The 60,948-nt window shown below is 44.2% G+C and overlaps 3 protein-coding genes and 1 long non-coding RNA gene across 13 annotated transcripts in view; 1 reads left to right on the forward strand and 3 right to left on the reverse strand.

Annotated features, from left to right (window-relative positions):
* Positions 1–951, reverse strand: part of arhgap44a (Rho GTPase activating protein 44a) — a 30,130-nt gene extending 29,179 nt beyond the window's left edge. For all 9 annotated transcript variants that reach the window (XR_009784986.1, XM_061750566.1, XM_061750565.1 and 6 more), the window contains exon 1: positions 639–951. Coding sequence is in view for 8 of the 9 variants with exons in the window: in XM_061750566.1 (XP_061606550.1) it covers positions 639–691 (53 nt within the window). In the remaining variant the exon portion in view is untranslated. The remainder of the gene's footprint in view (positions 1–638) is intronic.
* A 12,881-nt stretch (positions 952–13,832) lies between these two features.
* hs3st3b1a (heparan sulfate (glucosamine) 3-O-sulfotransferase 3B1a) lies at positions 13,833–28,209 on the forward strand. Its single transcript, XM_061750571.1, has 2 exons — positions 13,833–14,487; positions 25,984–28,209. The coding sequence occupies exons 1-2, from the start codon at positions 14,066–14,068 to the stop codon at positions 26,600–26,602; spliced, it is 1,041 nt and encodes a 346-aa protein (XP_061606555.1). The 5' UTR covers positions 13,833–14,065; the 3' UTR covers positions 26,603–28,209.
* Positions 14,430–46,917, reverse strand: LOC133466635 (uncharacterized). The gene is made up of 4 exons (XR_009784988.1): positions 46,453–46,917; positions 30,327–30,399; positions 29,582–29,706; positions 14,430–14,564 (listed from the first exon to the last, which is right to left on the reverse strand). It is a non-coding gene; the product is annotated as an uncharacterized LOC133466635 (long non-coding RNA).
* A 268-nt stretch (positions 46,918–47,185) lies between these two features.
* On the reverse strand, positions 47,186–51,908 carry LOC133466634 (peripheral myelin protein 22-like). 2 transcript variants are annotated; one of them, XM_061750575.1, is made up of 6 exons: positions 51,454–51,908; positions 50,488–50,623; positions 49,821–49,910; positions 49,088–49,181; positions 48,866–49,006; positions 47,186–48,233 (listed from the first exon to the last, which is right to left on the reverse strand). In XM_061750575.1, the coding sequence occupies exons 3-6, from the start codon at positions 49,896–49,898 to the stop codon at positions 48,076–48,078; spliced, it is 471 nt and encodes a 156-aa protein (XP_061606559.1). In that variant the 5' UTR covers positions 49,899–49,910; positions 50,488–50,623; positions 51,454–51,908; the 3' UTR covers positions 47,186–48,075. The 2 variants fall into 2 exon arrangements, with proteins under 2 accessions (XP_061606559.1, XP_061606558.1); XM_061750574.1 differs by lacking the exon at positions 51,454–51,908 and having other exon boundaries at positions 50,488–50,808.
* Positions 51,909–60,948: the final 9,040 nt, after the last annotated feature.

The raw sequence follows: 60,948 nt of genomic DNA on the forward strand, positions 1-60,948 counted from the left end.
GGATCTAATCATGGTGGTCCTCAAAGGGCAAGACTTTAAAAAAAAAAAATGGTTACATTATTAGTCTTGATTTGTTTTTGGAGCACACGTCAAAGGTGGCATCTTGTTGACGCAGGGAACGCGACCTTCAGGAATCCTGACATCCCACGCATGCCCGGTGGTCGTGGGGGCGTGGGGCGAGTGGTGGGTGGTGGGTGGGGGTGATTCCCCTCCAAACAGCTGACTGCGTAATGAAAACATTGCGCCATCCTCTTAATGCATCACCTATAAAACGCGCGTCCAATCGACACTCACAAGTGGGCATTCTGCGGCGCGTTTTGCAGATTGGATGACTTTTCGTGGGCTGCAGGCTGCGTGAGGAAGGGGGGGGGGCGGGGGGCAACAACCCCCCACGCTGCCGATGCGGTAACACGTTCCAGTGGAGCTCACGCACGCTCATAAAACCTTATTGCATTTAAACAGCCAATCGTATTAATTATAAGTGCATGATTAAATGGGAAATTAGCAGCGAAATGGGACCGGGGGGGTGGTGGGGGGGTGGGGGGGTTGTGGGGGTTGGTGGGGGGGGGGGGGGGGGGGGGGGCGTGTGGCTGCAGAATGGCGCACATGAGCCGCGCACGCCCCTGCGCGCTTCTTACCTTCCCACCGTTTGGTTGGCGAGCTGCCTCATGCGATTGAACTGCTTCTTCATCTTGAATTGTGCCACGATCAACGCCCACCGGCAGTCCGCATCGCTGCACGCCGGGACCGAGCTGGAAAATAATAGCCGCAGACACGCTCAACGTTCGGCATCACGTCATTTCCCGTCCTCGTCGCCCCGTGCGCCCACAGCCCGAACGCGCGCTCGCTCCGCGGTTACATGATCCCCAAAAGCGCCCGCCGCGGCCGTGCGCCGGTCTCGCACGCTGCTGCCTGCCCTCAAAGCTGCTCGACGCCGCCGCTCAGAAGGAGAAAGCACGCCGCAATGCATTGTAGGAAATGTAGTCTTTGCCGCACAGGAGGTGGGGGGGCGCTGCGGGACCAACTTCTGGGGCCTGCACTGAAAATAAGAATAAAATGTGTATAACATTGTACTTTATGAAAACATACAGTAATATCGTAATGAAATAGAATGAAACCATTTTTGGGCTTCAATTCAATGGCCGTTGTGCCGCTGCTTCGCCACCAGGGGGCAGTAAAATACAGCCGTACAAACATACAATTGCTCAGTTAACCGCGGTAATGTTTGTGGAAAGAATAGAAGCCGTGCAAAACGGGCAAAATTGTATATCCCAGTAACAATGCATGTCCTCATATGATATTGTTGCTACAATTGCAAGAAATTAATAGCAATTTTCTGTGATCTTTTTCTCCATGTACTTATAAAATACATATTTTATATGGACCATACAATTAAATAAATGAAACATTAATAAAATCCAAATTTCCAGTGGCCAAATAAATGCACTAGATGCGAGCATTGTTATTATCTGTCGATTTGTGCTGCTCCACTATTTGTGTTCATGTAGAGGTTTGTTAAAGCGTAACACAATTTATATTCCCAATTCCCAATTTGAATGAGTGCAAATGTCAAAATCTGTTCCAGACCTCCCAAAAACATCATTTTTTTTTTTTTTTGATAAGTAAACTTGCACTCGATTGCGTTGTACTGTGTGAAAACACACAACAAACAACATCAATAGCTCGAATGAAAACAATCAAACAGTTTGTGCACCACGATTGCATGTTTCACTTGACATTGTGCTGCTCCTTCTGGCGTGCGCGCGTGGCCACCAGGAGGCAGTATAACGCTTACACAATAAATACAGGAAGAAGACGTTTGCGTCTCAAATCTGAAATCTGCAGTCCCGTTTGTCTTTAAGAGGCGTGGCCTAGCACGTGACGTCAGGTTGACTTCCTTATCAAATTAAATCAATAATATAATCACAAGGTATCGTTTAGTATTCTTGAATATTTGACTTTCAGAGGAAAGTTCCATTACTCATAAAGCTACTACCACCTAGTGTATTTGATGTGTAACTGCAAGCAAAGTCCCACTCTTTTAAATTGCATTTTTTTCCCCAACACTAAAAATAAATGCTAAATATCTCCAATAAAAACTGATTGCCCAACTATAGAGGGATGACGCCGATGGCCGCTTCCAATCATCATCATCGATGCACTTCACCTGTTGCTGCTTTGAACCCAAGTGTCCAGAAGAGGGCGGTGTTGTCTTTGCACATACTGCAAAACCCCAGAGATGGGATAACGAACAGCATTGGTGTTGCGGTGAAGCAACGGATATTTTAAACACAAATGTTGGAGGAACACATGTATACAGGCAATATAACAATACTCACAGGCATGCATGCTTTATCCTTTGCGAACAACAACAAATATTCCAGTGGTTTACTGAGCAACTGTGACCATCTTTTTGTATATGTTGTGATTGTATGTTTTCATAAAGTAGAATATTATAGAGTGTTGTTGCTCTTATTAAAAAAAAAAAAACACCCTACAAAAATGTTCGTTGGAGGCTGGAACTGGCCTTGACCGTCAGGAAGCCGCAGGAGAGTATCGAGTCCACAGTGATACATAATGGGCCAACAGGTGCGCTCGGCACCGGTGCCACAAGGGCAACGAGGCCTCAGGGAGAAAGTGATACACAGGGGGGGAGTGGGGGGGGGGGGGGGGGGGGCTGTTTGTCTTCCCCCCATTTATCTCTCCCATGCGCCGCTGTGGAGCCCTCGCCCTTGATCTCAGACCTTTGACCTCTTGTCAGATCATTTGTTAACATTAGACGATGTGGTCCAGATGCAAAACCCTGCCTGCCCCCCCCCCCACCCCCACGTTACAAACGTCCGCCCAACATTTAACACTTTCCAATGCTTTGTGCGCACGTCCAAGTCGGGATTAGCCGACGGAATTTGATCGACACCTCTCGCTCTTTGCTGGACAACTTTGATGAAGCGAAAAGTCACTCACTCGCGCGCGCGCACACACACATGCGAAACACAAACATAAAAAACAACACAACCTGCAAAATACTATATATATATATATATATATATATATATATATATATATATATATATACACACACACACACACACACATATATATATACACTGTTCCGTTGCTATATCACCTATTGCAGATTCAGTGCATTGCACATTTTTCTTTCATATTCATATAATAATTTGCAATTTTGCAGGATTGCTGTAATTTTTTGAGATGGTAAAATGTTCTCCAGTACAACTGTGCACTGCTGGATGTTTGAGTTTAAAAGGTGTTTAAGAGTATAGAAAGTGTTTGTAAGAATATGGTACAGGTTAATAGGTGTGTGTGTGTGTAAGATAAGAGCGATCGTACATTTTGAAATATGTATAAACATTATATTACTGTAACACAAAAAAAAACCCAAACAAGCAAATAAAACAAAACAAAACATTCACAGGACGCAAAAACCGGTGTCTCTTGTTGGATCCTGCGTCCTCCTCAACCATGGATCGTCCACTTTTATGGTGGGGGGGGGGGGGGGGGGGGGGGGCCAAACGGTCCACCTGCCGCGTTGTTACTGCTGGTGCACGTGCAGGCTTGCAACAGATGAAAGGCTTTGCGGCGACTTGCTGGAACAAAAGGACGCCACCCGGGTCCTTCTAATGTTAGTTGGCCTTCAAACAAACAAGGGCAGGGCAGGTCGCCGGGTCTATTGGCGTGTCCTGAGCTCGGGTTAAACAGAGGGAGAGCGTGGCGGCGTAGCACGCCTTTTTACTCACATCAGTCGGGTCGGGCGGGCCACGACGAGTCAAAGGTCTGTCATTAAGCAAAAGTGTGGCATATTGGTCACGGAGTTGTGCCCGTGGCAGCAGATAAGTGACGACGGTGACGCCTCGCCGCTACAAACGGCATCTGATAAAATGGCGCCTTCACTTACAAGTGCTCCAATTTACAACCGACTAAGTTACCAGCTGTCGCTTGGTCGTTTTTTGTTTTGCTGTATTTGCTTTGTGTTACGAGCAACGCAATACCCACAGGCATATATTCTTTATCCTCCGCAAAGAACGCATAAGACTGCTGCGGCGTCGGTACGACATCAATTCTACTTGTATTTTCTAAGGACAGTATGTATTATACTTCCCCCTGGTGGCCAAGGTGCCAAAGCCATCGAATATGGGAGGAATTGCTTACATTACTTTATTTCATTTTATTGTGAAACAATACCAGATTACAGTGAGACAGAAAAATTAACACATTTTCATTTGTAGATGACTGTGTGGAGGGGGATGACATATACGCATTTGAAAAAAAAAAAAATGAAAAAAAAAAGATGCATATCGTAATAATAGTAGGAATAAAATTCTGAAAATTCATATTTTACTGGTATAATATTGTGCTTGATTCATTTCTGACGCGTCAGCGAAAGCCCAAGTGACGCGACGCAAATGTGGGTATCAAAAGGGGGAATTCAGTTTCAAATTCCACATTCCTGTTCGAAATTGCGCAAAGTCGAGAACATAAAAGCGTCCGCATGAAAGCACCTTTGTGTCGCTGGGGATGATCTCGTCTCGTTTTCACGTCAGCTGCTCTAATCCTGTTTGCATTTCTATCATACAAACCCAGTTACATATTTTCACAGCGCATGCATTGATTTTTAGCACACTTAACAGATCAGGTACGGTGGAGCCATCTCCGACAAGCACGTGCATGCATGCACGTCAGATGATGGCAGTGATGAACTGTTCAAAATCACAAAAGCGGCTTTTCTTAAACTTATGTCCACACCTTATAATTAGATTGCATGACTTATCCACGAGCTTTTTTGCATTTTAATCTCCATTTACCGAACACAAAGCCGGGTTGACTCGGCTCCGAGGCTTCGCGGTGTGCGTCCGCTCTGTGTTTAGCGTCTAAAAGGCCTCGTTGATAACCATCATTTTGCTGCCATTTGATGTGCGTCAAAGCTGGCGGGGCTCGTGCCGAAAACCTGTAATATCTGCGCTCGTCAGAAGTCCGTGTTTTCATTAGGCCCCAGATGACCTTTTAAAGACGCACCGAGCAGTCTGGCCCCAGTCTGACACACGAGCTCACCTCAAACGCTGCCATTGGGCGCTTGGAACTCGCGATTGCCGTTTTGCGTCAGATGTCCCGTGGCACAGTGGGGGAAAGTAGCTGTGAACGATTGCAACTAGTATAAAAGCGTGGATGTTATTAGATAGTGAAGGTTTACAAATGTTTAAAAAAAACATTATTTTTATTTATTTAATTTTTTTTAAAAACACAGACGATTGTCTGACCTACTTTTCGTTTCACCGTGTGTGTCATTGTGTGTCATACAAATCCACAAACGCAATGACAAAAAAAAAAAAAAAAAAATCATATTTTTCACAATTAAGCATCACTCATCTATTTATTGTGTGTAACTTACAAAAAAAATTACATTTGAAATGGCCAAAGTGACCTGTACAAGATATTAAGGCTCCGCACCCAGACCTTCGGGAGGGAACTGACTTGGGATCAGCAACGCTCCGACAACTGCAATTTTAGAACTGTGAGCCTCCGAGCCCACCCGGTTCCTGGCTCCTCCTTGACATACAAAGACCTTAGTCCCTCAGTCGAGATGTATCACTTCGACATGCCGTACTTTCTGTGCACCAATTACTACTTTCCTATTCGGCCTCGGTGCAGTCATGGAGCATCTTCGGGCGTTACAGAAAGAGCGGAAAAATATGCAGATAGCTGAACAGATGAATTGGTGAATAGCGAAGCGCGAATAGGCGGGGCTTCACTCTGAAGGCAAATTCACATCCCACAACAGAACCAACTTCGAGACCGTTGTTTTTACGCAGGACTTAAACTGGCATCTCTCCAACACACGAGTCCATTTCCGTATTTTCATTGGCAGTGCGCTACTTGAACCTCCTTCACTGCGTTTTTTCCAAACTGCACATAATTATTATTTTAGAGGCCGAGCCCAACGCAATAATCATCCTCTCGTCCCGATGACTCCGCGCTGGAGGAATGCAGGAAGCGTTCGCCGAGTGTCGATGACTGAGCGACCTCACTTCCCTCAACCCGGAGCTGAACTCCATTAAGAGCGGCTGGCAGTCTGTAATTTTACCAACACACCTCTTATCGTGTTTGTCTTCTCTCTTCCCCGGGCGCCCCGAACCCTCCTCGTAAAACAAGCTTTACTTCACTTCTGCCAGTCAAGCACACTGGGGCCACAAGCACCGCACTCGACAACTGATTAAGACCGCGGCAAACACGACTTCTTCTTTGAAGAGCTACGAAGCTGCGGTGGAAATATTTGGACTCCGGTCCGGTCCCCAGTCGCACCCCGCCAAAGCGGGGCCATAGTGACGGAGGAGGCCTGAGGCGCCGGGACCGCACAGACCCGCACCGAGGCCAGACATGAGCCGAGGCATCGAGCGGGCGGCAGCTCGTATTCAAAAAGTGGCGCGAGCGGTTGGAGCTGTCTGAGCAGTTAGATTAACACATAAAGAATAGGAAAATTTCATATCGCGATTGGCGTGACCAAAACGCTTACGGCGATCGGTATTATCACGACACAGCTATAAAGCCAATCACGCGAAACCTCGAGTAATTGACGTTCACCCTAAAATGTTTATAAGTGCCTGTTTGACTCTCTCAAAACGTCTTCCACTAACAACCCAGGCTAAACTTAGCTCCTCCCTGACATGCAAAGCTCGTCTCCCGTCTTAGTTCCTCAGCACCAGTGTTCCGCTTTCCTATTAGACAGAACTTTGGCGCCATCTGGTGGCATCATACGGCATTTCAGAAAGAGCACAAAAAGGCAAATAGGCAAAAATGTTTTTAGGGTAATGTTGTAAAATGAGTTGAAAATGATATTAGTGCTGGGATTATAGTTTGTGGTATAATTACAGTTTAAACTAAGAATATAGGCAGCTATAAACATTTGTAGGCATTTTTTCTCTGTTCGCAGCACGGCTGAGTGCAGGCGATTATTGTATATCAATGCCTATTAACACACATCAATGACCGAGCAACCGATGAAATGTTGTAACACACACGCTTCGTGGGTCAGTATTTGGTGAGATTGTGAAGACGATCTGAAAACGACTGCTTTCCTCCCGGGTTTCAGCCGGGACCGTACTTTGTCAAGTTGCTTTAACCCTGTCAATTTCTGGCCCTTGATATCTCCCCAAATCGGCGATGATGCAGTGTTCTTAGTTGAAAGCACCTGTTCTGGACGCAAATAATGAGTTCTACGTTTCCATCCGGGATCAGCCCCTCGAGGGACGGCGAGACGCCTTGAGGAAGCTCTACTTGCTGCTGTTGCCAATGAGTTTCTCTCACATGTGTCGGTCAACTGTTATATTTGGGCCTGAGCAGTGACACAACGAAGCCATTGGGAGAGCACGCCTTAAACGAACACTACATGGATATCATTTACACAAAGGATGTGTGCCAACTATTTTCTTTCCAACATGCTGACATTGTGTTTAATTCGTCTCGCCTCTTTGTATTTTTTTGGGTGTGTGTTATAACTAAAGAGATGTTTGAGACCCTGAAAATTGTGTGTAACAGTACAAGCACATGCGAGTGGCAAAATCGATCATGAGCGGGTGAACCATCTGGATGTGAAATACTGCGCAGTCGAGCAAGACACTGAACACGCTGAATTCGGGAAGCGCCTCACGATACACATGCAGCTACTCCTGATACGACACTATTCAATCCAATTACGATACGATACAAATCAGTTCAACTACAATATGTTACGATATGACACAATTTACTCCAATTACGATATGAATTATACAGATACATGATTCACTCCGACTATGTTGCGATACGATTCCCTCCATTTACAATGCCGTGCGTTACGATTCGCTCTGATGCATTGCCCTTCACTCCAATTATGACGCGATACCTTTGGTGTAACTTGATATAACACACTGTGATATCATATAGTGCAAAATAATCTTGTATTAATCCCCAGAGGGGAAATTCCAGAAAAGTGCTAGTCTGAGGCATTACGATACATTCACTCCAATTACATACGATGTGATTCACTCCAATTAAGATAGAAACCGATTCCGTCCAATTAAGAAATGATCAAATGAATGCCAATTACAATGATCTGTATAATTGGCCGCATTTGATACAACACAGTATAATATACAATGCAAAGACTAGCGTTACTCCGATGTCATATGATTCAAAACAATTACGATATGATATGATTCCCTCTGATGACAACGCGGAAGCACGGGGTGAACACCAGACAAGCACCGAGATTCTAACCCAGGACCTCACGTCTGTGAGGCAGAGCTGCTAACCACGACTTCACCGTGCTGTCTGAGATATCTTCATGTTATTAAAAAAAATTACTAAATACATTTAAAAAACATACAGATGCTACAGATTCTGGTCACAGATTAGGATCAGTGGTTTATCAGTTCTGAGTAACAGTAAACTAATAATGTTTTCTTTGTAGTTTGTTTGTGATCAGGATTATTATTTGTAAGTAATATGACAGAGGTTTTTTTATCAGTTATATATGGAACCTTCTTTTCTTTTTTTTTTTTGATTGCCAAAACAAAGTGTTTAAAATTTGGCCATCGGATCATAGACGCTTCGGACAATGAATCAGTGACAATCACCTTTTTGTAAGATGGTTGAATAATTGACAACAAAAGTTGCGCGAACAGTAGAAGTAGTTTAAAGCAAGGTTAATAAAAAAAATAAAAAAAAGACAAGTCAGAATAAAGTAATTTAAAACCCTCTTAAACCAATCAAATTACATATTACAGCTTCTATTCGTCTAAATAGATTTATGTCTTGAAAGTGCCTCATCTGGATTAGCGGCACTTTAAGGAAGGGAAGAGCCCCTGCTTCGGAAGACATCCACATCGTCAAGTCCTACTCCCCGCTAAAACCATCCAAGAAGTCGTCGTCGTCTTCATGTCAGCTCACGTACAAGCGCGGTTTCCCGCTCACCTAGGTTTACGCAAGACTTTGGCAAGAACCGGAGGCACTAAGCCCGTGTGAGCCTTGCAACCTGCCACCAGGTTTCCTGCCTTCGTGTCCAGGAGGACAGCCAGGAAGGGATAAAACCATTTCTGCAGGATCAAGGGAGGAAATCCTCTCAGGCTGTGCACAGCTTCTCCCTGAACAGAGAATTTATAGACATTTGAAATAGCCTTAGCCGCAGTTAAAGACCTTAGGGGACTCCGAGCGGCGTCTTGATCTTCGTCTCGGCTCGCCCGATAACCCGGCCATTAGGCCGACGGCTTCGCGTGTCTCCGACCTGCTTGGGTCCTGCTGCTCTTGTTAGGATTTGTTTCCTGCTTCTCTGGGATAGATGAGCTCATCCACTCAAGCCCAATTAGCCAGCGTAAGATCTCTGACATCTGACGTACGGTAGACACGCCATCATGCGCTCGTAGGAAGTTTACGACTCCATGATGGTCGCCTCCATTCCGCGTTAACTACAAGGCTGTGGCTGCCGTCCACGCCGGGACGTCATAAACCAGAAACGCACGGTTGCAGACGACCACGACGTATCCCCGCTGGCTATATTATTGTTACCGATTGCGACTGTCAAATCATAAGCGCATAACACCAGCACAAACATCGTAACGTATGTCGCCAAGAAATTACAGTACAGTAAACCGTCGTTTATCGCAGGGGTTAGGTTCCGGACCAATCCCACAATAGGTGAAATGTATATCTCGAGGTCTGTATTATACTGCCCCCAGGTGGCCGAGGCTCACACAACAGAGGGAGCAACACATTTGCCAAGGAATGGAAGAAAAAAAAGTGCCAAATACTGTTTAGTTCTTTATATTCAATTGTTTTATTACTGTATGTTTTTATGTAATACAATATTACAGAGTGCCATTTTTGTTTAAAAAAAAAAAAACCTCATTACATTTTTGTTATAAGACTGGGACACACTGATGGAATTTATGAGTGTTTTTTTATTTTTTTATGAGCATGGTCACAGAACAAATTAAACTTTAATCTCAAGGCACCATTGTATATTATACAATACAGTGCTATTTTCTATTATGATTATCATGATGTGATATGGTAGGCAAGTGGTTCACACATCCGCCTCACAGTTCTGAGGACCAGGGTTCAAATCCAGCCACGCCTGTGTGGAGTTCGCATGTTCATCGAATACTCTAAATTGTCCAAAGGTGTGACTGTGAGTGCCGATGGGTGTTAGTTTATATGTGCCCTGCGATTGGCTGGCGACCGGTTCAGGATGTACCCGCCTCTCGCCCAGAGTCAGCCGAGATAGGCCCCCCCACACCCGCGACCCCCGTGAGGATAAGCGGTATGGAAAATGGATAGCTGGATGGATGGATTATTATAATAATTATATTTTGGGGTGCTGAAAAATTGAGTTGCGAGCTTGGTCACGGAACGAATTCAACTTGCAAGTCAAGGTAGCACGTCACGTCTACACTCGAATTATGTAACAATGTACTTTTCTTTTTTCAGCTACAAACACATCAGCTTGACAAGAACACACATGCGGGTTACATTTGCATTTAATTGCCGAGCGCTGAAACGTCAACAAAACAAGGTGAGAAGCCGGTAAACAACGCTATTAGCAGTGTGGCGCTCGTGCGGGAGGCCACCACTTTGTTTGGCTAAAAAGAAAAAACAGAAAGACAAAAAAAAAAAAACATGTTTATCTTGTAAGCTGTTGAGTGTCCTGAATACTGCATCAGCATGAGTTCAGATTTGCTATTCAGGCCTTTCTATTTGTGAAAGTAGTTTTGTGTTGTGGAAAAGAGTTTGTTGACATGTTGCATCCAGATGAAGTGTTACAGTGTGTCCCCTTGACTATTAAGAAATCATTATTGGGTGCATTCATCTTCTCGCACCATCAAGCATAACAGATGGAACAAATCTGCATCGCTCACAAAGTGAAAAAAAACAAAGTGTCTATGAGCAAGCATGAGTGGGCCCACAAAAGAAGGCAAAACCATGTTCCTATTTTTAAACACTCATCACGTCCGTTTATTATGATGAACGCACAAAAAAAAAAAAAAAAAAAAAAAAGTGTTACAAAAGCACACGTTTCCTCATAGCAACTGAAAAGTGGTGGCAAATCTTGCCTATAATCGGAAAAAAAAGACGGTCGCATTCGAGTAGCACGTTACAGAAAAATCAAGAAATATATATATATATATATATATATATATATATATTGATAACGCGCCTCTGTGTCTGCATTTTCCCATCAATCGCACAATTTCTGTGAGGGAGATTCCGGACAGATATGCTTCATGCCTTCTGCATAACATTCTGCTGTCGCACATGAATGAAGACATTTTTCCTCATGGTTATCATTAAATCGCCATAATATAATTTTAACCCTCCCGCACACTTTAAACACATTTAAACTTATTTAAGCCCACTTTAAAGTAAATTAATCACTCACTTTATTGCGGATTCTGTACATAGCATTGCTTTTTTAATTGATCAAGTGTGGTGCAGTTACTCACCTGCACACCTTTAGTAAAGTCAGCTGTCTATTTGACTGTAATATGGCAGCAATGACTCATAAGCATAAATGGGCTTTTTTTTCCTGCTTTGCAGCAATTTCAACTCACACATTTGGGTAGTCACTAAATTGCTTTGTATTGCAGTAAACGAGACCGGAATGCCACACGAACCACAGTGGAAGGAATTCACAAATACCAACCTAGCACAATGTACAGTTGAGCTAATACAAACACTCATAAGAAGATGGGGAAAAAATCCAAGTAAAGAGTAACGTTGAGCTTGATTTTGTAAGACCTGTCGTAAGAAAGAGCACCGCAAAGAATTCTGGACGCAGCAGCAAGCAGCATGATGCTTTTTGCTGCCTACCGTGCCGAGACTGTGATGCATAGCGCCTAATCGTTTAGCCAACAAATGGCCCGTGTTTTGCACATGTCACTCAAGCAGAGGACACCCACCTTTTAAAGGCATGCGCTTGTGTAGAGTGTGCGGCAACTTCAAGTGAACATATAGAATACCTGCAAGTATCACATCTTAACATCCATCCATCCATTTTCTGAGCCGCTTCTCCTCACTAGGGTCGCGGGCGTGCTGGAGCCTATCCCAGCTGTCATCGGGCAGGAGGCGGGGTACACCCTGAACTGGTTGCCAGCCAATCGCAGGGCACATAGAAACAAACACCCATTCGCACTCACAGTCATGCCTATGGGCAATTTAGAGTCTCCAATTAATGCATGTTTTTGGGATGTGGGAGGAAACCGGAGTGCCCGGAGAAAACCCACGCAGGCACGGGGAGAACATGCAAACTCCACACAGGCGGGGACGGGGATTGAACCCCGCACCTCAGAACTGTGAGGCTGACGCTCTAACCAGTCGGCCACCGTGCCGCCCACATCTTAACAATGAATTCAATATTTGAAACATTTAAAGTGACAGTATATAAATAATACAGTTAATCAGTGATGCACGGCATGTTATGGCACAACATGGTACTGCACTTCAGGTGGGCAACTCTAAATTTCAACTGTCAAAAAAATAAATACAAATAAAATTGCAAAAAACAATAGCTTACAACTCTTCCATGTAGCAAGGGTCACCAAAGATAAACCACGACATAGCTGAGGTCCGCTGTAATATTTCACTTTTTCTTTTTTAGCCGTCTATCCTCAAATGTCCCAATACATCTCCGCCACCAAAGATTCCTTTGTAAAGGCAAGATCTTTGGCTACAGGTCTTTGTATTGTGCAGGTGTACCTAATGTAGTGACCCGTGAGCGCATATCTCACGTAGCCGTCTGAGGGACGAGATAAGGGGCTTAGATGAAGTGGGGGGCTGGTGAAACGCTGACTGACATGGCTGTTCAGGGGGTAATCCTGCTAATCCTCTGCTAGCTCAGGGGTGCACTGGAGCAATGGGCCTATGACCCCCACGCCCCAAGACGCCACACACGCACACACGCACCGACAGCTCCCGCGCTACCGATAAGGCCTCAGAACTCAAAAGTCACGCGTCCTCACCGTGATTTGCAGAGGACGCGCCGCACCCTTCTTCCACAGTAAACCGTTCAAATTTATGGCTTCGCGAGATGCACCGAAACACTGCACGCAGTATATAATATAACTGGCTCACATGCAAGTGCGCGTTCAACGTGTTTGGACAGGAAATGAGCGGCTATTATGAGGCCAGTTACCTCTGACTCATTGGAACAACACCAGGAAACGTGTCAAGGCCAAACAAAAGGCAGCTGATCCATGACACACGTTAACATTCGCAGATAAAACTGCATTTTGTAGTGAGTAATCATTTTTGCTAGAGTCTTGTGCATTTCTTAAATCAGACTACTTTGCAAATAATGATCATTAATCCATTCATTTTCTATAGCGTTCGTCCTCCACATTTTGCCAGTGCAGTAATAATAATAAATTAGATATACAATTTTGAAAAAATGCAGACGCAATAATAATTAATAATAGAAAAATGTATGGTATACTTAACCACTGAGTGGGATCTGAATGCTTTTGACTGACAGATGATGACATTAAAAAACAAAACAGGAATGCGTTCCATGTAAGCTTTATGTTTAATTTGATGAATTATTCATATTCACATAATGTCTCTTTAAATTATTAACAATAATAGTCACTAATAGCATTTCCCGACGATTCATTCCAAATAACGGAGCACTTTTACCTACAAAATAAAACATGGCGTTCATCGCGGTCAAGTTCCATATGCGTGTTGACAAAGTGAGGAAATGTCCGTTTGCTTGGCTGGAGGTGACGCTTCTTTTTAACGCGCAGCCAGCCTCCGGTTTGGGTTTTACGCTGAAAGGTTGAACCGGAAGTCCACCGGCCCTGCATTGCGGGAGGCTTGACGGGGGGATAACTTGTCGCTCCCGTGCGTGTGCGCGCTCACAAGCCGCACAGCAAGTGACGGCCGCTCACGTTACGTTGATTGGCACCATTCGCTTGTTGTTGTTTGGAGGAAAACGGCCACATGAAAAGTTTAGCGAGCGCGGTGCACTTTGGCGAGATGCCCCCCGCCGCCGCCGCCGCCCGGACGCTCACTCGCCCCTATGGAATATAGTCCCGCTGTCCACGGTGCCCATGTTGTGCCAGCACCCCACGTGAAGAACAAAGTGTTCGTCTTGTGCATCATGCTGTCCCTGTGGGTCTACATGATCTACTGCTGCTTGGGCTCCAGCTCGGCCGTGCCCGGGTTCGGGGCGGCGGCGCGTCCGTCCCGCGACTTGCTCGACGACGCGTCGGACGGCAGAGGGGACGAGTGGGACGACGGCGACGGCGACGTCGACGCCGCGGCGGCTTTCCTCAATGAGTCGGCGAGTCAAAAGTTGCCCCGGGCCATCATCATCGGCGTGAAGAAAGGGGGCACGCGCGCCCTGCTGGAGTTCCTGCGGCTGCATCCGGACGTGCGCGCGGCGGGGGCAGAACCGCACTTCTTCGACCGCAACTACCACAAGGGCCTGGACTGGTACAGGTGAGAGCGCTTCTCATTCCAGATCACGCAAAATAGATCTATAGATTGGTCTCGTGGGCTCGAGAAAGACATCAAAGCTCATAGGGGGGGGGGGGGAAAAAAAAAAAAAAAAGGAAACTTACAAAAAAGGAAACAAACAACAACAAACCTCAAGAAAATGGAAAACTGTGTATGGCCCTCAGATAAAACATTTTCCTCTCTCTTTCTCTACCTATCTATCATTTTGTATCTATTATATCTTTCTCACATATCTACATATACATACTATCCTATTTATCTACCCTATTTATCATACTGTCACGCGCTTAATGTCAGCACACTTTAAAAATGTCGGGGGGGGAAAAAAATCCTTTAGATTGCAGATATGGCGCATCTATCGATCGCCATCCGTCCATCTTTGAGTCGAGCAACGGATGTTAATGACTTACGGGGCTCAACTGGCAGATAATGTTTTATTTGCTAATCAAATGAAGGCGTTAGATGCTGCGTTTTGCAGGATGCGGTGATGGCGTAAGGTTGAAAAGTACGCCGTCGTTGCGTAAGCGAGATTGTGACGTCAAACTCCCCCCCCCCCCCCCCCCCCCCCCCCAACGTCTCCGGCCTCTATCGGGATTATTTACACAGTGATAGCGTGTAAAGTATTTGCGTGACCTTGCAACATTTGTACGGCATCCGATCCAATACAAAGAAGAAGAAAAAAAAAAGTACTAACAATTTGTTGCATGATTACCATTGAGTGCAGCGTGCAGTTTATAGCTCGACTCAAGCAGATGAATCCGCGCTTCGTATTGATCCGTCGTCAGCCATTTGTTTTCATCTTCGGGCCCGAGCGGACGCGAGAAATCCGATCAGGGATCAGCTGCGGCCCTTTTAACTGGCTCGCACTATGCAAACATTCGCGTGGAACTCGCTTCTCTTTCGAGAAACAAAGTCGGATGTGTCGAAGGCGCCTTCGAGAGCGCAGGGGTTAAGAGGCGAGCCGTGCCCCGTTTCAAAGCGGGCCGCAACCGTGGAAGCGCGGCACTGTTCAAAAGGATGACTTTGCACTCGAGCGGTTTTTGGGACTCTCCGGAAACTTCGAGAACATTTTGGGACCATCGGTCTTTGAAGGGTTCCGCTCTTTGTCAACTGAGCAACGTGATCTTTTTTCATGGCAAATCCTCGAAATCTCCAACTCAAATCTTGAACTTTATTTTCTAATTGAAAATCGATTGCACTTTTTTCAGACAGTACAAATCTCGTTCAAAAACACAAACCAAACTTTCCCCCCCCCCCCCCAACGTTGCATGATGTTACAGCGCATTTTGACTTCATCCAGAAATTTCACCCCGAAAGCCGAAGATCCCGCATCACTTCTTTGTGAGTAGCGTGGACAACTTTTTCCGAAGTTTGAATTTTGTCACGATGACTTTGAGGCACGTCAGTGTCCACGGACAAACGGACTTGGGAAGAGCTAGCGGTGTGCCGGGCGGGCCCTTCGTCCCCCCCGCGGTGGCATTGAGTCGCGCCGGGGCTGCGATCGGTGCGTCCGCGCCGCCGGAGGTACGCGCGGCGGGACGGCGACCACGCCGAAGCTCGTCGATCGCTTCGACCTCCTCCTCGCCCACACCCCCCCCCCCCTCCCTTTGTCTTTTCAAATCAAGCTCTTCTTCCTTCGATGTGACTTAATTGCTCAAATCATGTTTTAGGCCGTGAGGATCCACACGCAGAACAATGAACGGCCTTCGTGCCAACTCGCTGAGGATGGGCTAATCCTCCTCTCGGCCCCTCGGGGGAAGCTCACCGGCAGCCAGTGGCAGATAGAGGGCAGTACATTTAGAAAAGCGTAACGGCATTATGGAGCTCAATGAAAGGGGACTCCAGAGAACCCCCGAGGTCTGCATTAACCCCGACAATAAAGGAGAAGACAATTAGTGTGAAACATGTTTTGGCTGCCTTCACTTTGCATGCAAATGGGCTCAGGAGGGTGAAAGTGCCCTTTGACGACAGTCGGCGGGGGGGCGCAGAGATGGGGGGCCTTCGCCGGGATGGCCCCGAGAAAAGACGCTTCCGAGCTTTCGGGGAGTTTTGACTTCGGCAGATCTCTGGGATGCGAAGTTTCCAAAGAGCAGAGCGAACCGAAGAGTTCATCGCCGTCCACTCAACCGACCGGTGGCCGTTTTCGCTTGCTCAGCACTTTCGCCAGCACTAAAGTGAAATGGTGGAAATGGGAGCCAGCTCTCCATGTGAACTTTGTCAGCATTTTGACTGAATGGGTTTCGCACGTTCCCCTGAAATAATCTCCACGAGCATTACAACCATTAAAAACAGACCCCGCTCCATCCTTTCCCAGAACCGAGCGCCGCCGATCGTCAATACTGATCACGCGCACCTTCCTCTCTTTCGTCCCGCTGCAACAACCCTCTGGGCTTTCGCCTCAAGCAATTTGTCAAAGCCGCGCCGCTTATTTCGGCGCTGTGAAAACACTGAATTCGCTCGGCGCTAACCCCCCAGAGTCGTTCCCCACATCCTCGTCGCTCTCTTTTGTAGGATCTTCACAGAGAACGCGCCGTTTCCTCCAAGTGTCTCCCACTGGGGACTCGCTGACAGCAAGTCGGAACAACTTTAGAAAGCAACAATCTGCCGCAGCCATCTTTTGTTTGCTGGCTTTGATGCCGTTGTTTGCTTTCGCTCACGCTCCCTCACCAGCGTGCGACTGCGCCCGCACGCTGGCACCACACTAAACTACATTAAACTCGTTTTTTTTTTTTACATTTTAAATTTGACTTTTGAATCGCTTGTCGCCAAATTGTTGTGTCTCTGCAGTGTGTGCCGAGCCTTGAAATGTGAAATTAAACAACAAAGTCAATCTTTTGTCTGGCGCCTATATATCTGAAAATGTGTCTGTGAGCGAGCAGTTGTAAATTTGGGCAATTTGAACAACAGAATGTGGCTAATTGACATAATCACCGCCCTCCATCCTCCTTCCCCGCCGCCGGTCGGCCGGACTTCGCTGTCTGAAAAACTATCATGTCAAAGCCAAAACATGCACAGAGCTCCCAATCATTACAACACTTTCAGTCAGCATAGTGGCAAGTTGTATTTTTAATCATTAGTTGTTTTTTTTTTGTTTTTGTTTTTTTTTAAGTGTGTCTTTGCGTGAAAATGGTCCATGGCCCCAAAAAAAGTTTCGTGCTGAAAAAATATCACCGATGTCATCAATGAATCGGCTTTGACTCCATTGATAATCAGATTATAGTCGACCACAAAACAATGTTTAGCGCCTGCTTGAAGTTGTGAAAGCGGTGGCGGGATGTCGCTTGCATGAGACGCGGCTCATGAGAGAAATTCTTGCTCCTTGGGGTATTTTGACAAAAAACATTTCACAGACATGTTATTAAGACACCTGGGAACAGTTTTAAATTGTGGGGGGGGGGGGGGGGGGAACATTATACGTCTCCTTTAACTAATTTTTAAACTCTTGACAGAAACCAGTCGAATATTCAGTCCTCGTGCATTCCTCTCAAATCCCATATTCCCGAAAACGTCGGTTGGGAGTGAGGGGCGCTTTTGGAATCATATCAAACGATGTTCTCCAACTCAAGCTATTGTGGAGAAATGCAGAGAAACGGCAAGAAGCGGGCAGACAGCGCGAAATGAATAAGTCGCGGGAAAATATGCAACATTGCGGAGCGGCCACGCATCAAAGTCTACTCAAACGCTAATTGATGTTAACGACGTCATCTTCACGAAACTTACAGTAAGATCATCTTTAATACTGCACAAGGAACTCATAACATGCATTAAGACGACACACTTTAATACATCTGAGAGACCGTTTACGTGCAAGCCGTAGGTGCTGCTGTTTTGGTCAGCAGCGTTGTTCAATTGGGCTCCACAGTTTGTTTGTTTGCCTGGTGTTTGTCTCAAAACGTCAACGTTAATATTGTTAATATTAACAGTTCACGCTACAAATTGCAATAAAGAGATGGATCTCTCAACTTTGATCTCTTGGGGAAAAGTCAATATTTCACAACTGATTAAGTGCTTGGCCGAAGAAAAATAACAGCTGATTTTGTTTTCAATCCTTGACGTACAGTAATAGTGATGCCATCTCACTGAGCTTTGTTTTCCTGTTTTTTTTTTTTTTTTATAATAACTGTGTATGCACGCCCCTGAGCATTCCCACAATAATGTCGCTGTGACTGAAACTGGAACACATTTTGTGTTCTTTGCCGTTTGATGGCATACTGCCTCTCGAGTCCAAACATGCATGCATGCATTTCAGCCACGCTGCAGTCTTTCACGCGGCGATCGCACACAATTGGCGTAACAGACGGCTAGCCACCGCTGCCTTTGAAGCGGAGGACGCACGTAGCGACAATCGGGCTAAATTTGAGCTTTTCGGTACAGTCGGTACAGGCCGGTCTGATGTCACTGAAAGATTATCCCGAGCTATTATCTTGTGGTGTGGAATCGTATTAAACCTGTTCAATATTCACGATCACAAAATCCTCGTGTGTGTGTGGTCAACACCAACTAGAGCCAATCCACGGACTCAGTGAAGTGACGTGGAACGAAGCGATAGACAATTATGAAGCAACCTGAAGATGGCGCTGTTGCCAGAAACAAATAGAGTCCGTGTGGAAGATGATCCCTGCGAAGCTTCGAGGCAGTTTTGCATCAACCTTTCGATGTAATCAAATTATTGGAGTTACTCGAGTGCACCAACTTACGAGATGCTTGAGTTGCGAACCATCGCTTGGTGGATTTTTCTGCTTTTACAACCCCAATTCCGATGAAGTTGGGACGTTGTGTTAAAATTAAATAAAAACAGATTTGTGAATCATGTTCAACCTCTATTTAATTGAATACACTACAAAGACAAGATATTGAATGTTCAAACGGATCAACTTTATTGTTTTTAGCAATGTGCTAACGCAAGGCTGACACTTGTTACAGCTCCTACGACTAAAGCAGTGCATAATAATTGAGGCTGTGCTCTATTTATACTGCTGCTCATGAGAAGATCTCGCACGCAGCGTAACGTGACAACAGTCGATTGTCGGCGGGATATGACGGACGGTCTCCCTGGATCGTTTGATTCGAGTCTGGAACTTGTCTCGCTCTCAATTGCTTCGATTATGCCAAGTGGCCACATACCAGCACCTCTCAAACTTTTCTTGGAGGCGAGATGCGATTCCCACACTCAACCCCTCGCGGTGCTTCAACAAGTATAAGATTACAACTCGTCGGGACATTAGATAACGCTCTGGATTTTGTTTTTGCCGAGGTTTGCTGTCACACGAGGGGTGGGGTGACTGGAAAGCAAAAGCCAATTAAGAGTCAGTCAGGCAGAACACGCGGTGGAGAAAACCAAAGTCATGCTCGAAATGTGAACATACTAGTCTGGATTTACACTACACCGTCCAAATTTCGTGTCACTCAGAGAAACTGGTGGTAAGGACAAATGCTTTCTTGTTTTCCAGGGGGCACAACTGGGTGAATTTTGAAACGAAGAGTTGGCTATTGTGAGCTCAGGTTAGCGCAGGGTCTCGACTGGCTAACCGTTAGCCAGTTTGCAGGTTGAGTGAGTGTTACGAATGTGCTTCTTTTGTGTTTATTTTGTTCAATAAAGAGACTGAATGTGAACAACGACTCTATCATTGACCACTCGTGGGGGCATGACAATACGTTCTAACTAGGCTATATTAAATTAGCTAACATCGATATTAGGGGTGGTAGCCTCTATTAAATTAGCTAACACAAGGTATCATGTTTTCGCGATCGCAGATGTGCTGTTGCGGTGCGTTAGTTCTGCTTTGCAGTAGACACATTACGCTATATCCTTTTTAAGTGTGAATTGATCCCAAACTTTGGACGTTCGCTGGCTTTTACATACTCGTTCCTCCTGGCTCACCGCCACTGCGCCAATTGATTTCTGCTTTCTATAAGGAGTGGTGCGTGAGGCTGTGTAAGAAAATGATCACTGCGAAGCTTCAAAGCAGAGATTTGGCTTCAGCTTTTTTAAAAATGTATTCAATTAATCGTTTCGGCTCTAGTTAAGGCCCTAATTAAATATTTTGTAAAAATGGTACAAAGAAGCGGAAAACCAGCCCAGAATTTGGGCGCATGAGTCGTTTCAGGTGTTTTGTGAATATAAACGCCACCATATCAGATATAAATAGTCAAAAAGAAAATCAAGATAAAGGCCTTAAATCAGCGTTGGGCACTTGGACTTGAAGTGCAAATACGGCCTAAGTCACTACTGGTGGCATCAGCACACAGCAGCTACGTAAAGTCCTACCTTTGAACCTGCCCTCCTGATTGCGCTCAATGCAAACAAAGGCTTCCCAAACGCAGTGGCTGCTTTCATGGCTACACCTGACTGCGGGCGAGACTAAACAGCCACATCACATAACAAAGCCACTCCTCGCCATGTCTGTCGTCTGCACTCTATAACGTCATCCTCAGTACTCTTATTGCTTTACTCCTTCTCTTAACTGCCTTCCTTCGTTATCTCGCAGTCCTTCAAGGATCCTCGGGACCGTTAAGAGAGTGAAGGATGTTTATGTGCGAGCATCCACACAGACTGGCAACAGCACATAAACTAAAGGTAGCAGTAAGTCTCGGCGAGGCGCACAGTTCTTCCTTAACGTCCCTAAATGGAATCAAAATAAGAGCCAAAGCCCACTTGGTTTGTTTTGAACTTTGTGAAGTTATACAGTGTAGGACACTGAATGGTCACTCCATTAGGTACACCTGCAGCTTTTTACAAATACTGTAGTATACAAAGTAAACATCAGTTTTGATTGACACCACGGCTAATCTGTGCTTCACGGGCGACAAATGTATTTCTTGCAACTGTTAAAACATCAATCTACCAGTATAATAATTACAATACAATCAAATTAATATATATATATATATATATATATATATATAAAACAATACTGTATATAATTGAATATTTATAAACATACATTGTTTTTTCTTATTTCTTGCAGGAAAGATTGACAATAAAATATACTCAAACTATTTTTAAATTGTTTAAACTCCCTGCTATAACACATTTTTCTCTGTTAAACATATCAAATTCGTATTAAAATACATTCAATGTGATTACAGTCTGTGGAAGGGGTATTTTAAGGCTATTTTATTCCGTTATTATTACGTATTTTCTATACATTTTGTGTGTATTTTTTGTGTTCAAATATGTGTACAATGAGTTTAAAAAAGTAAAGTTTTAATTGGTTGAAATGTGTTTAAAGTGTGCACGAGGGGTGTTGTAAAGTGTCTTGACGTGTCTAGAAAAGCACCATTGAAGCTAATGTATTAACATTAGCTATAGCATCTTTTAACTGTGATTTTACTTACAATAACATTTAAATGTATTGCCATCAAAATTTAAAACATAATTGTGATAAAACATATTTGCACAAATGACAAGTATATGAGGAAAAACAGTTATCTGTGCACCGTCTTTGTCCGCTTGTGTGCATCTCCAGTAAGAGATGCATAATAATTGCACCAAGGTTGTTTGTGTCTTTCACACTCCGCTTGATTAACTATGACGACAAGCGGCTGAGGCTCTCCGGGAGGAAAAAGTGCAAGTGTGTAAGATCCTGCAGGGTCTCTGTAGACTGAGGAAAAAGTGGCAGGTGGCACCGGTGAGGAGAGTGGCAACTACGCGTATGATGATGCTTTTTTTATTTTTTGTAATTTTTTATTTTTTTTTATTTCCATCGACGCTTCAGCTGCAGTGCATTCTTAGCTGCGTTTTGCAATAGATCACCTCAGAAATGAAAGCTGCCGCGTTTGAAGAGGGGAGCTTGACGCTGCTTGCGCGTGTACAAACACATAATTAAACACAAACCCAATTCCAATGAAGTCGGGACGTTGTGTTAAACAAATAAAAACAGAATACAATGATTTGCAAATCATGTTCAACCTATATTTAATTGAATACACTACAAAGACAAGATATTTAATGTTCAAACTGATCAACTTGATTGTTTTGAGCAAATAATCATTAACTTGGAATTTTATGGCTGCAACACGTTCCAAAAAAGCTGGGACAAGTGGCAAAAAAGACGGCGAAAGTTGAGGAATGCTCATCAAACACCTGTTTGGAACATCCCACAGGTGAACAGGCTCATTGGGAACAGGTGGGTGCCATGATTGCGTAGAAAAGGAGCTTCCCTGAATTGCTCAGTCATTCACAAGCAAAGATTGGGCAAGGTTCACCTCTTTGTGAACAAGTGCGTGAGAAAAGAGAAACGCCGCCGGCTTCTCTGGGCCCGAGCTCATGTAAGATGGACCGATGCAAAGTGGAAAAGTGTTCTGTGGTCCGACGAGTCCACATTTGAAATTGTGGACGTCGTGTCCTCCGGGCCAAAGAGAAAAAGAACCATCCGCACTGTTATGGACGCAAAGTTCAAAAGCCAGCATCTGTGATGGTATGGGGCAGTGTTAGTGCCAATGGCATGGGTAACTTACACATCTGTGAAGGCAACATTAATGCTGAAAGGTACACAGGGTTTGGAGAAACATACGCTGCCATCCAAGCAACACCTTTTTCATGGACGCCCCTGCTAATTTCAGCAAGACAATGCCAAACCGCATTGCGCACGTGTTACAACAGCGTGGCTTCGTAGTAAAAAGAGTGCGGGTACTCGACTGGCCTGCCTGCAGTCCAGACCTGTCTCCCATTGAAAATGTGTGGCGCATTGTGAAGCATAAAACACGACAACGGAGACACCGGACTGTTGAACGGCTGAAGCTGTACATCAAGCAAGAATGGGAAATAATTCCACCACCAAAGCTTCAACAATTACTGTCCTCAGTTCCCAAACGTTTATTGAATGTTGTTCAAAGAAAAGGTGATGTAACACAGTGGTAAACGTGACCCTGTGCCAGCTTTTTTGGACGGTGTTGCAGCCATAAAATTCAAAGTTAATGATTATTTGCTAAAAACAATAAAGTTTATCAGTTTGAACATTTAATATCTATGCAGTGTATTCAATTAAATATAGGTTGAATATGATTCGGAAATGTTTTTATTTATGTTTAACACAATGTCCCAACTTCGTTGGCATTGGGGTTGTAAATGACGGTAATCACCTTAACGACGTGCCACCACTCCTTTCCCTGTTGATCATCAGCTTACTATCAAAACATTTAAGTACCATTTTTTGACAATTAAAGCCATAATATGATGATGTAATGCTTCAAAAATCTGGCACACTGGATTATTGTAACAATAAAATCATGCTCTGATCAGCAGGTAAAACGTACACCACAAAGGTATTTGAAATTCTGTTTTTTGTGAAACTAACCCTGTCTTGTCATACTAATCACTGAAGAATGGGGGAAAAGAAAATATTTTTTTTCCTGGTGAAAGAAGATAGTCCACTCTTTCTTTTGGTAGTTGTGGTTCTATATTGTCACAACACAATATTCTGTTGATTTGAAAATGCTCTTAAACGGCTGGCAATGTGGGAAACTGCTTTGAAAACGGATGGCTTTGAATGCATCAAATAAGACCATGGGCGGGAATATCTCGTTTCTCCAAATCTGTTGAATCATCATTGCTAATGGAAGATCCGCAAGATCTCAATGAATCAAATTCTCAACCGCAACAAATGCAACAACAAATGAGCCTGTTTGATAAAGTGAGGAGTATCTGGAGTAAAAGGTCAGCAGAAAAATAAAGTAGAAGATACAGCACCTGAAAAAAATCTACAGTAACCAAGTATTTGTACTTAATTACCTCCCACCACTGCTATTAGAAAGTGAAACTTCAGATCACTTTTTGTTGATCTGCCTCCCTGCTCTCGTACCACGGACGAGCCAGCCAGCCACTCTGGCCCCAATGCACCAACGTGTTTGGCTTAAACCTAATCCCCCTTGTATCAGTTTAGCCATTATCCAGTCAGGGCTGCAGTTAACAACTTGAGGCATCCAGGGTCAAGACGAACACACTGTCACGATACTAAACAGCTCTGAAGGTTTGCCTGCACGTCTTCTACAAATCTCAACAATCTTCCCACGGAATTACAAAGAAATACGAGACGAGAAGGTCCAGTCGCAGTCACCTGTTTTGGCGTGACATTAAAGAGCGTCAAGCCGCCTATTCAGGGCTAAATCGTCCTTTGTGCGCGGTAATGAAGGTGCGCGGTATTTGAATGTGAGATCTGGAAGATGGTTGAGGTTGCACGCCAGATTAAATGCAGCAGCGGGAGATGCGTGGCGCTCATACGCGAGGCCTTGTCATTCCAACGAACACTCACGTGCTCCGTCAATGCTGGCCACCACGGCTTCATTTGTCTTCTCGAGAACGGCGAGCTCGCTGCAGCCTCGTGCTTTTATGCCTCTCGTGGAGCGAAGCGGTCAGAGTTCGTCTTCTGAATTTGAACACATTGGTCCCTTCCGAGGTTCAACGGGGTGATACTCTTTCTTGAAAAGTGCTGCTTTGATGTCCTTGAAACTAAACTTGTACAGCTGGGAACAACTTTTTGACTCTAGAATAGCTACAAACAGTTACTTTGGAGTCGAATATTTAGTCCTCAAGAAGGAAATCAGTGTCGATTGTAACTTGAGGGACAGTGGGAAATCGATTGCTACTGGATGTCTATTTCTGGTCTATCTCTTAGGGGAAAAAAAGTAGATGGTTGTACAGTTAGTAAACGGGTCGTCATTGGGGTGGCACCCTTAGAATGTTATGCTTTTGTACCCTTGATACTTGACATTAACTGCTTAGGAACAGTTTTTTTTCCCCCTTCTTGACACTTGACTTTAACAGCTTGGAAAAATACCCCAAACCTATTTGTTTCTGCAAAGAGGTATACTTACCTCGGAATCTAAATAGCGTAAGTGGCCTTTAAGGGGGCGGGGGACAATTGTGTTGCTTGTACCTTGAGACACAGAATTGTCTCACAATGTCTATTTCTGACATACTCTTGGGAAAAAGTAACTTGTTGTACCTACGCGAGTACAATGGCTTCTTAACTGCTTTTATACCCTCGACATTTGACTTTCATAGACTGAGAACATACCTGGAAAAGGTGCAAACACTTTATATTGGAGTGGAAATAATTAGACAGAAATTGACCCATTGTGCCAGAAACAAAGTAGGTTGTTTTAAGGCAGTACAATGGCTTGTCATTGGGTAGCACAGTGCTACTGCTTTTGTACCCTTGACACTTGACTTCTAAAGTTTGGGAGCATTTGTGGAAAAAGTAAAAATAGTTATGCTGGACTCTAATAATTAGCCTTAAGGGGGGCATTAGGCTAAATTGTACCCTGAAACACGGAACTTGACTTTCGTGGGAGCATTTTTTTCCTCCTCCCTATCGACAGCTGATTTAGGGCAAAAGGCACCTTGGACTGCTCACCGGTCAATCGCAAGCCAATTGTTATCGGGGCATCGATCGGAAATGGAGCCCAGGGCAGTTAGCTACGTGAAGCGCTATGCTATCAATGGCACACACATAATTACATTTCTGTCTTTCGCAGACAATTGATGCCAAAGTCCTCCGAGGGTCAGCTGACCATGGAGAAGACGCCCAGCTACTACATCACCAAGGAGGTCCCCGCTCGTATCTACACCATGTCTAGAGACACCAAGCTGATCGTGGTCGTCCGAGACCCCGTCACCCGAGCCATCTCGGACTACACGCAGACCCGCTCCAAGAAGCCGGACATCCCGTCTTTTGAGAGCTTGACCTTTAAGAACACGTCGGCGGGCGTGATCGACACGGCGTGGAGCGCCGTTCAGATCGGCATGTACGCCAAGCACCTGGAGCGTTGGCTCCACTACTTCCCCATGGAGCAGCTGCTGTTTGTCAGCGGCGAGCGGCTCATTAGCGACCCCGCCCTGGAGGTGGCGCGGGTCCAGGATTTTCTCGGGCTCAGGCGAGTGGTCACCGAGAAGCATTTCCACTTTAACCCAGCAAAGGGCTTCCCTTGCCTAAAGAGACCAGAGGGCCACAGCAAACCTCACTGCCTGGGCAAAACCAAAGGCAGAACCCATCCTAACATTGATCCGGGGGTGGTGCAGAGACTACGGGAGTTCTACAAACCATTTAACAGGAAGTTTTACCAGATGACGGGTCATGACTTTGGCTGGGACTGAGAAGAAGACGAGAGCAGCAAGGCTAGTTCATTGACTTTCGTGTGTGTGTATTTTTATTTTTTATAGAGTTATATCATCCAGAAGGTGTAGAGAGTATATTTGCCAGCTATGTATAGAGTTCAGAAGTTTATTTTATGATAATTTATTGCTATTATATGAAATTCCTAAGCTGTGTAAGCAGGTTTACTCTCGATCAGGGATCCTCACACTGTAGTGCGTGCACCCCTGAGGGTGACTGTTTTGTTTCATTATTTTACCTTCCATTGCATTTTGCCCCAAGTAAAAAGGTTAAATACATTCATTTCTTTACAAAAAATAAAAACAATAATAATATTGGAGGGTATGTACAGTACCCTAAATGCAACTTCGCTGCTGCCGGTCGTCCCGTCAAATCAACCATCCAGCTCTGGCATCTAATTGTGGCACGTAAATTACATATTGTAGAAATATTCTGTCAGCTGTTTTGACTGTGCTTTTAAATGGGTTTCGCTGCTTGTTTAACGTGTCTGTAGGCTCCCGAGTCACTCGACCCCTTTTAAGCCACGCCCCACAAAAATCTGAAAAACTGAAATGACGAAAAACTATTTCGCCACAATTGCGTACTACAGTTTTCAGTCTTTGCGCATGTTTTCATCAATTATCTTCAAACGTATATTATCTCTGACATCACTTTACATGGCCTTTGTTTTTTGTGCCGTCTCTCTCATAATGGGGGTGCGTGACTTCACAAGTTTGGCAAAGGCTGCTCTAGATCGACCAAACAATTTTATTCCTCAAAGCACAATGTTGTTACGGGTATTTCAAGCAAGGACATTTAGATTTTTTTTTTTAGCCTTCATTTTCAAGTTTTGTGTCAGTTCTTTCCATTCATTTTTTAAAAAGCTCCTTTTGGGCTCACTTCAACCTGACTGAGCTCCAACTAGTAATAATAATAAAATCCCCTTAACATCTGCTTGACCCTCAGTAAACCGTGGACTCACTTAGTAAGGTCGATGCGGGCCTCCGATGATCCAGTGTCACTCGGCTCGGTCGATCAATACGGTAATAGCTCTTCATCACGTCAATTAGACCCGACGGATGGCGCAAGCGCAATCGCTGGAGCTCCGCAATAAAACACAGATCCATTAATGCTCGTCAGGTTATGGCTGACCTTTAAGCCCGATTCAATTTTAGATCATAATTTCACATTTCCTCCGCATAGTTTTGGGCTCTCAAACATTTCCACAACACAATGCATTCGAGGCTCCAGTCCTCCCATGTTGGGACGATTCCACCTGTTTTCCAAAGAGCTGCATAACGTCCGTTTGGAAACCAAACTGAATCAATGCTTTTATCACAGGTGACATCACATGTGACAGTTACGCCCTTGTCCATGATGCTTTAGTTGATGGAGAGTCCACCACGTAGTCTGCTAGGGGGTGGGGGGGGGGGAAATAAGCTTTATGTATGGTTGAGTTTTATTCAACACACAAACATTTGCTCAAATAAATGCCATTCCCTGTTGTCGTAGAGGCACTATTTTGCTGTATGCATCGTTTGAACATTGGAATGAGGCAAGTTAAATGGTGTACTTTTTATGACGTAATAAATATGTTTTACAAAAAGTGGTACAATTGCACTTTTAGTCTCTGTGTGAAACTTCAAATCAACTTCTTCCTCTTTTTCTTCGCTGGATACCTGGTGAGAAGAAGGCGTACTGCTGTGTGTAATTTAACATCTTGCACATTATTGCACTAACGAGCTAATTAGCACGTCGCCATTAGCTGTTTTTAGCAGGCGTCTGCTGCCGCCACTGTTGACATGACCCCTGCTAAGTTCTACACAAAGTGTCGGGCTCCTCACTGGGGAATGGATTATAAAGTGTGGCTCTTCTTCAAGGGACGTACAGCGGAACCTCCAAAGATGAATGTCTTAAAGCAGACGTATTACGGAATACTGTCTTTTTAATTGCTAGCATAGTATACAAATTGTTAACGTCTCTGGACGTCTGCCCACACATCAAGTGTGAACATAAACAACCAAGTAAATCTACTGTTAGGAGCTTATTTCTAAAAATGTGTCTGCCAACAAGACATTCTGCACTTCCGCTCATTTACAAAATAAGGTACCGTACACAGAGAGACAGGCAGCTGGACTAGTTGAAGATCCAGAGTCACTTTCAAGAGACGTCTGCTGGACTACACTTTCATGTAGATATACGTACAAATGCAGGTGGATGCGTCACCTATGCTATCAAGCCAAAGCTAAAAGGTAAGCAGAGCAGCACTGAGTTTTGTTGGATGCAAAATTTTTTATTAGCTAACAGCATTAGCTTCTGATCAGCAGAACTTGAGGGGGGATATTTATGTTTAGTGATGTGTCATACGGTGACATACGAACAGCGTACTGTATAAAGTGCTGCCCCCCATGACTGAAAATGCTTTTATTGTCTTTACGGGTGCTCGCTTTTTCCACAATCTGGGCTCTACTTCCACAAGTAGGATCTGCTCGCCTCGTCGCTGCACCCAAGCCGTGCTTGTCTTGGGAACGAAAGTCAGACTCACCACTGCCCCAGCAGTATACAGTATTCTTGATCCTAAAGCAAAGCTTTTTATTTAAAAAAATAATAATAAATTTAAAAAAATAAAATCAAATAAAAAAAAATTTTTTTCTACTGCCTGTTTTGGTTCCCATTCGGCTCACCACTGGTACACTGTGCTGCCAGAACAAATCTTTTTAAATATAATGAAACTCAATGGTAAATCTAGTCGTGAGGTTCTACTGTATAACATGTTTCATTTGTACCCACAAAGATCTCAGAGCTGTTGCAGCCCATGACTGGTTTATTTTATTTTTAGTGTGCTCTGGAAATACGCATGTTCATGCACGATGCACCCCAGCTAATCGTGCGGGCAAAAGGCCGCCGTGCAAATGAGACACCAACCTCCTCTATTAACAGGCAGCCTTTATTTAATGCCTCGGCCAAACGCCCTCATTTACCTGGGGCTGCCAGAACTGATGAAGCCGGTCTCCCTAGTGGTGGGCAAGCAAGCAGTCTGCTCAGTCAGGAAGCTGCCCCCACTGCAATTACATCCACGGAGGAGGCCCGCGTAATTGCCGGGCTCCTGACGGGGGAATTGTTGTTAGCACACATCCCCGCGGGCACTTGTAATTGAGGCTGTTTTGTTTGAAGGGTTGGGAGAAGACAGGGAAACTAGACACCTGGCAGGCAGAGATTGCACAAATCCACTTGGCAGCCATCGGGACAGTTTAATAATAAAGTGACAATAAAACGTCGGGCACACACTGGCTGCTTTTCGCCTAAAGAATGTGTGCGGGATCAAGTGTGATCTGAACGAAATCTCTTCTGTCAACAAGTTGAATTCAGGCGTGTACACAAAATATATGAGCATTTATACATTTTGGGCTCATGCTAGTGTGATTCAGATTCAGAGAACTTTACTTATGATGTTAATGTTCAATGTGCAGCTATCATTTGCCAGTTGAATCACACTCACATTCACACCTATGGGCAATTTAGAGTCTTCAATTCATTTTACGTTTTGGGAATGTGGAAGGAAGCCGGAGTACCCGGGGGGAAAAAAACCCACTAGCAGAACACGTGGACGCCACACTGGAGGGCCTGAGCCCAGATTCCAGCCCAGAACTTCTTGAATGTGAGGCAGATGTGCAAATTCAGTGCACTGTAATCTGTACATTTGTGTGATTTCAATGATGACCAAACCTTAAATAATTGATCCATTATTCGCTTCTGTGAGTGGCAGATGCTTCCATAAACCGTGATGGAACATTCCAACCTACAAGAAAAGAAAAAGGGAAAAGAACCTCACTTTGGTAAACTTTGTCTCACATGCTTAATAAAACAATTGTCTACTCTCTTAGTCTTTTATTCTGCATTGTCCCATCGTTCGCTAATCCTAATCCTTCAGAGAGGGTGCCCATTAATCTGAGTTGACATATATGTGCTGACAGAGCCATCGCAAATCCTCTTCTGAAAAAAAAAAAAGAGGGGGCTACTTAGCGCTGCGTGAAACCAACTCAGTTCTAGATAACTTCAAATAAAACGTGCCAGGGAATTTAGGCTGGAAAGATGAAGGCACGTGTTTTTCGCGCGGGATTCTAACAGCATCCTGGCGACATGCGCTCGCAACGATTTGAATCGTTCGGACAGAAAAGAAACATTTGGAATGAGTGGATTTGGAAAAGTCAGGCCAGTGAGGTACATCATCATCACTGAATTAAAATCAAATTCTGGGGCTGAGCGTCAACAGAAAAGGAAGCTGCAGGAAAGTGGAGACTGTGGAGTACAATATCCATCCATCCATTTTCTGAGCCGCTTCTCCTCACTAGGGTCGCGGGCGTGCTGGAGCCTATCCCAGCTGTCATCGGGCAGGAGGCGGGGTACACCCTGAACTGGTTGCCAGCCAATCGCAGGGCACATAGGAACAAACAACCATTCGCACTCACAGTCATGCCTACGGGGAATTTAGAGTCTCCAATTCATGCATGTTTTTGGGATGTGGGAGGAAACCGGAGTACCCGGAGAAAACCCACGCAGGCACGGGGAGAACATGCAAACTCCACACAGGCGGGGCCGGGGATTGAACCCGGGTCCTCAGAACTGTGAGGCTGACGCTCTAACCAGTCGGCCACCGTGCCTGGAGTACAATATGAAAAACATTTTAGAATGACACACACACACACACACACACACACACACTGTATATGACAAATGGCATGTACAGTTGTGGCGAGCAAAATAGTTACCAATCAGTGAAAAAGGTGCAAAAGCTGAATAGATCATCTGGTTTGAATAGAAAAATGGATTGTTTCAGTTAAACTTTTTGTATTGAATGTTCCATTTGCACTATAGTAACTTTAATGGCATAAAGACGCCAAATGAATTCATCTAGATTCTCACCAACGTCTATGCCCCGAATTTCTTAAGACATTTATTCTTTTATTAAGGCTACCAACTAACTAAAACCAACAAAGACAACAACAATCAATACATAATCTCGGTAGAGTTAATGCTCAGTTTTGAGGGGTATTGTTTCAAAATCTATGTATTAATGTGGTTGCTTTTTTCTTCATTTTGAAAATACTGTATTTAATGTTATACAGGTTCACCTCGATAAATTTTAATCAATCAATAAATCAACTTTCTGAATTTTTAAGTTCTCCACAACATTTGAGCTGTACCTGTTTATGACTTTATGCCTTATAAATAGTGCCTCCCTGCATAAGCACAATATCTAAATCTGTTAATTTACACTGATACCTTTGGAAACATCTTTGTCAAGAAAAAAGAAAGAAAAAGATACGGCTATTGTGTTGGATCTCATTAGAAGGTAGGTATCCCTAATCTTGTAGCCAGTCGAAGTACATTCTAGAAAAAAAAAATCTCGTGACCTCGTCCACCTCAGACATGGACAGAGATTTTCCTCTTCTTATCCTGCTTTCTCCCTAATGAGGTGTGTAGAGCCCCCGACTCTCCACGCGCCGATGTCACAGTTATAAGCCACGATTCGGCCGTGGAGGGGCAATGCGGGACCCTGGGTGGGATTAGCAGGCCGGATTGTCTGTTGTCTGTCTGCGGTAGGCGAAGGCCGAGCGTGAGGATGCGTTAACTTTTTAGTCGCAGCTAATCTGGAGTGCGTGGTCCTGTCTGAGCCGTGTACAGCTGGCCCGAAACCACATACATACTGTATATCTACATAATGAGTATCATAGATAAGGCAATTTTAAAAAAGTGTTGCTATGGGAAAGACAAAGCTGTATATAATACGACACTATAGTTCTTCAAATAGTGGTCGTCCCTCTGAAAACTCATTCACTGCCATTGACGGCAGTTGAATTCAAATAATGTTAAAATGGAGAACAGGCAGTGAATGAGACTCACGGCCCGTTGCTCTTGCCACACACTAAATTCGTAAACAAACACAGTGTAACTAAATTTAACAGACATCAAGGGTAGGCGTAGGTTTTGAAAAAAAATAATAATAATCTGCCGCTCCCAGGGTTAAGCATAGCAGTTCACACCGTTTAAACTGTTACTGTAGCACACCGTCCTTTCTTAAAATAAAGACAAAACTATTGATGTTGCATTTTCCTAAAAACAAATGATTTAAGGTCTTGATGTTTCCTTAAAAAGCGCCATTAAAGTAATTCCCCCGTTTACACAAAAAAAAGCAGTTTTTTCTCTTACTGTGCTGAATGTGAACTGAACTGTGAACTTGGAAAGTAAGATACCAAGCGAATTGTGATTTTTGGCATCCCGCTACGCCCCTGACAATTATACTTAATCATGTGCTTTCACTGTTATAACCGCCCCCCTGAGGGCAACCATAACTACGATGTGTCCCTCGATGAAAACTAGTTTGACACCCCTGCTCTCGTAGGTAGAATTAGCTGTCTTGTGAATACACACTTCCCAGGAACGAGAGTTTATTTGTTTTATAGTTCACACACGGACATTAACGAGTCACCCGCTGAGCTCATTTGAAGTATCTGTCAACCAAAACAGCAGCACCTACCAAAACAAAGTCTTTCAAACTTATTTAAGTGTGGAGTCTCACCACAGCTTTTTAAGGCATTCCTTTCACAGTAATCTTCTATTATGTGGAGACGGCGTCTTTAATGGCGATTAGCGTTCCAGTAGAGTCTGACGTGTGGTCGCTCCACAATCTTGTGTATGCCCATTTAAGTTCTGACCCGCTGGCCCACTCAAATCTTGCCAATTCTCTACATTTACGGCAATCTTTTTTTATTTTTGCCCCCCCAACCCCTCCCTAACCCTTCCATTTGCAGTTGAGTATATGAACATCCCGAGCCGGTATTTGTGTAAATACAGTAATTAGCAGGATTAAATAGTGGGAGACATTTTACTAAGCGGCCGTGGATATTCATGAATAAAGTTATGACGGGGACATTACAAAAACTAGTAGGCCAAAAATAAATAAATACATGCACGTCAAAGAAAATACTCTGAGATCATTTCCAGTCTGTCAGGGATTCAATGTGATTTCCTGGTTAATTGCTTCGTTAAACTTTGGCTCTGGGGAGGTGGGCAGAAAAGAAGCAGGAAATTTCCCAAGTGTAGCCTTTCTCAACAGATTCTGTTTATTTACCATCCATACAAAACAACACTGTATTTCTGACATCTGCCACTTACTTCCAAGGTGCTTTAAACCTTAATCCGCGCATCTGGGCTGAGCCGGTGTGGGGTACGCCGTACACGTCGTATCGTCTTTCTTAATAATACAATTGGTGTTTATTACTCATACAAAGGCATTTTTGTAATTACTTTTAATTATGTGACACGTATATTACACTGTATATCAAGTGAAACCGGGGTTAAAGTCCCCATGAAGTGAAAATAAATATCTTTTACATTTTCGGGGTGTAGGTGTAGCCGGCTAGCTAACTCCATGCTGTAGTTGTTGAGCTTGCAATTGATGTGAAAGAAGGCGTTCAAGTTCATATAGTGGGCGAGGGAGGACGTCAAAGTGCGTCACTGCCGTTTTAGCCACAGCCCAAAAATACCAGGAAAGCTGAAATGGTGAAAGTCAGTTTAATTACTATATCGCCACAATTCAGTACTACATACTGTAGTTCTCAGTCTTGCCAAGTTTTCAGCAATTATCTTCTAACATGCATAATGTAGGGTCTTTAAAACAAAATAAAGGGACTATTATGGCGAAATTAAGCCAAACTTGGACACACACACACGACTCTGTGGAGCGATCGCACACCAGAGTCCACCGGAACACATTATGTGCCTGGGTAGGTGCTGCTGTTTTGTTTAGCAACAGAGTACATCTTTGGTTACCTGCCTATTTAAAAAAACAAACAAACAAACAAAAAAACAGTCCAAGTGGGCCTGATTTACATAATAACCACCCCAAGTGTTTATGCCCTTGACTTAGGAGCTACACTGGGTGAAGATCCAGAGCCACTTTCAAGCAGCAGCAGGACTAAATTGTCTGAACCGCTACACGAAAGCCAAAATGGCAAGCAGAGCTTCACTCAGTTTTGTTGGCTGGACAGATTAGAATTACATGTTAGTTTATGATAAGCAACGCAACCTTGACAGCTCGGTGAAGTTGTTAACGTGGTGGCAGTGAGGGGGGGTATTTGTATTTGACAATGTTTGCCCCATACACGGGTCATGGTCACAAAATCAATACTCACCATTGGCCCAGAAGTACGTGGGGAGGGGACGAGTGCTGGCAATGATTTTTGACCCTCGAGGTAGATGACCTGAATTAAAGCATATCAGATATTTTACCTGGGAACTGTTCTAAATTGAGAGTCTTTAAAAATATTTTTTCTCCACTAAACACAGACTAATTGGTAAAAGTGTTTCGCATCACGACAGAAATCAAAACTGAGCATTATTCACTAGCTCTTGTAATGTGCCTAAATTTAAGGCATACCGGATGGATTTTAAACCATGTGGAAATCAGTTCTGCTATTAAAAGCAACCAAAAGTTGTTAATGAGTGTGTTGCTTTCCAGGTGGAATTGAGTGATAATAGAGGTGACATCTTCTTTTCTCACTTAGGCCGTTTGTGTTTGCAGCAAATAAAGGTCTTCTATTTTTTATTTTCCGCATTGACGCTCCCTCCAAAATTAGTCAGATTGTCTCAAATTGATTTCCAACATGGCCCCAATCCGCTCTTCCCGTTTCCTGGCGTAGAAAAGTTGCAAACCATAGCTGACGTGAAGGAATTTTGTCCTTCATGTCCCTCCCCACCCCCCCGCCGTCCTTTGTTGCAAAAGCAGCTAACATCAAGAGGCCGATTCGTCTTGGGTGCGATTGAGTTTGCATTGCTTGTGTTGCCATGGCACCAGCGGGTGCTGTCACTTAGCAAGATGAGACTCTCTAGCTTCTTTTGCTGCCGCCATATCTGCTATTTTCAGAAGAGTTGTCGCACCAACTCGAAACAGACGGGAAGTCGAAAGGTGTCAGACGACGTCAGAGCCGCGTTGCCGACGGTGCATCTGTCTCTCGACTCTACCGAGCAGTATGAGCAGCCACGCTGACGACAAATGCAAAAGAAATAATCTTGTAATGAATAAAATGTTACGTGGTTGCATTTTCAAGAAAAAAACAAGACATAACGTAACAAAAAAGTTGTAAAGCACGTCCCATTAGAAGGATAACGGCAAAATAATACAAGATAAAGATGGAATGTTACAAAATTAAAACCAGATTTGGAAAATAGTCACAATAGTTTGAAAAAAAAAAGTCATTGTAGTATAACACAAAAAGTCACGACATTTGTTGCCAGTTGCTTTTTTAGAAGAGTTCTTTATCCTGTGTGTGTTTTGACAAGATTTTAGAGACCTTTTATAAAAACCTTTTTTAATTGTGAAAAAATGACAGTACTTTAAGTGTGGCGCTAATGCTCCTTTACACAGATCTTGTAATACTACGATTGTTTTTTGTAAGATCCTGACTATATTCCCTCAATGCTCATTATTATTGTGCGGCAAACGTGGGATATTCAAGTCACAAGACTTGACTCGAGTCAGACTTAAGTCGGCAATTTCAAGACTGGTTTGGCTAAAACGTATGACCGACTCAACTTCGACTTGAACGAGCTCACGCCACAAGTCTTGCGTCTTCACATTTGAAATTCTGTATTTTCCCGGTAGTGTGCCATTTTGTTTTTGGAAGAGGTTATTTTTTTGTGTACTGTGGGAATCCGGCAAGCCACCAGTACGCTACGGTGTGGCGACGTGAGGCCACCGCATAAGCAAGCATCACGGAGGGAGCGCCGAAATTTATGACATTTCGATTAAAGGTTTATGTTTTTGATCAAATCGGGGAAAAAGAATGGCAATGTGAGATTAGCAACTTAAAAAAAAAACAAAAAAAAACAAAAACAGTAACAACAAACTTTGGCCGTCACCATAAAACCCTCGACGACAGGTAAGCTAGTTTGACTTCACGTTAGCTCACCGATAGCTAGTCAGGCAAAATTAACTAACCTTCATGTCGGTATTACATTAAATAGAGAAGACAAAGTACTAGATAAAACAGAGACTGGTTTTGGACCCATTCAAAACTTGTACATGTGTTAGTACAGCTAGCTGACGCAAATACAGCTGAGCGCAAAGCAGCTAATGGATGCCATGGCTTGTGACCAGGTTAAGCCAGGTAATGACTTAACTGGACTTGCCTGAAATTTAGCAGGGACTCAACTTGACTTACTTGATTTTTTGTCGCAGTGAGTTGGGATGTTAAAAATTGAGACTCACACATGTGACTTAGTCCCACCTCTGTTGAACGGCCCTCATGCGCCTTCACGAAATATGTTGCCGTCAATACAGTCAAGTAAGCACCTGCAATATTGTTTGGCAATGACGCACGTGAAGTGAAAGCATTCGCAGTCAAGATGCTGTGATTGTTTTTTCACAATTGGCACACGCCTGCCGCCATCCAATTCCAGTTCCAAAGAAGAACTTCATCTAGGTCAAGAAGCTATTGAGCCTTTGTTCTCATCGCCACTTGTCGCCTTCTATTCAGCGTTCCTGCTAACTGTAACGTTTACATCATCGCCGGCGCACTGGGCGTTGCGTGCAATCTGCCACTTTCGCGAGGCGACGTCGCCGAGCCATCAAGGTTCGTTCCCATCAAGTACTTGCGATGCGGTCCAACGCTGACTCGTGCGCAGTCCAGCGCAGATTGCGAATATTCATCGTGTTGGCGACAGTTTGGTTCTGAGCGAACGCAGCGAGTGGAGGAATTTGATGTCAAAATCAGCAGTGTCATAAATGAAATAATTAGAGAAAGCTGGAGAGTAGCAGTAGGTAGAAAAAAAAAAAAAAAAAAACATGCACCGATTCGGGGTTGAACGATTAAAATGTTTCTGTAGTCGACTATAATGTGATAAAAGTTGAGTGAAGTTGATTAAACGTGAACGTCGTTGATATTTTTTCAGTACAACTAACATTAAATGCCACCAGTCTCTTCCTGCAAGTGGCGTAATAATAAACAAAGAGGAAGACGTGGTTATGATTCACTTTTGAAAATCATGTCTTCATTGCTGCCCACGTACAAACACACACACACACACACACACACACTTTCTAGTTCATGTCATAACACATTTACAGCAGGGCATTATTGCTGCTAGGTCCACTTATTAGCGTTGCACAGTTAAACAATTCACGTCTCCTTCTCTGGTCGTCGGCAGCGAGCGGTGACCCGTGGCTCGGGTCTCCGTGACGTGCTCGATATCAGCGGAGACAGCGCAGGCTAATTCAATTATTCCCACGCTGATACGCTGAATAGTCGGCGAAAAGGCTGCACGTGCTTATTTGGTCTACTTTACTCGCTTGTCTTAGCTTTTGTTTCCAGACTGCTGGAACACATTACAGCGTGTGTTTTTTTTTCACAATTTAAAATCGTTTCCAGGTGTCTTGATAAAATGTCTGACATTTTATACCCCTTATTTTGCTTATATTAGCCCGTTTTGAAGGGGCGGTGCTGTCTCATGCAGTGTTTTTTTTTTTTTTTTTTTTTTTTTTTACAAGCAGCCAGCATGTCGTGCATTTTCCATCATGGAATCAGCGCTTGATATTACCAAATTGTTGAATTACTTTTCATTTAGTGGACACATAACCAAACTCTCCCTTCTCCACTTTTTCCTTTGTCCTCTTGTCCTCCAAATGAACACACACACACAAAATAACATGGCCTACAGTGTAAAAGCCTGTTATGAAGCAATTAGTCTTTCCCAAAGCTTCTTAGGACAGGCAGCAAGTGTGCCCACTCCAGTTTTCTTCATTTAGTTTAAAGGCAAATGTAACAGCACTGACTCATCCTCCATCTTTGTTGAATACATTGACTGTGTTTTTAGTTGTTTGTATTTCATCAAGGCTAGGGTGAACTATGCGTGCCGGGGTTCGGTCGACAAACCTGCGGCAGGTTTGCCGTGTAGCCACCTGGCTTGTGCACAAACAAACAGAAATTAGGCTGTAAATACAGAGGAAGCTTAAAATGTCCAAAATCTGCAGGAAAGCATGCCTCATGGGGAGTGACAGCATGCGATACATCAGCAAATATCATGAAGCTTCAATTCAATGCGCATCTTTTTGTTTTGTACTGTCTCATTACAGTAGGATGCCAGTAATGGCAAAGAGGAGAAATATGATGTCGAACATGGAACCACCCATGGAAATTTTGAAGACATAGCAGTAGCATAGCAACAAAACAAGTACGTCTGTCCTGGTCGCGCTGTATTAATTAATTCAGCTTCAATGATTTCCAATGGGGTTTTTAATTGGGAAGTCAATCAGCATCCCAGAAGGGGTTTTGTAAATGACACGTACTCCATGTAACACAGCTTTCCCAAGACATACATTGTCTCTTTCGAGACAATGTCCCATAGAATTTGTCTGTGAGCTCCTACGAAGAAACTAGCTCTCTCAAAGGCTTTGGAAAGAAAAGCTCCGGGACAAAACGTACACACAATAAGTCCTGGATCAGAAGAGAAAACAAGCCAAAGGTCCAGAAAGAAGAAGTCTTAGATGTTGGACCTTGCAGGTTCCACTGGAGTCCCAATAAGGAGACGTGGCTGAAAAGGCACAGAGTAAAGGTGTGCCTTTGTTTACTCCTTCACGTCCGCTGCGGGGACGGTTTTACGGCACGCTCCCATTTACGAGGCCCAGGGTGCTCATGGGAAACGGGAGGCAGGGACGTGTGACTTACAGTCCTGTCGCTGCTTAATCAACCTGAGAACAAACTGACCTCTCTGATTAACCGAGGAGCACGATGAATGCCCTCCTCCCCCTTCAGTGTTTTACAGCCAGTCTATTCTCTCGGTGAGTTTGAGTGCTCAATGAGTAATTAGTGCTGTTGTATCAAAGTGATTTCAGTTCACAAAGTCCTCATTTGTACTGCAGAACCTTCAATGTCGACTTCAATCTGTTCTGTGACGACGTGCGCGTTCTAATTTGTTCAGATTTTAAAGCAACATTTTCCATTTAGATGAATATTTGGACTAATCCAAGTAAAGGGGGTCAGTTTACGACATACGCCATTTCAAGGTTATGAATGGCACGCCATGAACTGGTTTGCACGCTAGCGTTACAATACTTTGTCATGCGGCATAAGAAGGACTATTTTGTATTTGTGGCTTAAAAGGGTACAAATAAATACAAACATTTATTGTAATTATGCATTTAGTGGTGCATTAGTGCAAGACTACGACGCATTCCTAATTGCGTACCAATTCAGGTTGCAACACAATCGTAGGAAGAAAACTCTTCCATAAACCCAGGATCCCTGCATGCAAGCCTAAAATGAAATTGAACCACAAATGAAATGTAAAAATAACACATAACTCTTGAACCTCTATCACGCCACGTGAAAAGCTAGCTATCGGCTAGTGTGAGAAGCTAACTCGGCAGCCTATATCTTTATTCGTTATTGTAAAACAGTCTCAGAATGTCGCAATCAAAGTCCTTTGTTCGTAGAAGCAGTCTGTGGCTATCGAGCTTGCCGCTAGCACATGAAGCTAATAAGTTCTTTATTCACAAAAGGAGTCAGTGGCTAGTGCGAGAACCCTTTTGTCGAACAACACAAATGGGACTCAAAAGTTCCGTCAAAGTACCATGTTCACAAAAAGCTGTCAGTGGCTAACTAGCTAGCAGGTGGCACAAGAAGCTAACTTAGCAGTCTGTATCTTCATTGCTCGTCAAACAGCACAAATACATGTGACTCAAAGCCTGACAATATCACAATCCAAGTCCTTTGTTTACAGAAGCAGTCAGTCAATGGCTAACTCGCCATCTACTAGTTTGAGAAGCGAAAGTCAAAGTCTACATCGCCGCCACTTGTCAAACAGCACAAACAGATGAGACTAAAAGTAACAGAATATCCAGCTCGAACTTTTTTTTTTTTTTTTTAACAAACGCGTTCATGGCTAACCAGCTTCCTAAACAAAGTGTTTTCGTTCAGAAAAATCTTTCTAGCATTTTGGCCACTCCCACACATCTAAATAAGGTAACCAAAATATTCGGAACCTTTGATTTTGGCTGCTTGCCATTGAAGTTTGAAGCCGTCACGCTTGACTTCACAGGCCAAACAGCATCAGTGTGTGCGCATGCGTGCGTGTGCGTGTGCACGCGCAGGTTGAAAGGTTAACTGGCTCATTAGCCGATACTCTTTATGATACAGCTAATGATCGCCATTGTTTGCCAGAAGGAATCCAAAGAACGCCCCACTTTCAAGCCCCCTGCTAACAATTGTGACATTAAAGAAGTCTTTTATTTTCCCCGAGTTGTAAACAGTCATACCTTGATAGGTAGTATAAACTGCTAGTCAGGTACATTCCAGACACTTAGGGCACACCCCTTTGGAGGACAAGAATTTTTATTTTTTTATTTTTTTGTGGTGAGGCGTTTGAAGTGTTTCGTGCTTAGCCGCAACTCACTCACAAGTTGAGACTTTTCCCAAACGCATTTGTAATGTCTGTAGCCTTGTGCGGGCCTGTGGCAATTGCTCTGAGGTATTAAATCAGACGACGTGCAAAGGGCGCTTGTTTTCACAGCCCGCTCTCACGACAGTATACAAGGATTGCATGCCAAAACTAATACAAACTAATTAGTAGAAAAAAAATATTGATTAACGACTATACTTGGGGGGGGGGGGGCACTTTAAAATTAGGGCAAAATCTAGAATATTTGTGACAATTTAACACATTATAGTATTTCTACATGTGTTATTTTGTGTGTTAAAATACATTTCAAATGTGTTTAAAGACTTTTAATAAATTTACATGTATTTCAATAAGTTTAAATGTGTTCAGTTTTTTTTTTATTTTTTTTATTTTGTTTCTCCAACGCTTGGATTTTCATCTCTTGAAGGCAGGACTGGAACATATCCCCCCATGCTCATTACTACAAATGAGTAAATCACCAATTAATAAAGTATTCATAAAGCCTGCGTCATGGTACCTTTGTAAAGTGGAGCCATGTTTGCACAAGGACGGCTGGAGGTAAACCTTTTGTGCCATTAACGCGGATTCCATTACAACTAAAACGCACGTCCTTACTGAGCGAGATGTGGCTAATCATTAGCGAGGAGGGTCAACAAGCGCTGACCATTCTGCCTTTACCAAGTCGCGAGGGGTCGGTGAGCGCGTGTTTTCCACGTCGAGCGATGTGGCCGCACTGCGGCGCAGCTGGTTGGATGACAAGATGGCGTGACTGTCACTATTTGGGGAGGGGTGTTGGGAGGGTTGGAGCGGAGATGTCTCCCTTCAACACTGTCAGCGATGGAGGTTAACAAGATGTATATGCAGGTGCTTACTACTGTTTATAAGTTTATGTCAGCACCTTTAGAAAGGCCGCCCACACTGTCTTGGCTTTAAAGTCTGAGCAGACATTTGATGATCTTTTAAATTTGGAATTTGTGAAGGGGAAAAATAAACTCAACGTAGGCCAAAACTTTGCCCCAGCAGAATAAATTGGAATCGAGTCCCTTGAACCACGGAGTGTAAATCCAGCCACCGTCCATGTTTGCCAAAGGTGTAATTGGAGCTTTCCTCACTCCACACTTGACGAGGCCTCTCTGTGATGATCAGTCACCGGTGAAGACCTTGTGGCCTGGGAAGACAAACAAAGGACACCCACGTCTCCGGCGTGGGGAGACTTGGTCCGCCGGCCCGGGGATCGGCGAGGTTGAAGTAACACAGCTACTTCACTCTGACCTCTGATTGAGCCCCTGGCCGCCATCCTTCATTAGATCTAGCACTCACGCTTATTTAACCTCCTGACACATTCGAGGCTGTAAATACCACCCCGTGTCAAACTGAAGACAACATTTTAAAGAGACAAAGCACAGTCATCGGATTTCAACCGAATTTAACCTGTGGAAGATTTTGGATCAAGATGACGAACAACACCAAAAGAAGGTACAGCATCTGTACATGAACTATATGACGCACAGAGCGTAAAACGTTTACCCTGTGAGACAAAGCCCGACTTAGCTTAGACCCGATCGCAAATTAAATCATACTTCGTAAACCGTAGAGATTTGTTCGCTTGTAGACCGATTTCTTTTTCGATAAGAGGGTCGTTCATGTACCGAGGTTGCAGTGTACAGATTCCAGAGAATCATCTGATTGAGGCTGGAGAAAAAGGAGGGACGATTTGCATGAATGGAACCCACCATGTAGCAATTTTGCACACAGTCCAACCCTACCGGTCTTTCTTACATCATTCACTGTATCTGTTGGATCACGCTCCATCCACAGAAACACGCAGATGACACAATCGCATTCTCTTCGCATTTAACCGCATCATGTTTTCTAGTCCTGTTCAGTCCGCCGTGTAATCGCCCCCATGAGCCAGCGCCGTACGCGTGAGCCCCGGCGAATTATCTGTTCCATCTCAAACACAAGGAACGCGTTTGAAGCATGGTTGTTTCAACGCAGCTCTTTCATTTGACTCGGCCTTTGCCGAGGCCTGACAAACACATTGTTGTGTAATTAAAGGAGAAACCTGAGCGCAAAAAGCCGAGGCTTTGTGAATAGAATGTGGCGAGCACACCGTGGCGACATCGAGTGTGTGACAGAAGGGCTACCAAACACATGCGGGGAAGCGCCATATTGAGGCGCCAAATGCGTTTCACATCAAATATTTGTTTGTAAAATGATACAACGGAAGAAATCATCAGTAGGATTTTGGTCCTCCTAAACATCTCTTCTGGCGACAAGTTGATGCACCCATAAATCCAAATACCACTGTTAATACTTTTTGTGACATTCGTGTTCTGTGGTGTGCCGGGAGATTTTTCTGATGTAAAATACGGGTGAGGTTGGTATTTTAAAAAAGTGGCCAGTGACCCATCTCAAAGTGAGAACTGAATGCAGGAACGAGAGCTAGCAGATTCCTGCGCACGGCGGGGGTCTGAGGCAGACACTAGTAGCCGGATTTAACGGCAGGGGAGGCGGGTCAAAGGTGCCCTCAGGTTCCACATGTGCAACTTTGCCCGGATCCTGTCGGCGCTGGCGTCAAAGCGGGCAGCGGGCCGCGCGCTAATGTGTATTAGCAAGACAAAAAGCGCAGAGAGGGGCGGGCGGGGGACGGGCTTTGATTTCGCCTGAGATTTATAGGCGTGATGAAATCAGTGCTGAAAAAGCGGGCCCGCCCTTTTTCTCCATCGTTTCGCCACTTGCGAAGGCCGCCGGGTCGGTTCCAGGGGGAGACACGGACTCCTTCACAAACCACAAAGGCCACACATCTGAAGAGGACACAAGTGAAGGGAAGAGGAGGGCGTGAACATTCTCTGAAGTCCTCACACGTCCCATTGGAAGGAGCCGTCAGCTGGCTCCATTGTGTGCGCCGTCGCAACCGATCGCGCCAACGCATCGCTCGGCTCGGGCAAGCACAAACCCCTTTCACGCCGTTGGCGACGCCGGGTATTTTTCCGTCATTTTCCCGCATTGCAGACTCGACGCTTTTCCACCTTCGGACGTAGTGTCGGAGGCAAGTTGCCACCCGAGTTGCCCCTTTCAAGCGCCCTGTAAAAGCGCACGTATTTCTGTATCAATGGCACTGACGGGTAAAAGGTGAGTAGGAAAGTCAACGCACCTGGCGAATTTCCTCCTTCTTCTAACAGAGCTGTGCTGCCCCTTTCAAACTGTGTGTAAATGTCAACATCGTACCACGTTTCCTCCATGGGACTGTTGCGCATGAATAGCCCCGACGCAGAATGGGGGCGCAAAGTCGAAGTCTTTGAATTTTCAAAGTTGACCAACTCTGCGTTAGTTGTTTTACTCCGGTGCTTTTTTACAGCGGCTAGGCTCTTTACACTTGCCAGTTTCATTCATGAAGGTTTTTAAGATGATTGAAATTGCCGGTTGTTTCCTTTACGGGCGGAGCAGCCTCCGGGAACGGATTGCGTTGTCGTTAAACGGAGCCGTCCTCTCCGTCCCCGCGGTGAAGACCGAGCGGCCCCCGCTGACCCTCCCGGCGACTCTTAAGGTTAACTACGTTTGAAATGGAGCCGTGAGGCCATTATGGATCTCTGGAGTTTTGCCGACACGGCCAATACGTTATGTGCGCCTGCGTTTGAGGTGCGCGCGCTGGGGAGATGAGGCGTGCAGGCGGCCTACAGCGAGCTTGTGTCAAATCAGGCGGCGTGTGTGCACAGATGGCGGATGGGAAGTCGCCGTGTTTATCTTACGTCGCTCCTCTTTTATTTAGTCATCGTGTCGGAGACAGGAAGAGGGAATATTCCTGCCTGTGCCACAGCGTTATATGCAGTGAAGGGAACAACTATTTATTAGATCCCTTGTTGAATTTGTATGTTGGCTTACTCTCAAAGAAAATAGCAGCCTTGTAATTATGATAATATATGTTATGATCGTTTCTTCAAATGTGTTGCAAACTCAAAGCTCCGGCTCCCTCCACAGGTTTTCTACCGGGTTCAGGTCTAGAGACTGGCCGGACTTGAATCCGTTTCTTCTTGAGCCGTTCGTTTCGGCCCTTCTTTACGTCTTGCGACGCTGGGCGAGCCATCTTCAAGGAGGATTTCATTCAAGATTTTTTGGTTTTCTTGGTGACCGAGGTCCCGACTGCTTCAGATTATTAACCAGTTCCAACTGTGTACTTTGAGGCGGCTCCCTTCCTTAGGGTCATCCCGAGGTGACAGCTGGAGTGCAGCTCCACGCGGACGGCAATCGAATCCACATTCGAAAAAATTGCGCCGATAGTTTTGTGAGGCATTCCGGTCTCGGTCTACAATCTCGTTGCTGTCATCTTTTGACACCTCTTGAATCTTGCCCGTGTCGGTAGACATTGAATTGGTAAAAAAATGAATCTCAGAACAGCCGTGCCTGCCGTATGCAAATGACCAGCTGAGAATTGAAGAATTGCTCATTGGTTGATTGTGGGCAGCCGCGTGGCGCGTGGGCACCGGCCAATCTCCGAGTTGCAGCGGATTCAAATACTTATTTCACAATATTTAATAGGTTTTTGATAGTGTTTGATTTTGTTTATAAACAACCATTTAAAAATAGATATATATACATTTCTGTTGCAAGTGAGAAAACATACAAATCCAGTAGGGGATCAAATTTTTATATCTCCCACTGTATTCCTCACACTTGCTCCGATTTTAATTCAGCCTCGTGTCTAATTTTGGCCCAGAGCTCAAAACTCTGCAAGTTTGTCTGTGATGCTCAAAAGTGTAACACATCTAAAAAGTGCTTTTGATCACAGGCACAATCCTCTTTTAATAATCCATGCTGGTGCCAACTTGTGAGCAGATTAATGTCATGTTACTTCACTGGCATTGTGTGTTTGGAACAGCAAACCCAATGTGGAGAAAATGTGACCTTTTGCGCATGGATATGAGAGCTGCAAATGTGTCAAACATAAGTATCACGGAACAATCTAGTCATTGCATAGTTTAAAAAAAAATACATTGCTATATAGTTATAGGGTTTAAAAAAAAAAAAAACAACAAAAAACGGGTAATTGTGTGCACGTGTGTTGCTGGCACTCTCTAGTGGCAATAACCGCTCATTACATTTAAACAAAAAAACAAGTAGGTCGTTTAATTCACGATGGAGTCCTATGCTAAAGCAGTAGTAAAGTCATGATGACAGTAATATATTGAGATTGTATTTTTTTTCTTCCTATTATCGCCTACTGCATTATAAATTGTCATGGTCTTGGTGGTAAATGATAATAAAAAATACAATGAATATAGCCATGTGGAGTGAGGGGTACTGCTCTAAAATAAATGATATGCTTTATTGGCTGGATTACATTAAGCTCATTTGAACGTATTGGACATTGTGTTTGTGTCATAAAGCCACTCACCAGCTGTGCGGTGCCTTCAGAACTCGTTAAACCATTCTGCTTAAATCCCGACGTTGTCGTCCAAAGGATCCACGTGCACAGAAAAAGGAAAACAATCGAAAAACGACACGTTCGTCCGCTCAAAAAAACTTGATGCTACCATGCTAGTCTTCAATTTGGAGCCCTTGTACAAAATGCGACATCAACTAATTCCATTTATCATTATTCCTTTTACTATCAGATTTTATTTTACTTTTCAGTCACTCTAAAAAGAAAAATGAGAAACTATTAGCTAAGTTGTCCAAAGTTTTAATTAAGTATTCGGTCGCCTTCCTTTCTAGTGAGTCGCAGAAGCTGGCACTTAATTGTCATGAAAACGTTCATTTTCACACAGTTTTTGAAACTTTTGTCTCGTTTCAGACAGGCCGCGTTGTTCTTCGGATGGATGATTAGCGTGATTGCATGTGTCTTGGCGGACAAACAGCGACACCCACAGTCGGAAGTGAGAAGTACAGCACAGTCAAGCACTTGCCAGCCTGAGTCCCAAATAAGGGCAAGGGAATTAACATATGAAATGAATTCAGTGTCAATGAAAAACGGAACATTATTTACATTGTGTTTTATTAATTACATGCATTTTGTACAATCAGCATTATAACAGCACGATTTGGAAAAGAAAAGGCTAGTTTTTAATCAAATTAGGGATTTAAGAACAATTCTGACAATTCTTTATAAATTTAAATGAACGGAGAAATTTGACAAATTCGACTCATCCTTTATTTCTCAACAGTGGAAACATTCCAACTTCAAAAAAAAAATGTTCCCCATGAAAATTCCACAATGTTCATGTAAAAATTGTCAGTTATGGAGCGATTGTAGAAATTTACCTCGTCTTTCCACATTTCTACACCGATTCAAACATTAACATCAAATATACATTTTGCAATGCGTGTTTTCAATCAAGTGAACGTTTATTTAGAAGACTATTGACAATACTTGAAACTTTGTGCTAACACAAAGCGAATTAATCACAAGGACAAGACACCGCAAAGTAGATACACAAACATGAAAGAGGCTATACATTTCAAGAATAGTTAAAAAAAAAAAAAAAAAAAGCACCATTTTATCATAACTAAAATGCAACATTTTTATTTGGAGTAAGAAGTAACACAAACACACAAAACGACGCTTCATGATGCAATTGCTATGAGTTCCTTCAGGAAGTACAACCTTTTCAAAGCCGAGGCACATTATTCAAAGCATTAGAAAAAAACAAAACAAAAAAAAAACAACAACCAATAAAACAGGAAGCTAAATATCTGGCGGACGAAGCGACACTTCTTTGGCACAGCTGCATGACGTGTGCAAGACACACACACTCTTCGTAACAACGATGTTAACAACACTATGTACAACACGTAATGTCAAAATGCTATAAATATGTCTAAAAACCACAGACGCTATGTACACCTTTGTACTGTACGGAAGCGACGACAAGTTTGGGTCTTGTCGCGCGCTAGTGATGTCAGTGTGTTTGTTGTTGGTCTGTGGGCAGTAGGCACAGTGCGACGCCTGCTCCTTTTCTTCTTCTTCTTCTTCTTCCTCCTCCACTACTTCTTCCCCCCTCCTCCTCCACGCTCTCCCTCATTCCTTCTTCCTCAGCACGATGTAAATGAGGCCGCTGATGAGGCAGAGCGGGAACGCCACCCAGGCCAGCACATAGGCGTATCCGAACTGCCACTCGGGCACGTCGTCCGTCCTCATCACCGTGTAGATGATGGCGCCGCACATCACAAACAGACCTGCGGTTAGGAAGGAGGCGAGAACATGTTAGCGTCTCCAGCGGTACCTCGCTCGGACGATTTCAAAAATTGTTTTGTCTCGAGTTGCAAGTATAAGTGGCCCGAAGCGAATTACACGTTGTGTTATTTATCCAAACCGTATCTTTAAAATGTGCATTGGTTTAATGCAAAATTGAGTATTACATTATCTGTCTACATGTGCACCGTTTGTGTTCAAATATTCTTTGCTTAAATAGTTAAAAATACCACGTCGATACTAGTGTTGTTCGCCCACCTATGGCATTTCCATTTGTGTGAGCATTAATTTAGCAGAATTAAAAGTTATGTGGTTGTTTTCAATACATGATGTGTATTTCAAGGTGCATTTCTCTGTTTTATGTTTAGATTGAAAACAAAAATCCCCATTTTTTTGCCTGAACCAATGTGTCCCTGACTGTTATTATTTTTAGATATATATATAATTTCATTCATCTCCCCTTCCGCTTATCCTCACTAGTAAACTGCTGTTTGACAATTTAGCCTTGTTAGGCTCACTTTGGCTGTGTACGGTGGCCTTAAGTGTTCAAAAATAAGTCATTTTACCCTGCTCAAGTAACAGCAGCGACCCCGCCCGGGCACGCGAGCGTACTCACTGGCCAAGATCTGGAAGATGGCGGTGAAGAAGAAGCGTCCGCCCTTCACCAGTTTGAACAGTTGGAAGACAAAGGCCACCAGCGAGAAGAAGCAGAAGAGCACGGCCAGGATCATCAGGGCCTGCACCGCCTGGATCCAATCTATAGCCATCGCATACACGCAACATTACATAATCCCGCGTATGCACACATTTTGATTTGCATTGGAACTGGCAAAGGAACCTTCATGGCTGGCAGGAGTGCACTGGTAGACGACGTCATTGGTCAGGCAGTTGTACCACAGGTCCTTGCTGACGTCGCCCCCTACGGTCCAGGACTGGTCAACACAACAACATGATGACATTGGAATTAGCCCACCGCAAAGAAAAGGGCAGTCCACAACATCTGTTGCTAAGCAACAGTTGTCAACAACTTGTAGCAATATTAGGTTTGGAAAGGAAATGAAGATATAGGATGTGCACTAAAATATATTCGAAAAATAACAGTTATGTACTAATTCTATTAAGAGTGTAAACAATAATGGATTGTTTTTTTTTTTACAAATAGAAAAATAATAATTCATTAGAGAGAGCAGCAACACACGTTAGAGTACAATTAATTTTCAAAATTGTAAAATATGAAACACTAAAGAGTGTAAATAAAAGATTTTTGAAGGATGCTAAAAACACAGTATAAGGCTTTTTTAAAGAACTACACTGCAACAAAATGAAATTATATATTTATAATTGATATATGTATTGAACATTATATAGTGAAGAGTGTAAATACTAAAAGATTTTCATTTAAAAGGATTGTTTTATTGTACAAATATTCATATCTGCATCGCAACACTGCATATTACAAAATAAAACATATTGCAAAAAAACACATGTAATACATAATAAACATGAGAGTAAATCAAATTTCCCTTTGAGTAAGCAAAAAGAGCAGAATAAATACATGAATCCGAACTTACACTCGCTGCCGTGGACACAATGAGAAGGATAAGGATGATGAGGTGCAAGATGAGCACTCCGAGCAGGATGAGCAGCATTTTCAAGTATTTCTACGAGGAAACAAACAAACAGAAAAAGAAATCAAAATACAGGAATTCAAAACAACTGCCACGCACTCGCAGGCCTCGGACGATAGAGGGCGACATTTCCTCACTTGTGACCATCAACCGCAATGTTTACTTCTACGAGGTAGTATCTTCTTACATTCCCAACGTCAAAAATGCAAACTACGGGGAAAATGTCTCCTTTCAAATGTTACTTTCTATCCTAGGGAAGGTAGCAAAATATAATAGTGCAACTATCCAAACAAAAAGGAGGTTTAAAGCACAGAAGGTCCAAGTAGTTTTGGAGCGGAAAAAAAAAAAGTGATGGCACTCGCCAAAACTGACGATGAGAAACGCGAACAAACCGTCGTGATATTGATGACACGATCGCCCAAAAATCATCCGTTTAGTATTTAAAGATGTCCGGAAAAAAAGTTCGAGTTAAAGTCCAGCGAGAGGAGGGAAAGTTCCTGCTGCGTGGTTAGAAGACGGAAGAAAAACAACAACAACAACAACAACAACAAGAGGAAGAAGAAGAAGACGACGAACAAGTCAAAAGGTCCTAAAAGTAGTCCAAGCTTACACAAAGTCAAGGTTTCCGTGAAAAGTGCTCGATTGTTGTTGGCTCCTCTCGTAGTCGTCGTCGTCGTCGCTCGCTGCTATTCCAGATGTGGCTCTCACGCCCCAGTCGGACTTTTTCTGGGCCGGAGAACACCGCCCTGTTGGGGCCTGCACGTCACCCTGGAGCACACTCCACTCCACTCCACTCCACTCCAATACACAATGCAACACTTTTTTTTTCAACGCCTCTTCCCGCCCGAGCAACTCAACTGGAAAGCACTCCAAAAGGATTTGCGTGTTCCTCCATTAAAAACACATTTACATGAGTCAAACTGTCAAATTCCAGTGTTTATCAGTCATGCAGACGAGGGACTCACTGTGCCTTTTTTGCTCCCTTGGGAAGAAGGAAAACGAGAAGAAAAACCGGCCCTGCACACCAGTTTGACCAATCAACAGCAATTTGAGTATGCAAATCTATCGTAACAAGTCTCAAGGACCCAAGCGTGAAATTCGACACAAAGTCGTGCATTTTGTTTGACGCAGCCATTTCGGGAGAAGATTCCAGGCCTCGTTCTTTGGCCGACTCGTACCAGGCACGCTAAGTGCGCCCGTGTCATCGGTGACGCATTATTCGACATATCGCTTACTAGGGAAAACGCTCCCAAACCTTGAAATGGCTTGAATTATGATGCCTCATTTACAGCAAAATAATAATAATAAACTGACACCCTCCCTTAACAGGTTTAGAATTGCCTACATTAGTTTCAAGCACAAACTATTGTCCCGGAACTGTGTAATGTAACTTCTTAGCTCCCCCCCAACACACAAAACTCTGAGAGCAGTCGAGTCCATGTGCCTATTTAACATACTTCCTTGACACCGATTGCTACTATGCTATTAGCTGGGAATAGCTGAGGATAGGTTCCACGGAGACAAAGACACAAATAGTTCACTGTAGTAAAGCTTCAGGCTTTCTGGATGTACGTACAATATGTCAGTACTTGAACGCCGGCATGTACGTGGGGCTAGCGGCGGCGAGTCCCGGGCCTTTATCAAGCGCACATGTCCGACGGCGAGCCGGCCCTCCGGAGGCCCCTGCGGAATGCCTACAACGCCTTGTTGCTCACCCCCCCACACACACACACACAAAAAAGAGGCGGGTTGCGCCAGCTCGGGGGAGTTAACCCGGCGCATCGCGTTTCGGTCACGCTACGCCGACGGAGCCGAGCGACGTCATCCATCCTCGGCGCATTCCTGCGTGACAAGGCCCAAAACGAAACAGGCGTCTTTGGAGCCTTGCTGCTCGCGTTCGTGCCTCTCCGCTTTGCGCCATCGGCTCATCGGGTGGATTCCTGCGGTGCGCGTGTGTTTGTAAACAGGCGAGGAATGCGCGCAGCGCCGCCCGGACCTTCTGTGGGTTGTCGGGTCGAGACGGTGCCCTGCGCCCTGGTACAGCTGGAGGGGGCACGCGGCATGATGTAACGCTCTGCGCTTCTGCTCTGCTCCCACCGCACTGATGCAACACTGCGGACGCACAGAGAAGAGCGCAAGACTGTCAACACGATTGGCGTGCAAGCGAATACTAACTTTTCTTTGTAGAGTTTCATTTTATGATCAATATTGTGTTAAGAATATATTAGGGCACCAAGTCTTTGAGTAGACTACATCCAAGGATAACATTTCCAGAAGGCATCCATTGCACTCTGGCTTTCTGAAGTTAAGAAAATATAAAAGGGGAAAAAGAAGTAAAGAAAATATAAGAGGGGAACAACCCTTTACGCACGCGCGCACACACACTCGAAAACCAAATTTCCCAAACTGTCTCGTTTTGTTGCAGCAGATTTGGCGAACATGAGAATTGCCCGTATTGTTTTTCCTGGTTTACAGTGCCTTGTTGCTAGGCAGATTCTGTGGCTGTCCACTCAAGTTACCAAATCTGTTACTTGTCTAATAAAAGGGCTCGAGGTTATTTGTATTCATTTTGTAATCAAACAACCACTGCAAACTATGACAATACATGAACTGTCAGTATGAATCAAAATCATGTTAAAAAAAAAAAAAAACTCAGTAGATTGTGAAGGTGTACCTAATTAAATATCAGGTGAGAGGTGACATTTTATGCAAGCTGGATAACGTGATTTGTTGCCCATAAAGCTATTGTTAATGGTTTTGGTTACAGTATGAAAAGCTTTTTTTATTGCCCCCCCCCCCCCAAAAAAAAAAAAAAACAAAACCCCCCACTGACAACAGAATCCCTCCAAAGCAAAACACGTCTGGAAGTAACTAAAGTCGGAGTCATTGTGCGGAGAAATCCGAAGCAGACACGCCTTAACTTATTGCGGGATTCAGGCAAACCGTTTAGCCAGTTGAACAAACTGCTTGTTTTATGTCACGCAAAGAGTAGTTTTGATTTCTCTCTCAGTTGTCCTTATTGCGTGTTAGTGCAAAATTGCTTTCAGTTCTGTTGAAAAGGTTGCCTTGAGCAAAACAGCTGACCCAAAACCCAGACTCATCCTCTGTATTATTTGATGAAAGTCCTAATTGTAGTGTGATAAAAACACAGTGCCGGGCTCTTAATGGAATTTTTCTTTTTCGATGTACATGAATTCTATCAGAAGGCAATTTCACACCTCGGGCTTATTGTTGCTAATCTGAATCTGTTAACGTCACCTGACTGCACTCTGGGTTAATGCAATACCAAAGCCGCCATTAAGTCAGCGGTGAGAATCCTGTCAAGTATGTGTAACCCGGGTCTGGCGTTGAGCCGACATGAGTCATAGCTTTAGCCTGGAGTCTCCACCCGCAGGAGGGTCCACGTGAGGTTACCGTAGCTGCGGGATGGTTCGGGATTGGATTTCGGATGTAGGCCTAACCTGAGATACACGGGGGAAGTCTTTAGCAAAACAGCTGAACTGGAGTGGGACTAGCAAGGAATGGCAAAACACGCGAGTTAAGCTTCCACCTGTGGATGGCCCCGCCAATAGGACCGTATCTCACCCACGGGTCATGGAGGCCCTCGTGCAAATTGGTGGCTGTTTGACTAAATCCCAAAGAACTGTTGAAAGTAGCGACTCGGTTTGCTCCGTAGAGCAGAGATCTTCCAGATGTACTTTTTTCAGACTCTCGGTTCAAGGCAAGGACGTCACAGGTAGAAATAATTTTCACATCTGTTGGACAGCAGCTCATTCCAAACCACCACCACTCGTAGTAAGAGTTTCAGGGCAGAAAAGTGGACGAGTGGCGAGCACTTCTGCCTCACAGTTGAGAGGTTCTGTATTCCAATCTGGACTCAGGCCTTCCTCTTGTGTGGAGTTTGCTGGTTCTCCCCATGCTTCAATGACTTTTTCGGGTACTCTGGCTTCCTGTCAGATTTCAAAACAACAAATTGCCCATAGATGCAGGAGGGTCATATGACTCGGGTTACTGCAGGGTTAATAAGTGTTTTTTATTCAAATATTCACTGTAATTATGACTTTACTACTGCAATAGCGTAAATTAGTGATCAACTACGACACCTTCAGACTTGGACACAAATTCGGTTTAGGCCATTTTGTAGCAAAGGAGTAAGGACCCCCTGCAGTGCTAGCAAGAATTATAGCTTTGGCCATTATATATCCAACTATAGCTATCTGGGTTCCACCTGCGGGAGGATTACTGTGGCTGCGAGACCAGAGTAGACCGTTCAACTGGGCTTTGGATGAAGGCCTAACTGAGCTCCACTGAACAGCTGGACTCGGCTGTTTTACTCGAGGGAATACAAAGGAATGACGGAACGCCCCATGACCCTTCACCATTGGTTTCATAGTCAAACAACTCAGACTTTTTCTCTGTTGCAACTCCTGACTGGATTCTCAGTTTAAGGCACATCAGTCATGGGTAGAGCCAAGTTTTCACTTGTGATGGGCAGCCAATCAAAACTTGTATCACACTTTAAGGCGATGTCAAGAGTTTGACTGTATTGCTGGGTCTCTATCTGCCGATTCCACATCCACATGAGTCTGAGTTTGCTAATATAGCCCTTGAGAGAACTGAGTAAACAATTTGGAATTACGCTGGAATTGTCTTAGCAGAACAGCAGGGAATAAAAAGAATGACGGAACGCCCCGGTGATCCTTCACCTGTGGAAACCCCCGCCAAGGCGTACTGCAGTCTTTCACGGGTCGCACAGACACGCTTCTGCTCAGTCGTTTACTGCGTCTGAGTGAAGTGTCGCATGCGTTCGCTCTGTGAGACAATCCAGACCCACTCCCTCTTACATCACCTGACTGGATTCTTAGTCAAAGTACAGCTAATGAAGGGTCCACACCTACCGATTTTTAACATCTGAACCCATTTTTTAAAAATGTGAGCGACACCACAAATGGCGAGGAAAAACAAATCGCCAAGTGTGTTCTTACGGCCCTCAAAGTGTGTGGTGTACTCGAGATGACAACACAGCACGCTACACTCATAACCATATCGCCGCCGACAATCGCGACTTTCCTCCCCCAAACCAGATGTCTCTCGTAGTACCGAGACCGACCTGTGAGAGGCAACAAGATGCCACGAGGCCAGACAAGAGTAGTAGTAGTAGTAGTAGTAGTAGTAGATGAGGTAGAAGAAACATGGGCTAAGATTGCTAGCTTATCTGGTAACTACAACTTTTCGTCAATTTTACTGAGGTCTATGACTTTTGAGACACGTTAAACAAACACTAAACACAACCAGTTCCTTCACTATTTGTAGCTCTTAATTGGCTCTCATTACGTTTCACTTCACAATCACGCAGTCCGTGGCTCAGTCCAACAAGGAGGTCGCCATTGTAAATATTCCATCGGTCAATTTGCTATACCACTTAGCCTTATTAGGCTTACGGGTGAGCTGGAACCGATCCCAGCTGACTTTGGGCGAGAGGCAGGCTACACCCTGGACTGGAAGCCAGCAAATTGCAGAGTGTGAATATTAAACAGGTTTAACATTTATTATTGTTGGCACGACCGTTTTCCAAGCAGGGAGGAAAAATCACTCTTCACACATCTCACGTCACAGGATAATCACTCACGATAATCTTTTGTAGAGACTTCCGATAATCTGACCTTTGCTGACTTTGATAAGAAAGAGGGGAAATAATGTCAAATGTGTTGTGCTTAATTCGTGTAAATTATACCAAATAAATGTGAGAACTCCAAGTCTGGTCAAGAATTTCTAGCACACTTGTGGAGTCATATTACTCTGTTTCCAACTAGAGGCCAGTCCACATTATTCCGAGTTTGCCAAAATTGCGATAGCCAGTGAGGGAATGGGGTAGACTGTTTGGAATTGGACTTTGGCCTTAGTTGCACGGTCATAACGGAACAGCTGAACTTGGCTGCACTAGCTTTGGGAATAGGAAAGAATGACGAAATGCCCCAGTGACCCTTCACCTGTGGAAGACTCTTGCTAAACTACAGTACTGGAGTTGGCTGCGGCTCACTCAGGCACCAGCTCAACCGACAACTATTTTAATGGATTTAAATGGAGTTTTCCAATGCATTCACTCAGTTTTCTCCATTGATGAAGACATTCCAGATGTGCTCTCAGTTTTCCAGTGTGTGTGTGAGAGAGGTTGGGTGTGTATATGTGTGGCTCTGTTACGGCACAATCCTACCCCCGGGGCCCATGGCTTAGCCCTTGGGATCGGGCTTTGGACGTCGGCCTAACCTAGTTCCACTAAGATGTCTTAGATCTAAGGTCTAGTTCTCCAAAACTGGACTGGGCTGTGTCACCTTTGGGAATACAAAGGAATAACAGAACGCTTCGAGACTTTTCACCCGTAGAAGCCCCCCGCCAATCGTACAGTAGCCTCGTGTTGAATTAATGCCTGTCTTCATGGATCCGAGTGGAGTTTGTTTAAACGTATTTCCTCGAGTTCCTCCATTGATGAAGACATTCAAGATGTGTTTGGCTCTGGTGTCGGTCCAAAGTATCTGCGAGGCCCGTGCCCTATCCCTTGAGAAATGGAGTAGATCACTGGAGATTGGTTTTTGGACCAAGCTGCACTCAGGATATCGAAGCTAAACTGCTGGACTGGGCTGTGTTACCTTTGGCAAGGTGCGGAAGCCCCAGTAAATTATACCAGAAACCAGAGTTTTCCAACGCATTCTATCGTTTTCCTTGCATGATGATGACATTTCAGATGTGTTCGGGTCTAGTTGTAGTTCTCAAAGCTGCACTGCGCTGTTATCTTTGGGAATACAAAAGAAGGATGAAACACCTGTCGAAGGCCCATCCCAATCGTACCGATAAAACACCCGGAATAGCCCCCCCCCCCCCAACAATCGTACTGGAGCCTCTTGCAGAAATGACGGCCATTTTCAGGGATCTGAATTGAGTTTTCCTACGCATTCACCCATTTACCTTCATCGATGGAGAGATTCCAGATGTGTTCTCGGTTTTCCAGGACGCATGTGTGTGTGGTTCTTGTCTATCCCCAGGGCCCGCGCAGCCTCGCCGTGCTAGTCTTTTTGTGTTTGTGTTTCGCCACTTTGCAGCTATCAGATAACATGCCGCAAAACCACGTCTGGGTGGGGGAGTGCAGCATTGGAACCCGTGCTCGAGGGGTTGGGCACTTCCCAAGTACTGTTCCCGCTCAACAATACTGACACCAGAATGGCCAACCTGCAGATTCACACACCGCCGGCCGTCGGAGGCTTTAGAAGCAGAAAGGGTTTGAAGCTCACAAATGAGCCGTGACCGCAACGAAAGCTCCCGGGTGTTGAATCAGATGGTCAAGTCCGAGCGGGGAGTGCCTTTCATTTCTCTCCGCTGAGCAATGGCGGGGCCCTCCCTCCGAGGCCGCGACAACACAATCAATCAGACGCATACGCTGTGACCGCCTCTTACGTTATGTGGCACCGGGCCGATCTCGAACATGTGCTCGTCATTAGCCGCTGGCTTCCTGTATGGAGCGATGTCATCCCGACTGGGGCGGCCAGCCCGTGACCTCACGGCCCGAGTGGCTGCGAAGGAGTTCAAATGGAATCAAAGCAGCGCTCCTCTCCCCTTAGATGCATTCCAGGCGGTTTGGAATTCCTCTCCTCACCGTAAACCCAACTACAACTTCCAGGGAAGAAAAATCCACTCTTGTCAGCTCGTTATCAGAAGTTTTTTTTTTTCCCCCCCCCCCCCCCCATTCCAGCGGCCTCTCCCAATCGTGTGCATGTCTCCTTTTGACAGCAAACAGCCGCGTGCGTGCCTCTCAATTGACATTCACGCCTCTTTTACACTGAGATTCCTGTCCTTAACTCAAGTAAAAAAAAAAGTACAATGTACTGAGAGTAGTCAATTTCGTAGTTGAAAATGTATTCAGCATTGATGCATTTTTGCGTTAAACTGCATTTTCCTGTAGCAAAATATGATGCTAGCACGGGCAAGCATGGAATCCTTGGAAATCTAACAATTTGTGGGCAAAATATAGCATTTTTGAGAGAAAATCTTTGTTTTCATGGGCAAACATGGCACTTCACTTTCTTTGTGGTAAAAAAAAAAAAATTCCGGGAAAAAGTGTATTTTGCAGTAGAATGAAACATTTTTGTGGTAAAATAGAGCATTTTTCTTGACGCAATCAAGTCATTTTTGCAACCTATGGTATGTTCCTCTATTGCTGGCAAAATATGATGCTTCCACACCAACAATGGCAATATCCTGGGAAATCTAATAAATAATGCTTTTCTGGTTTTAAAAAACAACAACAACAATTTGTTCGAGGAAATACAGAAGAGCATTTTGGGGCCAAATAGAGAATTTCCTGTTTCCCCAGCTAAATGTCTCTTTTGCATGCCGTAATTGACATTTACACGTCTTTGAGACCGAGATCGCGCATGATTGGCCGAGCCTCCGGCCTCCCCACGCACAATGCCGCCCCAGTGTGCGCACTGACGCATTCCGCCGTGGGGGTGCAACAACGGCATCAGTGTTTGTCAATGAGCTGCCACACCGCTACAGAGGCTTTTACTACCTCCTCATCCGGCTTATCAGCACAACATCTCTCTGTTTATATTAGACCACACGCCATTCCGGACTTTTCCGGAAAGCTGTGTCGAATATTTTCCAACTAATTATGGCGTTTTTCTTGCAAAACATTGCATTTTGACTGTAAATCCTCCTGAATTCTTTCGAAAAGACGACGATAGCGTTTCACTTCTCTATTCCAACAAGCTGCCGGGTCAACTTTTAAGAAGGTGTCTATTTCTTCGACTGTGGGCGCGCTTGTGTTTTCACTGTAAACACGAAACTTACAAAATAACACGCAAAAGTATGGGAAAATGTTCCATATTCTCTTGAAACGTTTACGCATAAACAAAGCAGCTGTCGACGTTCATCATTCGAGATTTGTCCGAAAGGGCCATAAAAGAGCAGATGTTGAACGTCATCACCTACGATGAAAGAAAAAACAGAAAAAAGAAAAGCATTGATAATAAAAAAAAAAAAAAGGGAGTTGGCTCCCACCAGTTGACATGTCCAACGTACACAACGTATGCGCATACGTGTGTGTGAAGAAGATGCGACAGCTGGACGCATGAGTGTGTACGCTTTCGGAGGGCTCGCCACGCCCATCCCAGCCTGATGAGGGATGTCGGGATGCAATGTGACGCTTGATGCCTTCCAGATGGGGCCTTAGCACCCCCACCACCCCCTTCCGCCCCCGCCCCCGCCCCACCATTCCCACCTCCACCCAACATGTGTCCCGCTTAAGTTCCTCAGAGGAAAAGGGTGTGGCCGCCTTGAACGCATCACGTTGCAAAAAAAAAAAAAAAAAAAAGCGCTGAGAATTATGCCAATGGAATGCGGCCATCCTCCGACCTAAAGAATATCCGTCAAATCCCATTTATAAATTGAAATATAGATATATATTGAGTGAGAGACGTTGGAGCCGGCCTGTTTGCAGACGTGTGGGGGATGGTATGGGGACATTTAATTGAAAGCAGCAGTTTCTGTTTTATATGTATTCTTCCAAGCTCAAGTTATACTCTCTGATGACAATTATAAATTCCAGCACATAATCTCCCATTTTCTGTCAAAATATAGAGAAAGGTACTGAGAAAAACGTTATTCTGCAGAAAAAACGCTTTGAGAAAATGTGAAGAGCAGGCATTTCTTTTATGAATGGAGCAAACATTTTTTGTCTGGTTTAAGGTTAAAGCTAATAACTTTTTATGTAGGATATTATGGGTTAATATTAAGTGCTTAAGAGACTTATTTTTTTGGGGGGGGGGGGGGGGGGGGGGGGGGGGGAACTTATTGAAAAGGACTTCCAAAGAGGTCGTTGATGTCATTTAATTGCAAAAGCAGACAACTGCAAGAAAAGAATTTAGTTCAAAAACAGAAAAGGCCAAAATGTTCACACAAGTACAAAATTCCAATGAGATGGTAAGTATTCTGCTTTGTGAAGAAAAATGAATAACTAACCCTTCACCTTAACATAAATGAACCCTTCAAAGGGAGACAGAAGTCACATTGATTGAGTCGCTTTTCTTCTTCCCTCAAATCAATAAATTCTGGGCTTTGACTGCGAAATGTAGCAATTTGCCTCATGAAGTCTAGCATTTGTTGTCAAAATACAGAATGCATTTTATTATACAGCAAAAGATAGAATATATCCCTGGAAGAATTTGTTGGTGGTCAAATGTAATGTTTCTTTCAGGAAAATACCCCGTTTTGTGGCAAAATATTGAACTTGACTATTTGTCAAAATACAGAAAGGTCCTGAGAATATTTTGATCATTTTTCATCAAATATCCATTTTCCGTGGATTTTATGGCCACATTGGGGTCGCGGGCGAGCTGGAGTTCATCCCAGCTGACTTCTGGCAGGAGGCGGCGTACACCCTGGACCGGTTGCCAGCCACTCACAGTAGTCCGTTCATACTTATGCTATATATTTTTTAATGTGACAAAACATAATGCCATGTTGCTTGCAAAAAACAAAAAAAACAAAGAAAAACTTTGTGACAAAACGTAATTTTTCTTTTAGGCTTAATTTCTAACAAACATTTGTTGGCCGGTTGGACACACACGCACACACAAACACTTTTTCCACACTCACGCGTGATCACAATGGAGCTGGCAAATAAATGCTACTGTGTGTGTGTGTGTGTGTGTGTGTGTGTGTGAGACAAATCTGGGGGGTTTCCAGGGACACTCGCTGATTCCTGCAGTCATGCTTTCGATTCCTAGATTTTTCCAGCTTGTAAATAAATAAATGAAATTATTATTATTATTTTTTTTCAATCTTTTGTTGGAAGAGAATCATCAGACTATAACGTCGCTTTAAGTACTAGCGCGGATGCTAACATAGCGGCAGTTTAATCAGAAGCGGACACGTGTGTCAGATTACGTCAGGTTTTCTATTCAAGCGGCAGCCCGTACGAGCGCGTAGCTCTTTATCCGGCGCCTCCATTTTTTCCGGGTTTTTCAGGATTTCCAAGGGATCGGACGGTCTGGACGAGCGGCTAGCTTTAGCGCCG

Source organism: Phyllopteryx taeniolatus, chromosome 16 (assembly GCF_024500385.1).
Source record: "Phyllopteryx taeniolatus isolate TA_2022b chromosome 16, UOR_Ptae_1.2, whole genome shotgun sequence".
Lineage (NCBI taxonomy): Eukaryota > Metazoa > Chordata > Actinopteri > Syngnathiformes > Syngnathidae > Phyllopteryx > Phyllopteryx taeniolatus.

Coding starts and splice junctions, on each gene's coding strand:
- hs3st3b1a (XM_061750571.1), top strand. CDS start 14,066: ATGGAATATAGTCCCGCTGTCCACGGTGCCCATGTTGTGCCAGCACCC. Junction 14,488..25,983: donor AAGGGCCTGGACTGGTACAG/GTGAGAGCGCTT, acceptor TGTCTTTCGCAG/ACAATTGATGCCAAAGTCCT.
- LOC133466634 (XM_061750575.1), bottom strand. CDS start 49,898: ATGCTGCTCATCCTGCTCGGAGTGCTCATCTTGCACCTCATCATCCTT. Junction 49,182..49,820: donor TTGTGTCCACGGCAGCGAGT/GTAAGTTCGGAT, acceptor TGTGTTGACCAG/TCCTGGACCGTAGGGGGCGA. Junction 48,234..48,865: donor CATCTTCCAGATCTTGGCCA/GTGAGTACGCTC, acceptor TCCTAACCGCAG/GTCTGTTTGTGATGTGCGGC.